This window comes from Delphinus delphis, chromosome 6 (genome assembly GCF_949987515.2).
Source record: "Delphinus delphis chromosome 6, mDelDel1.2, whole genome shotgun sequence".
Classification (NCBI taxonomy): Eukaryota; Metazoa; Chordata; class Mammalia; order Artiodactyla; family Delphinidae; genus Delphinus; species Delphinus delphis.
The window spans coordinates 20635200-20696366 of record NC_082688.1 but is presented as its reverse complement, the minus strand read 5'-3'; the positions used below and the strand labels follow the sequence as shown (position 1 = coordinate 20696366).

The following is a 61167-nucleotide window of genomic DNA, read 5'->3' as shown; positions in this document are numbered from 1 at the left end:
AGAGGCAGTCCAGTTTCTCCAGACTTTGCTTTAACAATATCAGTGTTTCCTCACCAATCCAAACAAGTTCCAACCTATCTATAAACAAAATGCTGTCTCTATTGTAACAGCTCTCCAAGCCCTTGATTCTAGTAATTAACTAATCATCCTCACATGGCTCTTAGGGGGCGGTATTCAGAGACAGAAGTGCGTGGAAAAGCATAGGAAAGGCAGGGTATGGATATTCCCTGCACTGAAGAGGAGGAAGGGAAGCAAGGAAGAGGGGAGAGAAATGAAGAAGATGAACGAGGTTGGTGAAAATAGGTCATGGAATGGTGACGAGGAACTTTCAATCTACCAGAGGAGTTCCATCATTTCTTGGCATGGCAGAGTCCGTCAGTTTCCAGGCTCAGGATAAATAGTGAAAGAGTGAATCTTCTTTTTCTTTTCCTTTTGGCCACACTGCGGTGCATGCTAGATCTTAGTTTCCTGACCAGGGATGGAAGCTGCGTCTCCTGCAGTGGAAGCGTGGAGTCTTAACCACTGGACCGTCACAGAAGTCCCCAAAGAGTGAATCTAACACTTGAATCAATTTTGTCAAGACAGTAAGGATCAGTGTGTGGGTTGTACACTTACATGTGAGTTTTGTGTATGTGCTGACATTTTCAACTGTCAGCAAAACAATTGTCATATCAAAGAAAGCCCAGGAAATTGTCTCTGCTTTCCATGATCTCTACTACCTCTTCTGGTCTCATGAGATTCTACCATCTGCACAATTTTAGGTACCTGACTTAGAAACTCTGTTCCCTCCATTAGCCTGTAGTCTGGCTCTTGACTATAAAGACTTTCTTACAATAGTCTCTAGGAAATGTCCTACCAACGGACCTTGTGTGAGACTTGTCCAGAAAAGTTAAGAGAACTGTGTGATCCCACCTATCAATGTTTTCTCATGCATGCATTCAATAATTCATTTTCCACCTGTAGATATCTATTGAACATCTATAATGTGCCAGGTACTAGGCCAGGTATTGTGGATACAATAATGGGAAAAATCTTGAAACATGGGTCCCATTCAGAGAGCTTAGGATGCAGGGGAGGAGACGAGTATTATTCAAATGAGCACACACAAAATTAGGACTATGATAAGTGCTTCAAAAAAGATACATGGTGCCATGAGAGTATGGATTATAGGCTTAGATTTATGTAAATTACCAGGAAGAAAGGACATTTCAGCTGACATTTGAAGGATGAACAAGAATTAACTATGACAGCATTACAGATTGAATAATTGCATGTGCAAAGCCTAGTGCCACCTCCCAACTCTAATCTTCACAAAGAAGAATCTGCAAACTCCTTATCTCCCCTAGAGCCCTCCTGGGTCTCAAGAACCTCCTTTGCTCCATCCATTATTGGGTCCTCATTCTTCTCCTTTCTCTTTAAGGGACAGGTTCCCTTGGAGAAAAAGCCTATTTTCCATGTAAAGGACGTTGACTCTCATGGTTCGCGTTGCCAGGGCTCTTGCCTGGCAGCCCATCCCACGTCATCCATGTATATCGTTCTATATTATTCAGAGACTGCAGAAGGGCCATGCCGTGCAAGTGCACAACTTTATCGATAGGCACTATACGTCAAATCAGTGAGACACAAAGCTCCAGATAATGTCTAAGGAATTGCTTTTCAGAAAGACATGAGTTCACATTTTTAGGTTGGTTGGTATAAAGATTGCACATGATGGAAATATTCTGTGTCTTGTGGGTGAAGTGGTGGTAACATGGGTTCAAATACATTTGTGAACATTTGCTTGATGTATGCACTTACATGCTGTGGAATCACGTTTAAAGTGAATACAGTGGAGAAAGGAAACAGGAAAATGAAGGGGAAAGGAAGGATTCAGGACACTACCAGAACACTTGTAAGCACATTCACAAAGTCACACTGACAAAGGACTGTCAGAGTAAAAAATTTATTGCAGTACATGGAAAACACAACGGTCCATAGTAAGTAAAAATGTAATTTTACTTTCAACACCAAAAATCTACAAAGTCCCTCCTAGAACCCAGATTGCTCATCTGATATAAAGGTTTGTTCAAGGTAGGTTTCTAAGCGTAACCTCGAAGAAACCCAATCTTTGGTAAAACGCAAAGACAGACAATTGTTCTTTGCAGTGGAACCTACCCCGGAATCGATCTATCTCTACCTCTATCATCTAATCTATCTTATCTATCTATCTATCTCTCTGTCTGTCTCGTCCTCCTTCTCCTTCTCCTCATCCTCCTTTCCCCTTCTCTCTCTCTCCTTTCATTTTCCACATGAAACAGGAAAATATGGAGGGATGAAAAGGCACAAATCACATCACTAAGGTTCGCAGTCTGAACCGCAGAAGAACAGAAGTGTTTTCCTCTGAACGCACATCCTGGCAGCCTGTCTTCTGGACACGGGGACACATCTCCCTGAGCTGGGATGCGGCAGGAGCTGATGTCTGGTGCGTGCTGCACACCGTTCCCGGGACAAGTGGATTTCTGTCCGCTGTGGGGGAAGCTCGTCGCCTCCGGTTACACGATGCTGCCGCGGAGCCTTGCACGGCGAGGTGGCGGCGCGGAGTCCGGCTGGCTCTTGGGCGGAAGGGACCGGCCCTAGGAGGGGCGGGGAGCAGCTGGGTGCGCCCCTAAGGCGATGGCGCCCAGGGCGGGGAGGCCTGCGGGCCGGCGGGCCCGGAGCGCGCGGCGAGCAGGGAGTCGAGCGCCGCCAGCGCCCAGTGCAGGGCCGCGCCCGCGTGCGCCAGCTGCCAGGCGAGCCAGGCGCGCTGCGCGGCCGTGGGCTCCGTGCGGCCGGTGGACAGCGGCAGGAAGGCGCCCCCTGGGGCCCGCAGCTCGCCCAGGACCACCTCCAGGGCGCCCATTTGGTTGTAGAGATTGGACGTGAGCGCCGCCAGGGGCGCGCGGGCTTCGGGCCCCAGGGTTCCGCGACGGCGTTTGCGGGAGGGGGGCCCGGCCTCCGCCGGGCTGTGCTGGCAGCGTCCCCAGCTCCAGACCCACGCTGGCGATCGGGACCGGGTCCTCCTAACGTGGAGGCGCCAGGGAGTGTGGGCGGAACCTGCGCGGGAGACAGAACGGGAGGGATTCAGGTGATGCGCGCCGCCCCGTGGGTCAAGGTCACCATTGCCCCTCCCCTGTCTCCACTCCCCCACCCTACGCCCCACACCCCACCACGCCTGACTCTGGTGGCCTCTTCCAGGATCTGCTGGCAACCGGGACCAGGTCCTGGATGCCTTGCTCTCAGCCCTTCTGCCTTCAGGGGCATCTCACCGGGGTCAGGGTCTTTCTCGGCACCCTGGGGGCTTGGCTTGCCCCTCAGGTCCTTCCCTCACATCCCCACCTCTGCCGAGGCCCAGCGCAGACACCTACCTCCTCTGCGGTGAAGTCCTGCTCTGGAGGAGTCGGGCTGCTCCTTAGCTCTCCGGGGGGCTGGGGGTGGTCGTCCCCTCACCTTCTCTTCTCCAGGTCTGTTTCCTTGGTGGCGACTGTCAGGGGAGCCATCGGGGCTTCTCCCCCGCTTGTGCCTGGTGACCGCTGTGGGTGGAGAGGAGGAGAGGAGTGAGTGTTCCCTGACCTACCTCTGGAACGTGGGGGGAGTGGATTAGAGGAGATTCCAAGTCCCACGGCTCCGCCCACCTCCATTCCACCCCATCCCCCAAGCTCTGGTTTCCTCCTGCTCCCCACAGCCTCCATGGGCAGCTCCCTAGGGCCGGGCCTTTCCTGTCGCTGTGGCAGCTCCTGAGCTGCCTGGCAGGCATGCCCCTCCCTCAAGTGCAGCCCCCGAGGATGGCACAGCTGGTAGAGAGCCCCGGGTCACAGGGAATCGGGCCTTCACCTTGGGTTTCTCTCACCGCTTGCAGTGGTGTGAATGTCACGTCTGGCACCTGTTCCTTTGCTCCTTAGCCCAATATCTTGTGTCTCCCAAAGCCTCTCAAGCATCACTCAAAACAAATGTCTGCAAAAAAGGACCTAGACTTTTACCTCCTTTGCTCTGACAGCCCTCTCGGGTCTCAATGCTTCCTATTGCTCTCCGTCTTTCTGAGGGATGTGCATCTCCTCCCTTCTGTTTTAGAGACAGGTTCTCCTTGGAGCAAAGCCTTCCATTTTCCCTGTGGGAAAGACCTTTTCTCTGCTGGCCAGGCCGCCTGCCACTTGCTGCCCCTGCCATTTCATCCAAGCCTCCCGGCTGAGCCACAGGTCTGGAGGCCTGGGGAATGGGAATGACTAGGCCAGCAGAGGCCCTGACCTTTTATGGCTTCCCGGCAGCCCACTGCCGGGTCTCAGATTGGTGCGCCGGAGACCACACCCCCCAAAGAGAATTGCAATGATGAGGTTAAGGGCTGTTTGGGCTATCCCACTGCCTTCCTTGGTCCTCAGGACGTTGTAGCTGTACATTTCGGAGCATTTCGGCTCTCTGCTGTATGTTAACTTCACAAAAGGGCACTTGTTTTCTGGTTCGTTTCACGGTGCTTTTTATCTGTTTGTTTCACCAGTTCTGTGTGTGTCTGCATGTGTTAGCATGGGTCACTCTTATGCCAGGGGTCAACAAGGTGCTGGTATAAAGGACGAGAAAACCTTTCGGTCCGTTTTACTTGCATTCCCTTTGGCCCCTACTCAGGTCTGCCATCCTGACAGGAATGCCACCATAGACACTACAGGATGAAAGACTGTGGTTAGGCCCCAAAATAATGTTTTTACCAAACTTGGGGAAATATCAGCCATTATATCTTCAAATATTTTGTATGTCCCATTTTCTCCTCACTCTCCTTTGGAACTTCATCTACATATATGTAAGACATTTTTTTTTTGTCCCACAGGTCACAGGTTAATGTCTTTTCATCATTTTTCTCTCACTTGTTTGATCATATCTACTGATCTATTTCAAGTCAATGACTCTTTCCCCTCTAATTTAAGGTTGTCAAATTTATCCTGTGAATTTCACATTTCAGACATTGTATTTTTCAGTTCGAGAGTTTTCTTTTGGTTTTTCAGTGACAAGGATGATTGAGCATTCTTCAGTTCCGTCCCTCGTGTTTAATTTTTGAATTTACACCTTAGGGAAGATAAGCTTAGGATACAACTTGTACCAACAATAAAATTGGCTTTTATTTCCCTAAAACCTATATTGGCATAAACACACAAAAATTACTGTATGTTGCCCTTATAAGAAAAAAAGAGTAAAATGACCCGATCCAGACAGCTCCCTTAGGATCCTGATCACTGGCTGTAAGTGAATGTCGTTCCTCCCCCATCTCTATCTGAATATCCTCCTTCAGTGCTTCTCAAACTGGAACCTGCATCAGAATCTCTCGGAGGGTCTTGGAACACAGATCACATGGCCTCGCCCCCAGTGCTCTGACCCTCTAGGTCTGGATCGAAGCCTGATATTTACATCTGTAACAAGTTCCCAAGTGATGGTGATACTGCTGGTCCTGGGATCACACTTTGTGAACCACTCACCTACTTGATAGAATTTAAAAGACAAAGGCACATTCTCCTTGAGGTTACTCATCTCACATGGTCCTGTGAGATATGGACTGAAGTGAGCCTTCCAGAACGGGGATGGGGGGCAAGGCGAGTCCTTTCCTCTCTTCACATTAGCATAGATTAGATGGTCATTTTTCTACTTAGAAATGCCGTGAGTAGAGACTATTAAAACCAACTAACCAACCAGCCAATGCCAGATGCTCCGATATAACTGCCTTAGGGAAAGTGATCAAAAAACATTTTTTTTTTTTTTCCTGGAAGGGCTTCTGTGCTCATGGCATGTGGCTGAGGGAAAGCAACAGATCTCCCTTAGTAACGGCGATGTGGCCCAATGTTGTGGACACGAAGTAAATCAGACCTCTGAAGACAGAAGAGTCCAGAGTGAATGATGGGAAAACAATCCAATTTATACTTGCTATGGGAAGTATAAATATGTGGTAAATGAAGAGAAGTCAGCCTCACACGAGCTATGCCTGCTACTGTTTTGGTTTCCCTGAAGCCTACAGGACCTCCCCGGCTTGGCTGCTCTGAACCCAGAGGGGTCCTACAAATGCAGGGGCCCGCAGGCGCAGCTGGCGGTAACAGTAGCCTGGTAAGGGTGGGAAGATTCTAGTACAAGTTCCAATGTGTCTGTGCGTTTTCCCTACACCGCCAGGGAATTTCTGAGACCAGTCTGGTGTCTTACAATCCTGACACTATCTACTCAGGGACAGCTTCCGATTCCACACGTTCAGGGCTCAGTCTTACAAGACAGCCCCTGCCCCACTTCAGGTGCAATCGCAAGTCCAGGTTGTCAGCTGTGCTTCTGGGGGGTCCACTATAGCTCAGAGGTTCCAACAACCACTCTTGGGTTCAATTAATTTGCTTACAGAACTCAGAGAAACATTTTACTTATTAGAGTATCAGTGTATTATAAAAGGCTGTCACTCAGGAACAGCCAGAGGGAAGACATGCATAGAGCAAGGCATGGGGAAGGGGCATGCCTTTCCAAAAGGTATCTCCCCAGATCATGTGTTCACCAACCTGGAAGCTGTCTGAACCCCAGCCTTTTTGTTTTTTTCAAGGAGGCTTCGTTACAGGGACGTGATTAACTCATTACACATTGGTGATGAGTTCAACCTCCAGATTGTCTCCCCTTCCGGGAACCTGGGGGTTCCGATACAAAGCGCGAATCCCCTAATCACCACGTGGGGTCTTCTGGAAAGCAGCCCCCACCCTTTGGTGACCTGGGTGCTTTCTAAAGGTCGCCTCATTAACGTAACAAAACCCATTTATCACTCTCATCACTTAGGAAATTCCAGTGGGTTTAGGGGCTGAGCCAGAAACCCTGGCAAACACCAAATATATATTTCTTATTATGAATCACAACATCCAGGCCAGGAGGACAGCACCTTCCCTGAGTGCACGTGTAGCCCTTAATCATCCACTTTATACTGGTTTTATCTGTGATCTCTTCGGATCTAAATTCTGTGCCCATTTAAGGCAAACCTCTGGGATATATGAAATTTGGATATTTTGAGCAAAATTATAAAGAATACTGACTCCCCCATGGGAACCTGCTCGGGGAGCCACATTGGATTTGAACACTTCAAGAAGCCTACATTCACGTGGCCAGTCGCCATGATTACAGCTGAAGGATTTCCAGACATGACATACAAACCATCCCAATGGTGACCCCGGAATGAGGGGAGAGCAGGGACTTCCAGACACATGAGCACTTGGAATTAATTGCCACTCTCGTAACTCATACACTTTCTAGCAAGATGTGACACCCTATAGCAATACGTGGTCCAAGATAACTGGTGAAAAAATACTATGATACGTCTCCGAATCCAAGTAACAGTTCATGAAGCCTCAGAACAGGTAAGGACTCCATAAGCCCCAGCAACCACAGGACACTCCTTTTTTCTTTTTTTTTTTTTTAACTTTTTATTTTCTATTAGAGTATAGTTAAAAATGTTGTTAGTTTCAGGTGTACCGCAGAGTGAACCTTCTCATTAATGGGACTGAGCTCCTTACTCTGAGGTCTGGGTACCTTGAATCTAACAAGAATAGATTCTGTTTGGCTTTTGCTGGTTTTATCAGCCATAGGCAGCAAAAACCTGACCTACAGGCCCCACTGATGTGGTGGAGGCTGTTTTTATAGAAGAGTAGCTGTGCAAAAGACAAATCGGTCTCCATACCCTCCCTCCTGCTCACTCACAGAAATTATTCCATCTACAACTACACTGTTTGCCATTAGAGCCAGCAAATATATCTATCAGGTGCTTCAAAGAAATCATGGACCATTGCTTTCACTGGCTGAGTCCTAGGTTATTTTTGACACTCCCCTAATATGTCTTTTTGTACCCTTTGGACCAAGTTGAAAAAAAAAAGTCTATATCCAGTACAAAAGAAGAAAGAGGAGTGAAAAAATAATTAAATTCAGGGTTTCCCTGGTGGTGCAGTGGTTGAGAGTCCGCCTGCCGACGCAGGGGACACAGATTCGTGCCCCGGTCCAGGAGGATCCCACATGCTGCGCAGCGGCTGGGCCCGTGAGCCATGGCCGCTGAGCCTGCGCGTCCAGAGCCTGTGCTCCACAATGAGAGAGGCCACAACAGTGAGAGGCCCGCATACCGCAAAAAAAAAAAATAAATAAAAAATAAATTCAAAATTTGATATGTTGTGGAGGGCAGAGGTCCTAAGGCTGGGTGTATGCAGCTGCCTATTTTGTGAAAAACATTATTTTGGGGCCTAACCACAGTCTTTCATCCTGTAGTGTCTATGGTGGCATTCCTGTCAGGATGGCAGACCTGAGTAGGGGCCAAAGGGAATGCAAGTAAAACGGACCAAAAGGTTTTCTCGTCCTTTATACCAGCACCTTGTTGTTGACCCCTGGCATAAGAGTGACCCATGCTAACACATGCACACACACACACAACTGGTGAAACAAACAGATAAAAAGCACCGTGAAACGAACCAGAAAACAAGTGCCCTTTTGAGAAGTTAACATACAGCAGAGAGCCGAAATCCTCCGAAATGTAAAGCTACAACGTCCTGAGGACCAAGGAAGGCAGTGGGATAGCCCAGACAGCCCTTAACCTCATCATTGCAATTCTCTTTGGTGGGTGTGGTCTCCGGCGCACCAATCTGAGACCCGGCAGTGGGCTGCTGGGAAGCCATAAAAGGCCAGGGCCTCTGCTGGCCTAGTCATTCCCACTCCCCAGGCCTCCAGACCTGTGGCTCAGCTGGGAGGCTTGGATGAAATGGCAGGGGCAGCAAGTGGCAGGCGGCCTGGCCAGCAGAGAAAAGGTCTTTCCCACAGGGAAAATGGAAGGCTTTGCTCCAAGGAGAACCTGTCTCTAAAACAGAAGGGAGGAGATGCACATCCCTCAGAAAGACGGAGAGCAATAGGAAGCATTGAGACCCGAGAGGGCTGTCAGAGCAAAGGAGGTAAAATTCTAGGTTCTTTTTTGCAGACATTTGTTTTGAGTGACGCTTGAGAGGCTTTGGGAGACACAAGATATTGGGCTAAGGAGCAAAGGAACAGGTGCCAGACGTGACATTCACACCACTGCAAGCGGTGAGAGAAACCCAAGGTGAAGGCCCGATTCCCTGTGACCCGGGGCTCTCTACCAGCTGTGCCATCCTCGGGGGCTGCACTTGAGGGAGGGTTTCCAGGAGCATGCCTGCCAGGCAGCTCAGGAGCTGCCACAGCGACAGGAAAGGCCCGGCCCTAGGGAGCTGCCCATGGAGGCTGTGGGGAGCAGGAGGAAACCAGAGCTTGGGGGATGGGGTGGAATGGAGGTGGGCGGAGCCGTGGGACTTGGAATCTCCTCTAATCCACTCCCCCCACGTTCCAGAGGTAGGTCAGGGAACACTCACTCCTCTCCTCCTCTCCACCCACAGCGGTCACCAGGCACAAGCGGGGGAGAAGCCCCGATGGCTCCCCTGACAGTCGTCACCAAGGAAACAGACCTGGAGAAAAGAAGGTGAGGGGACGACAACCCCCAGCCCCCCGGAGAGCTAAGGAGCAGCCCGACTCCTCCAGAGCGGGACTTCACCGCAGAGGAGGTAGGTGTCTGCGCTGGGCCTCGGCAGAGGTGGGGATGTGAGGGAAGGACCTGAGGGGCAAGCCAAGCCCCCAGGGTGCCGAGAAAGACCCTGACCCCGGTGAGATGCCCCTGAAGGCAGAAGGGCTGAGAGCAAGGCATCCAGGACCTGGTCCCGGTTGCCAGCAGATCCTGGAAGAGGCCCCCAGAGTCAGGCGTGGTGGGGTGTGGGGCGTAGGGTTGGGGAGTGGAGACAGGGGAGGGGCGATGGTGACCCTGACCCACGGGGCGGCGCGCATCACCTGAATCCCTCCCGTTCTGTCTCCCGCGCAGGTTCCGCCCACACTCCCTGGCGCCTCCACGGCAGGAGGACCCGGTCCCGATCGCCAGCGTGGGTCTGGAGCTGGGGACGCTGCCAGCACAGCCCGGCGGAGGCCGGGCCCCCCTCCCGCAAACGCCGTCGCGGAACCCTGGGGCCCGAAGCCCGCGCGCCCCTGGCGGCGCTCACGTCCAATCTCTACAACCAGATGGGCGCCCTGGAGGTGGTCCTGGGCGAGCTGCGGGCCCCGGGGGGCGCCTTCCTGCCGCTGTCCACCGGCCGCACGGAGCCCACGGCCGCGCAGCGCGCCTGGCTCGCCTGGCAGCTGGCGCACGCGGGCGCGGCCCTGCACTGGGCGCTGGCGGCGCTCGACTCCCTGCTCGCCGCGCGCTCCGGGCCCGCCGGCCCGCAGCCCTCCCCGCCCTGGGCGCCATCGCCTTAGGGGCGCACCCAGCTGCTCCCCGCCCCTCCTAGGGCCGGTCCCTTCCGCCCAAGAGCCAGCCGGACTCCGCGCCGCCACCTCGCCGTGCAAGGCTCCGCGGCAGCATCGTGTAACCAACCGGAGGCGACGAGCTTCCCCCACAGCGGACAGAAATCCACTTGTCCCGGGAACGGTGTGCAGCACGCACCAGACATCAGCTCCTGCCGCATCCCAGCTCAGGGAGATGTGTCCCCGTGTCCAGAAGACAGGCTGCCAGGATGTGCGTTCAGAGGAAAACACTTCTGTTCTTCTGCGGTTCAGACTGCGAACCTTAGTGATGTGATTTGTGCCTTTTCATCCCTCCATATTTTCCTGTTTCATGTGGAAAATGAAAGGAGAGAGAGAGAAGGGGAAAGGAGGATGAGGAGAAGGAGGAGGAGGACGAGACAGACGGATAGATAGATAGGTCGATAGATCTTTAGATTAGATGATAGAGGTAGAGATAGATCGATTCCGGGGTAGGTTCCACTGCAAAGAACAATTAGACGTCTGTCTTTGCGTTTTACCAAAGATTGGGTTTCTTCGAGGTTACGCTTAGAAACCTGCCTTGAACAAACCTTTATATCAGATGAGCAATCTGGGTTCTAGGAGGGACTTTGTAGATTTTTGGTGTTGAAAGTAAAATTACATTTTTACTTACTATGGACCGTTGTGTTTTCCATGTACTGCAATAAATTTTTTACTCTGACAGTCCTTTGTCAGTGTGACTTTGTGAATGTGCTTACAAGTGTTCTGGTAGTGTCCTGAATCCTTCCTTTCCCCTTCATTTTCCTGTTTCCTTTCTCCACTGTATGCACTTTAAACGTGATTCCACAGCATGTAAGTGCATACATCAAGCAAATGTTCACAAATGTATTCGAACCCATGTTACCACCACTTCACCCACAAGACACAGAATATTTCCATCATGTGCAATCTTTATAGCAACCAACCTAAAAATCTGAACTCATGTCTTTCTGAAAAACAATTCCTTGGACATTATATGGAGCTTTGTGTCTCACTGATTTGACGTATTGTGCCTTGACGTATAGTGCCTATCGATAAAGTTGTGCACTTGCACGGCATGGCCCTTCTGCAGTCTCTGAATAATATAGAACGATATACATGGATGACGCGGGATGGGCTGCAAGGCTGGAGCCCTGGCAATGTCCTGTGATCAATGTCAGTGGTTGGGAGAGAGTTAGTAGAATTTGTCTACATGTAGTAAACGTTGCTTCTAGGGATCCATGCCTGGATGGATGGGAGGGAGGGTGATATCTGATTGATGATTGAAAGTCTCCCAAACTCGTGAGGCAAAGTTGGGGTGGCCAGGGACCTGGTGGCTGAGGTCCATTGCTCACAGAGGCAGCTCTGATTTCTCGGCGTCTGGGCTCTGCACACAGCCTGACATGTCTTGGTTTGGACCATGGCTCTTTTCGATTTTCCCTCTTTTCAGTAAATGAAGACCCTGAAAAAAACACCTCATTTCTTTTTAATTTTACCCTTGGACAGAACCTGTGGTTCTCCCCAGGAGTCTCTGCTTATTCTGGGTCTGGTCCCATAGCCTCTTCTCTCAGAGACAGGAGACCTCTGGGGAGCAGGACGTGGTTCCCTCAGACACAGGTGCTGATCCTGAAGCCTCACAGTTCCTGGCATCATGACTCTGACTTTGACCTTCCTGTTGCTTGTTAAGAGCATTGTGACCTCAAGACCGCTCCAGTCTGCAGATGTGGATTTGATGTCCTTCCCTGTATAGGGAAAGAGGGAGCCTTGTAATCTTAAGGGCTTTGCTTATCTGGTCCCCTCCTGGGCTGTGAGTACATCTTTGGGAGGACTTTTCTCATTGCATTAGCTCCACAAGCTACCCCTGCTTTGTAATTTAGGAACTGGTCCATGACTGACTTGTTCTTCAGAGTTTTAACATCCACCTTGTCCTGGAAACACCTCTGGTTTCTGGTGGGCCTGGGCTCTCTCTGCACAGAGCCGAACACCCTTGCCTCTGTGACATGAATCTTCTGGGCCCTCCCCTGCTTTCCAGTGGTGAAGCCCCTGAACAAATGCCTCATTGTATTTGGAAAGTGCCCTTCAGGGGAGCAGGTGACAGGCATGGGGATGCCTGGGGTGTATTTTGATATTTTGATTATTTACTATTATCTTGTGTATTTTTGTGACATTTAGGAGGTTTTGACATATAGCAATGATAATCCATCTTACCCTTCCCCTACATTCTGTTTTTTAAAAAATAAATGTATTTATTTATCTATCTATTTATTTATTTATCTATTTATCTATTTTTGGCTGCGTTGGGTTTTCATTGCTGGGCAGGCTTTCTCTAGTTGCGGTGAGCGGAGGCTACTGTTTGTTGTGGTGGTGGGCTTGTCATTGCGGTGGCTTCTCTTTGTTGCAGAGCCCAGGCTCTAGGTGCGTGGGATTCAGTAGTTGTGGCATGCAGGCCCTAGAGCGCAGGCTCAGTACTTCTGGCGCTTGGGCTTAGTTGCTCCGTGGCATGTGGGACCTTCCCGGACCAGGGCTCAAACTGGTGTTCCCTGTGCTGGTGGGCGGATTCTTAACCACTGCATCGCCAGAGAAGTCCCACCCTTCCCCTACAATCTTAAAGAGTCTTTTTAATATTTGCTTTTTTGGGCTTTAAAATGATATCTCATTTTGATTTGCATTTATTTAGATTCCAAATATACTAAAACGTTTATGTATCTGCTATTGTGTGTTATATTATTTCTTCATATATTTCCACATCTATTCACATTACATTTATCCTACATCACAGTAGATATGCCTTATTGAGCTGGAAAACTATAGGTTACACACTGAGCCTTATGACCCATGCACTATTATTATCCATATATCAGCAACATGAGGTATAGAGAGATTAAATAACTTGTAGTTTTTCCCTGCTACCTGACGCTGAAGACGAATTTCTTTGTAACAGAGATAAGAGAAGTCCTGACTAGAAAGAGTTCTTTTCAGCTTTGCTAGGAAAGCCGGAGGAGCTCTACTTAGGTCACACATGTGCTTGTCTGCCTTCTGCCCACAGCGATGGATGGTCTTTGTCTCTGGTGGCCAGTAGAGGGCGTGAATTCCCTCCTGTGATTTCCACCTCCCTACAAAGTCACTAGCGCCTGGATTTTGTTTCTTAGTAGATGCTGCCTTACTTTGGGCAGCCCTGGACTGCCCTCATGTCCAAGTTGGCTTTTCTTTTTCTTTTTTAAAATTTTCTTAGCTATAATTGACATAATATACGCTGGGCATATTTAAACAATACAATGTGATAAGCATTGACAAGTGTATACACCCATGAAACCATCACAACAATCAAGGTAATGAAGATATCTATCATCTCATCTCCAAAAGTTTTCCTGTTATAGTCCCTTCCTTCTGCTACCTGCCTGTCCCTTACTCTCTCCCCACCAGACAACTACTGAACTACTTTTTATCCCTATAGATTAGTTTACATTTCCTAGAATTTTATGTAAATGGAATCATGCAGTATAAATGATTTTGGGGGGGTCTGGCTTTTTTCATTCAGCTTCATTATTTGAGATGCACCCCTGTTCGGTTCCTTTTCGTGGGTGAATAGTACTCCACTGCGTGGATGTGCACATTACTTGTTCACCTAATGATAGGCATTTGGGTTGTTTCCAGTTTCTGGCAATACAAATAAAGCTGCTACGGGTTTTCCTGTATAAGTCCTGTGAGGACATATACTCTCATTTCTCTAAGCAAATATCTAAGAGTGGAATAGATGACTCATACTGAAGAGATAAATTTCACTTTTTTTATTTTTGCGGTGCACGGGTCTCTCACTGTTGTGACCTCTCCCATTGTGGAGCACAGGCTCCGGACGCGCAGGCTCAGCGGCCATGGCTCATGGGCCCAGCTGCTCCGCAGCATGTGGGATCTTCCCGGACCGTGGCACAAACCCGTGTCCCCTGCATCGGCAGGCGGACTCTCAACCACTGCGCCACCAGGGAAGCCCGATAAATTTCACTTTTTAAGAAACTACCAAAGTGTTTTCCAAAGTGGCCATGCCCCCACTGTACATTCCCACCAGCAGTGAAGGAGAGTTCCATTCACTCCACAACCTCTAACACTTACTAGAGTCAGATTTTAAAATTGTATCCATTTCATAGTTATGTAGTAGTATTCAATTGTGGGGCTCTTTTTTTTTTTTTTTTTTTTGCGGTACGCGGACCTCGCTGTTGTGGTCTCTCCCGTTGCGGAGCACAGGCTCCGGACGCGCAGGCTCAGCGGCCATGGCTCACGGGCCCAGCCGCTCCGCGGCATGTGGGATCTTCCCGGACCGGGGCACGAACCTGTGTCCCCTGCATCGGCAGGCGGACTCTCAACCACTGCGCCACCAGGGAAGCCCTCAACTGTGGTTTTAATCTGTACTTCCCTAATGACTAAGCATCTTTTCATGTTTTTATCTGCCATCCACACATCTTTTTTGGTGAAGTGTCTCCAAACAAATCAAATCTGTCAAAAATATTTAAAGGAAAAAGTTTTTCAATTGAAGGAACATCCATTTTCCAGCCCCATCTTTTTTATGGGTTGTGATCTGGCTCAGGCCATTATCTGGGCAAAGGGGACATCTTCATGTTCCTCCACCAAAAAGTGAGTGTTTTATGTCTGCCAATCCGGGAGGACAGACCTGACTTCAGGCTCCCCAAGATGCAGGGACCAGCTCTGGGAGCCAGCTCCAGGGAGCCCTCACCATGGCTGCCTTCCCTGAGATGTCTCCGTGGAGTCAGTCAGTCCTCAAAACATGTGTGGATGAGGAATAAAGGTGTACTGGGGAAGAGGCTGGGATTGGGTCTCACTCATCCTCAACTGTGTTTCATGTTCAAGGACATTAAAGAGTGGGCCCCACCCTGGTGCACCACAAACTGCATAATAAGGGCTTCTAGAAACTGTCAAGGACCTGAATAAAGAAAGAATAACTCCTGAGATGTTCACTTAACTGATCACATGTGAACTGAAGGACAGTAAAATGAAAGCAAATGAAAGCACATGAAAGAGTGAGTCCCATTGCCAACCTCTCTGTATGCTGAGTGAAAGACCACATACATCATCCTGGACATGGGAGTATCTGTCATAGTCACTGACTGATGGCCCCAGTGTCAATCTCTAAGTATTACTAAGTATATTAACTACCTTCTTTCTTATTTTGAGAAAACAATAGTCTAGGCTCTTTTTCAACTTTAATCTATGCTCTTGAAACAGTGTGAATCTCCCTTTTTAAAAATAGCCAATGATTCTGTGAACCTTATGATTGACATCCCTGAGTGTATTTCCTGGGTTTAATATATGGAATTAGATTATGAGTCACAGTTTTATTGGGTAAATTGTGTTCAAGCAAGAAAAGTGGATGTTAATTCTAAAAACCGAATTAGTGTTTATAATGTAAAAATCAACAGTGCACTTATTCACCAATCTCGTCTCTCAGTTACAGAGTCCAGGCTCACACTGCTTGCCCCATGCCTGGCCAATAAATCAAGAGACAAGTTGCTGGGGCAAGGAATAGCAAATTTATTCAGAAAGCCGGCAGACCAAGAAGATGGTGGACTCGTGTCCCAAAGAACCATCTTGCCTGAGTTAGAATTCAGGCTTCCTTTATACTAAAAGTGGAGGGAGTAAAATCAAACATTTCCTGGTTCTGGTCAGCCTCCAGAGGGGATGTGTTAATTTCTTCCTTCCTACAGTCATTCACAGGTGGACGTGGTCAGGATGTCTCTGGTGAGCTAAACTAAGGTGTTTTGGCTTAATGCTCATTACCCGGGAGGCAGAGTTCCCAAAGATGGGCCATAATGTAAAATTTAAGTTTACAGGCAACACCCCTTTAGTAATTAACTTGTAATAAAATACAAAGGTTCTTCCCTATTACATCCCCTTCTCCTCAGTCACAAAATTAAGACTGTCTCACAGCCTCTTTATTGTGAGGTGCGGCCATGAGACTGAGTCCTGGCCAAGTTTATGTGGCTAGAAGTGATATTTGGCCCACACAGGCCTGGCCTATGAAAACACTCCCCCAAGAGAGGTAACACGCTCTTTCACCCTCTACAATGAGTGGGGTAGACCCAAGCACTGGAGCCAGATTTGAAGCCACATGTTGACAATGGCAAATTCATAAAAAAGATGGTCCTGGGGTCCTGGATCATTGTTGGGAGAAAAGCCATAAGCAAAGTCCCTTGATTTGAAAGCCTATATTTAGGTGTTATATGAAGCAAAGATAAGCTTGTATGGTGTTCAAACAACATTCACGTGTTTTTCTGTTGCAGAAGCTAACTTCACCTTAACTGACAGAAGTCTGTACACCAAAGAAAGTTTTCCATAAATATATATATATATATATATATTTCAAATTGGGGAAATATCAAAGACTCCCTGAAAATTTGCAAAACTAAATGATAAATGTAAATCATAAAGGTAATTATTTAAGGAATATAGATCATGTTCTTCTCTCTACACTTTTTTTTTTGTGGAAATTGAAGATGTACAAGCATGATTTTGGTTTCTGGTATTTTAATCTGATACAGAAATACAAGGGTAGATTGCCTTCTTGTACTTAGCAAACAATAATAAAATTAAGAGTGTTCCAATTTCACTTTTTTCTTTATTTTCTGATTTTTCGTAGGGATTTGTTAAATGGGGGGAAAATCTCACTTCAGTCTCCCCTCTAATAAGCTCCAAGGCACACTGGCTGAATGACCCCTGCTTCAGAGAGCTACTGAGTTCTTGGAAGTTCCTCTGAACAATTCCAAAACAGGTACAAGTCTGAAGAGATTCTACCTTTATCTTCTGCTCCAGTTGTTCCTGATTGTGATCAAAGTTAGAGAGAGATTTATCAAGGGGGCTCTTATCTCAGGCTTCACTGTAGTCCTCTGTCAAGCAGGTTGAAAAGCGGCGGATGGTCAAAACAGGTGCTTCAGTGCCTTTGGGGTTTTGATATCCCCTGTTCTTCTCCTGAAACTTGAAGTCGGTCCTGACATCATGGCATGACTTAGAAGAGATCCTTTCCAGATATCTTAAAGCCATGAATATTTCCTTGCTCTCCAAGCTATGGCACGAAGGCTTGTCCCAGGAAAGAGAACAGGTATGGCTAGAGCAGAGCATCTCCAGGGCCATTAACGAAAAGCAGGGCCTCGAAACTTTCCGTGATTCTCCGAGATGGCCGCGAGGAGACGCTTGGCTTTGTTCGCCACTCATCAACGGCCTGCAGAGGGCGTCCGACTCGCCCCGGGACCGATAGGCTCCTTAGTGGGTGCGGGATCCACGTCCTGGGTCCGGGATCCACGTCCTGAGTCCGAGAGATGTGGCGCCTTTTCTCGGACGAGAAACCCACTTACATTTATCACAGGTCCGCCTGCGTGACCCCTGGGGGCTGCGGAAATACTGAATAAAAAGTTGCTTTTCCCAGGCCCTGACTGCCAGGAGGAGCTTGGCCACGGAGATCTCTCGAGACTATTTTCTGAAAAAATGAGCACAGACCCTCCCGTTTTCCGCGCTCTCCCCATCTCTTTACTCTCAACTTTCTCGTATAACATTTTAGCGAGACTTATTTTACAAAAGTATCCATTTATTGAGGCATTTGGAGTATCCATTTGTTGAGGCATTTAGAGGCTGGAAATCATCACGTGCTGTACTAATTTTTCCATATTCAGGGTTGTTTCTTAGGAGAGATCCCGACACAAATCCAGAGAAAGGGAAAACATATCCATGATAGGGGCAAAATATACAAATACTGGGGCTTCCAGTTGAAAAAGCTGGGGCCAGTGCCCGCAGAGTCACGTGACATAATCACTTTTTTGGTGGAAATAATGGATTTTAGAACCTTGTGTGTACCTGTCACCACTGTTCCTTATATAGCTGACCACTAGCATTATGTCAATATCATCTTTTTCCGTAGTATCAATCATTTCCTAAGCTAAATAATATCTAAATTTCTCTTTCATTTCAATAAAGTTAATAAATCTTTCTTCTGTTGTTATGACGGTATTCTTAATGTGAACATGCCTTATAATCTGACATTTCTGCAGCAAGGAGTGCATTTGTCATACAATTAAAAAGTTAAGTATAATATTTTGCGTCTTACTTTCTCCATGGTATTTCAGATCAAACGTGATTTCTTAGCATTATAAATTCGTTTGGAATTTTATTATACAAATAAGGTGGGGGAAAGAAAGCAATACTAATGGAGAAACACATGTAATGGTCATAGCCTCCCGAAACAGGCTCATTCTAAGACTGAGATTTAATCAAAGGATTATAGAATGCTCCCCCTCCCCCACAGTTTACCACCATACTAAAAGGAATTCAGTATAACAAGAGTGGATAACAGCTGAAAGAGCTACAAGACACAAACTCTCTCTGAGGAGGAGAATTTATGGAAGCCCAGAGTCCCAAGGGAATGAAAACAAGGACACTAGAGGTGTTTGAAGGCTCTAGAACCTAGAGTTACAGTAAACATTAAGAACAGCTCAACTCCTAGCCCAGTTAACATATATCTTCACACAAAAGGCCTATTTACCTCAGTTCATATGATTCAATACAACATGTCTGGCTTTCAACAAAAAAAATTACAAGGCATGCCAAAGGGATATATTTTTTTTAAAAAAAGTCAGTATCAGTAAGAACAGTGAGCTTTGTGGCATTTTAAATTGCCCTCTTCCATCCTTCTCTTCCCAGTTCCATGGTAGCTTGAAAATCAGCAGGTTCACAATCAAGGTAGCTGTAAAAAGCAGCAGCCTACCAGCCACAGGAAGGGACAACTGGTTCAGGAGCTCCCCAGAGCCCCATCTCCAGAGAACTGTCACTATCTGAACTATTTTTCAGCTCCCCGAAAGGGCCTCATTCACAGGCTTGTCTTTATTTGATCCAACTTGGAACTCACTCCATGGGAGAAGCCCCTGTCCCCAGAGAGAGGATCTAAAACAGTCAGTGGCAGTTAACACCACAGCTGCCTGAAGCACTGATACTGCTTGGGGCAAACAGAGGCCAGCCAAAAACATAAGGAAAACCTAAGGAATGAGATGCCCATAGGAGGGTTGAAAGGCTCTCACATATTCTTGGGGATCTAAAAGGTTACGTGTGCGTGCAGGACTGTGCACACACCCAGGGAAGACCTAGGAAGGCCTAATCACTCACCTCTGGCTAACCTTAAGACTGTGCACAAAGAGCAAAGGCTAAGAGAGAATTATAAATTGCTGGAGTATTGAAGACACGCCCAGAAACACACAACAGACCCTCAGCAAAGACTATGAGACTTATTGGTTCAGTTAATTTAAGGAAATCTCTATCTAATCATTGGCAGACTACTAGGCTAACTGAGTACACACTTCAATAGCCAACATGATATAAAATACGAATGTTCAGCAGTAGTCCCAGAAAGTCACAAATCTAACAACAACAGCATCAATAACAAACCCTAAGGAGATCAAGTTCTGATTTCGAGACTTGTCACATTTTATTGTTTAAAATGCTCAGTTTTCAACAGAATAGCAAAAGACATGCAAAAAACCAGGAAAGTATGACCCATACAGAAGAAAAAAGCAGTCAAGGGACTTCCCTGGTGGTCCAGTGGTTAAGAATCCACCTTCCAATGCAGGGGACACATGTTCGATCCCTTGTCGGGGAACTAAGATCCCACATGCTGCGGGGCAACTAAGCCCGCATGCCACAACTACTGAGCATGCGAGCCACAACTAGAGAGCCCACATGCTGCCACACACTCTGGAGCCCGCACGCCACAGCTACTGAGCCCACACGCTCTGGAGCCTGTGCACCAGAACTAGAGAGAAGCCCACGCCCCACAATGAAAGATCCCACATGCCGCAACGAAGATCCCTCATGCCGCAACTAAGACCCAGCACAGCCAAAAATAAATAAATAAATACTAAAAAAAAGAAAAGAAAAAAAAAGCAGTCGAAGAACTAGCCCTAAGGAAGCCCACACATTGGACTTATTAGACAAAGACTTTAAATCAGCTATTTTATATGATTAAGAACTCAGGAAAACCGTGAATAACTAACTAAAGGAAAGTATGAGAATATTATCTCATAAAATAGAAAATATCAATAAAGAGATAGAAATTACTTTTTTTTTTTTTTTCCGCGGTAAGCAGGCCTCTCACTGCTGTGGTCTCTCCCGTTGCGGAGCACAGGCTCCGGACGCGCAGGCTCAGTGGCCATGGCTCATGGGCCCAGCCTCTCCGCAGCATGTGGGATCTTCCCAGACTGGGGCACGAACCCATGTCCCCTGCATCAGCGGTGGACTCTCAACCACTGTGCCACCAGGGAAGCCCAGAAATTACATTTTTAAAAAAGATCCAAATAGAAATTCTAGATCAGCCACACTGGTGATCATTCATGTTTACATGACTGATTTCCAATAAAAACCTTTGACACCAAGGTTTAGGTGAGCTTTCCTAGTTGGAAATATTCCATGCATATTGCCAGACCCTATTGCTGGGAGAAGTAAGCACAATCCACACAATCCCACTGGGAATGGACAACTGGAAGCTCATACCTGGAACTCTCCTGGACCATTCCCCATGCTTCTCTTCCTTCTTATCCTTTCACTGTAATAAACCATAACTGTGAGTATAACAACTTTTCATCAGGGTTCTCAGTAATTGCTCTTAATTCTTTTTAAAAATTAACAATATATTTTTCCTAATTTAAACATAATGCTTGTTATACTAGATGTTCATTGTAGTGTTATTTAAGGTCTTGACAAACTGGAACCAACCTAACTATCCAACAACACAGAAATGGTGTCTCTCATAGATACAGAAAAAACATGGGTAGTTGCCAGAGGAAAGGGGGTGGGAGGAGCTGAAATAGGTGAAGGGCATTGAGAGGTACAAACCTCCAGTTAAAAAATAAATTAGCCATGGGGATGTAATCTACAGCATAAGGACTATGGTCAATAATATTGTAGTAACTTTGTATGGGGACAGACAGTTACTAGACTTTTTTTTTCTCCAGTTTTAAAGATCTTTCTCTATCTCTCTTTTCAAGAATAGAATAACGGTATAACATATTCAAGAACGGAAGAATAATATAGCAAATATCCATGCTGCTTCCATTGAGAATTGTCACCTCTTCCCTTCCGTGGGAGTAGGGAGATCAACCATCATTAATTATCCATGTCAGGTTCTCTGTTAAACAGTTTACATCAGTTACTCATTGAAGAGTATATGTATATGAGATGCAAGAGGGAGGAGATACAGGGATATATGTTTATGTATAGCTGATTCACTTTGTTATACAGCAGAAACTAACACACCATGGTAAAGCAATTATATTCCAATAAAGATGTTAAAAAAATAAATAAAGTAAAACTACAGATTAAAAAAAAAAGAGTATATGTAGTGGATAGTATTATCCCCATTTTCAAGATGATGTGAAAGACACAGACCCAAAGAAACTTCCAGGATCATAGAGATAGTAAGTGGCAGAACCAAGACTGGAATGCAGCTCTCTCTGACCCTGCCACTGCACCATGCTGTCTCCTAGATCTGTGTCCAATTTACAATCCTATCATCAGTGATTTCCCTCATTGATGATAAGATTATAAATCCTACTGTTGACAGTGAGATTTTTTTTTTTAACTCCTGATGTAAGAAGCAGAACATAAAGCCTTTTGTTTTGAATGACATATCTTTAAGTTACCCGGAATGATTTTATCCGTGTGTGTTAACTAGTTTTTAGTGTGTTTTTTCCTTTGTAAATTATATAGCCCATTTATTTTAAATCTTAGTGTTTATTTTCATCAACTATATGAAGCCTTGCCTTTCGATGTCTTATAAAAATTTTTAAAAATACAACAGTTGGGCTTCCCTGGTGGCACAGTGGTTAAGAATCCGCCTGCCAATGCAGGGGACACGGGTTAGAGCCCTGGTCCAGGAAGATTCCACGTGCCGTGGAGCAACTAAGCCCGTGAGCCACAACTACTGAGCCTGCGCTCTAGAGCTTGCGAGCCACAACTACTAAGCCTGCACACCTAGAGCCCGTGCTCCGCAACAAGAGAAGCCACTGCAACGAGAAGCCGGTGCACTGCACCAAAGAGTAGCCCTTGCTCGCCACAACTAGAGAAAGCCCGCGTGCAACAACGAAGACCCAACACAGCCAAAAATAAATAAATTTATATATATATAAAAAAATAAAAGTTATGTGTGCCTTTTGGATAAAAGTTGTAATTACTCAAAAGTGTTTAACTGGAAGTCCAATACCCTCAGGCACTCTCAGGGTTTCAACTGTTTCTTCCATCCCTCCCTGTCCCCAGTGCTTGACTCTCAGAAATGCCAAGTCCAAGTAGCAGGAAGATCTCTGGGTCTGATAGTAAGTAAATACTCACCAAAGTGAAGGGCCTTCTAGCCTTAGGAGTGATCGCTAATGACAGGGAGTCTCTTTCCACTAGGAATGGTGGAGGGTCGTCCAAAGACTACAGAGTCTGAGCAGGGCCCTTAGCTTGCCTTCATGTGGCTTAGAAATAGATGCTTCCCTGGGGAAGACCCAGATTTTGGGGGGTGGCACATCTGAACACAACCTTACATTGAGCCGAGAATCTGGTGATAAATGAGATCAATTCCTCAGTCAACCAAGAGAGCTTGTTCTCCTTAGACTGGAGTGATGCTTGACAGGTCTTGGAGAGCAGTGTCCAACCCCAAAGACTGATCAGACCCTTTCCAAAGTTTGAACTTCTTGCCTTATAAAGATGCTCAGGGACAAATTCTGCTGTTTATTTCTTTCCTCCTTAAGGATTTTCTTCTCCAATCTTGAAAACATTGAAAATTCAATAACCTGAATCTGTTAACACTGTCTAGTAACTTTCACTTTTTCTTTTTCATTTGTTGTTCTAACAGCAGTGTGACCAACTTGGAAAATAATGAGTCAGTAATCTTTGTTTTCCACATTTGCCAAAATCATCACTTTGGTTTCATTCTTTAAGACTATAGAAAAGAGTTCAGAATCAGGAATTAGAGAACTCTCTTCTTGCTGATCCGCCTATAATGGATTTGATCATGGGAGAATGTCCCCATAACTGATTCATGTAGCTCCTCTGAATCTATTTATTCAACGACATTTATTAAGTGTCTACTGTGTGTCAGGCAGCACCATGTTATTAACTGGCGATATTCGACCTGGCCTTAAGGAAGTCTACAGTATAGCAGGGGAAGATGTAGAGACAAGTGCAACAAAGTATTATAGAGGCTGTGAAGTGTTTACAAGGTATGGTGTCAGGGGGTGGGGGGCAGAGGAGGGAGTGGTCAATTCCATTGGGAACAGAGTTTCTGGAAGTTCTTCATGGAAGATGTGATGCTTAAGCTTTGCTTGGAGGGGGCATCTGGTAAAGAGCAGACTTTGAAGCCAGTATCCTCAGTCCAACTGTGAAGCCTGAGATTTTCTAGCTGTGTAACACTGAGCAAGGGAAACTCTGAGTCTGCTTTCAGTCTCTGTAACATTAGGATCATAGTAGCAATCTCATAGTGCAGTGGTGAAGGTTACCTTAAACATATATTTTGAACACTGTTGGTGGAGGAGGATCAGCAGGGAAAGGGTATTCAGATCCAAACTACCAGGGCTGGAAGGAACTCCTCTGGGTCAATCTAGTGCCTGAAAACTGTCTGCCCTGGGAGCTGTCTCTGGTGCTGATTTCCCGGGGCTTCACACTCATTATCTTGGGAAGACCTGCTCAGCACTCTGCCTGTGTCATTCTTCAGGGGTCTGAACTGCTGTCTCCATCTCAGTAGAAGCCTGGGCTCCAACAAGTGTGCAGACCCCACCTCCTCCCTGCCCATTCCCAGCCTGCCAGTTCAGCCCTTCTGTGAGCCTTGTGGAAGAAGGGCTGACTCAGAACTATATGATGGGATAGGGGTTCTCAGTATCCATACTCCTGGCTCTGTAGAGGTAGAATGGGGCAACTATATGGGTTTGTCCACATCCTCCACCTGTCTGAGAAGAGTGCCAGGCTCCAACTCTAAACTTCTGCAGAGGAAACTCACCACTCCCCCGCAAAGCCTAGGAAGTGTTTACCTCTTGCTAGAGCAACTGGGGAAAATTTTGTCCCCCGGGGGACACTTGGCAATGTCTAGAGATATTTTCAGATGTCACTACTCAGGGGTGGGGGCATTCATTACTGGCTTCTAGAGGATAGAAGCCAGGGATGCTGCTAAACATTCTACAATGCACAGGACAGTCCCCTACAACCAAGAATTATCTGGCCAATTAGGCCCAAAAACTAGTGCTGAGGTTGAGAAACCCTGCTCTAGGGTTTGAGGCAATTTGGTGTGGTGTCTAGAACCTTACCGGACATCAAGGTCTAGCTCAGTATTCTTTATTTACCAGCTATGACCTTAGATAAATCATTGAACTGCTCTGAGCCTCACCTTCTACATACGTATGTTTAGGTTCCTGGACTAGAAAGCCTCAAAGCCCATTCAAGTTCAAACTCAACATGTCTGCATAAATATTTGCTGAGTACACCGCTAGGAACCAACATTCTATGGTACTATGTACATAAAATATCAGGAAATGCATAAAATATCAAAAGGAAAGGAACATAATGGGGGGAAGGTGAGAGCTGATAACAGGTTACTACCCAAATATACACAGAATTTATGCAAATATAAGTGTTCAGATAAAATACAGGCTCTTAAACTTCAGGTGGTGACAAAAAATGACATCTTCACTAGCAATTAAAGAGATACAAAATAAAATAACTATGCCATGTTTGCTAATCTTTATAAAGAAACAACTCAAAATGCTTAGGAATGCAAGGTAGTATATGTACTTAGATATTCCTCTGTTTCCCTCTGAACAAACCCTCAGCCTGGGACTATGAAATAGCAGCTACAGAACTGGTTATGCCGCACAATCAAATCATTCCATCATAAAGAGGATATTTAAAGTTTCTTTCTATATCTATAAAAATTTGTGCCAGCCTTTGGACAATAACTGAAACATCAGTTCTCCTGGATTTCAGACCTTGAGGCTCAGACTGGAACTACACCATCAGCCCTCCTGGGTCTCCAGCTTGCGGACTCACCTGCAGATCCTGGGACCTGTCAGTCTCCAAAATCGCGCGAGCCAGTTCCGTATACTAAATATCTTTCTGTATATATAAAAAATTAATGAGGGACTTCCCTGGTGGCGCAGTGATTGAGAGTCCGCCTGCCGATGCAGGGGACATGGGTTCGTGCCCCGGTCTGGGAGGATCCCACGTGCCGCGGAGGGGCTGGGCCCGTGAGCCATGGCCGCTGAGCCTGCGCGTCCGGAGCCTGTGCTCCGCAATGGGAGAGGCCGCAGCAGTTAGAGGCCCGCGTACCGCAAAAAAAAAAAAAAAAAAAAAAAATTAATGAGGGACTTCCCTGGCAGTCCAGTGGTTAAGACTCTGCGCTTCCACTGCAGGGGACATGGGTTCCATCCCTAGTCGGGGGAACTAAGATCCTGCACATCACACGGCGTGGCTAAAAAAAATAAACATTAATTAATAGGAACTTAGCATTCTAAAGTAAAGAACAAGGTACTAGATTACCCTCCCCCCTCCTTATTCACCAAACAATAAGGCACTAGATTTAAAGAATTAATTTTCAGAATTAGGAATAAACCACCTTATCACACCTTCCTTTCACCTCTTAATTATCTTGAATACCACCTGCAGGGTTAATGGGAGCCGCAAAGGGTGCAGAGATCCCAGAAGGAAAGGACTGTGAGTGTACTCCTTAGGAGAGGAAGATGTAAAGCTGCTGGTGTATCTCTTTCCATGTGGAAGTCCCTGTCTGAGGCAGTCAATGTGGATCTTCCTCATTTGTTCCCATACAAGAGGCTCTTTTATAAGAAAGACCAGAAGGAGGTCGCTTTTAGAAATGACACTTTCAAGCTGGTGTAATTTGGAGATGGAGACCACCATCACACTGGTTTCAGTCATTTGACAAGGATGGGCCACCCTAGCTGTGCCAAGAGAGAGAGGGCACACAGCACAGGAAACAACTTTAATTACCCTTCTTAAAACCATCTTTTCATGATCCTCCATTGCATCACTCTGAGTGTGAGGAAACAGACCTCTTCACTCTGCCTGTAGGTCAAGGAGAGAGAAGTAGCCGACACCTCCCAGGAAAAGGTACTACCAGAGGAATGAGCCTAGGAAGTACTCCTCTGCTGGATACAGAGTGAAGGTGCAAAAGGTACACATATTTGGGCCTCAGAGAGAGAATACAGGCACTGTTGCTCACTGAGCAGTCCTTTATGTGGTACCGAGGACACCGCGTGACTTGGGAAGTGTCAGCTGGGAAGAGGCAGAAAAGCCTTACCAGCCAGCAAGGTGATGTGGCTTCCCAGTAAACTGTCAAACCTGCCAGGGCTTAGGGCTTCACACTCTGCCAGGCTGTGAATTCATGTAGACAGGGAGCCATGAATGACTTGTTCACCACTGCCTCCTAAGCACAGCTCTGTGCTTGGCACATAGGTACACTCCACAGGTGCTTTAAAAAAAAAAAAGGTTAAATATTTAATGGAATCTTTTAGGTGAACATTCACATGACACTGGAAAGCATGAATAGGAAGAGGAAATTCTGTTTCTGGAATAGCTATGGTATAATAATGGAATTTGGCCCTTTTAAAATCAACAAATGTGTCTTAAAATTGGGTGAAACTCTCTTATTAGGAAATTCAACCACTTTCTGCAGGAGCACAATTGTTGCACTTCTCATCAAAGTGCTTTCTTTGGTCCCTTAGTTCAGTTATTTGATTTTTTTTTTAATGATGTAATAGTTTGAAGGTTGACCAAAAAAAAAAAAGGCTGAGTAAAACCTGGGACCTGGATACAATGTCATAATTAAACTGAGAAGTAAAAGGTAGTAAAGGAATATGCTTTTATCACTTCGCCTAATAGTCCAAAGAATAACTCTTAAGAATAAGGGAACTCTACTTAAACCACACATAGTCTAGCTCAATTTACCAACCACCACCAAGCAACATAGGTAAGCACTATAAAGGACTCACCCAACTCAACAAATCCACCTGCCAGTTTCTACTACATAATTCACTTAGGCTTTATACCCCTTAAATGCAAATGTTTCAGCAAGATGAAATACTAAAAACGCAATAATTAAAATCAAGCCCCATGGACTTCCCTGGTGGTGCAGTGGTTAAGAATCTGCCTGCCAATGCAGGGGACACAGGTTCGAGCCCTGGTCCAGGAAGATCCCACATGCCGCGGAGCAACTAAGCCCGTGCCTCACAACTACTGAGCCTGCGCTCTAGAGCCCGTGAGCCACAACTACTGAGCCCGTGAGCCACAACTACTGAGCCCGCGTGCTACAACTACTGAACTCGCAAGCCTAGAGCCCCTGCTCCTCAACAGGAGAAGCCACCGCAGTGAGAAGCCCGCACACCACAACGAAGAGTAACCCCCGCTCGCTGCAAGTAGAGAAAGCCCGCGCGCAGCAACAAAGACCCAACACAGCCAAAAATAAATAAATAAAATTACTAAAAAAAAAAAAAAAAATCAAGCCCCATGATGTTCCCTCGCCTTTTTTTAGCTCCTTGATATTGTCCCCACCAGGAGCCTGTGATTTACTGGTAACTCCAACATTCTGGAAAACTATTAGATAATAAACACTGTGCAAGTCAATACTTAAAGGATGTCAAATTCATAAATCATCATGTGGCAGTCTCAGAATGAAGTTCACAAAGAGAAATTCCTAAAATGCAACAGAGTCTACAGGACAGGAGTAAAACAGACGATGCACCAATACCCCAGCTGACTTCGGGCACTGACCTTCACCCTGTGATTCCAAGATCAGTACAGAATCTTAATGCACACTGCAGACAGAAAAACACAGTCATGGCTTTACCTACCCCTCCCCTGAGAATCTGGAGAAATGTTTCTCTTCAGAAAAACAAAAACCAACCAAACAAACAAACCACCCCCCTACATTTCCAAATTCAATCAACCGGATAACCTGGCAGCAACCCCAGGCTAATCGCAGAGCTCCAAAACAACCCTCTCTCTGACGCCTGTCAACTTCACTGGGCAAAGGGAATCGGCAAACCCTGACTCTCCGGCTAGGTCGGGCCCCATCCAGGGAGGCTAAGCGCAGGGGGAGCTTCATACCAACCCATCGGTGATAGTAGACTGTGTGCCATTCATCGGGGCCTTTGGCGAGAGGTCCTCCTTTTATCCAATTTGCATCTTACAGCTGACGCCACCCCACTCCCAGCGCTCCAGGACCAGGCTCAACTCTGTAAGGCACACAAGAGTCCAACTCAAAACTCCATTCAGTCACCTAGAACGTCCGACTGGAAGTGGTCAAGGAAAGGAGATGTGGGTGGGAGCGAAGCAAGTTACCTCCCAAAGCAAACCAAGCAAGTCCGCCAGAAGGCGAGTCCTAGAGCTAGAGAGCGATCCTCCTCGGGAAGGCACAGGAGAAAACTTCGTCACGGAGGGAAGTCGGCGAGCCGCGGGGAAGGGCGCCCGGCAGTCCCTCCGGGGCCGGGGCAGGATTGGCTCAAGGCTGGGTGTCGGCTCCTGCGCCGGGTCTCGGGGGCCTGCAGGTCCCCGCCGCCGGGCCGGGCCAGCTAGGCTCCGCTCTCCATCTGGGGCTACCGGCCGGTCGTGGCCGCAGCCTCGGCCGCGTCTCGGGCCGGACTCCTCGCCGTCCCCGCCAGGTTCCGAGCGCCGGAACTAGAGCGGATGTGGGGGACGGGGTTCCGACAGGCGGAAGTGACCGGAACCTGTTCTCGCAGCGCGGCGGTATGTTTCCTATGTCTCGGGGCCCCGGACTTTTCCGCGGTCTGCACCAGCGGCGGCGGCGGCGGCGGCTCCTCCCACACACGCGGGTAGGCGGCGGTTGCCTCGAGGGGCGGGAGGTGCCCGTCTATCCCGGCCTGGAAGCGCCGGCCCCGGAGACCGGCAGCGACGGCGGCGACTCGGAACGCACGGCCAGCTCGCCGGGTTCCCGGGCCCTCGCGGGAGCGCGCTCGGCGGGCGGAGGAGGCCGCCGGCGATGGGGGCCGCGCGACAATCCCATAGATGCTTTTCAAATATATGAACCTATCATGTGAACTCTAAAGTAGTGTTGTAGAAATGAAAGACATTTTTACGCATAAAACTGAAAGTAGGTTCCGCTTAAACTATGATCTTACTTTGTCTTTTTATTTTCATAGGTGATATTCGTGAACCTCAGAGGTTCCTCAATAATAAATCCACCCAAGGTAGCGCGGTTGGACAGAAGATGAGCACTGTGGTTATCCTTCCAATCACTGGGCTAGCTCAACTGGTTGGGGGTAGATGCACCAGAGGGGTGGTTTAGTGGGAGGGAAAATTAGGTGGCCTGGGAGTTAGGAAACCTGTTTTCCAGGTGGCACCAGGAGCTGTGTGCGCTGCAGCAGGCCCAGCCCCAGGACACAGGATCCCTTTCCACCTTTCCCTCCCCACAGTGCCCATCCCCCTCCAGGAGCTCACAAGCAATGACATCCCTGTACCAGGGCCACTTGCAACCCCTCTCCATGTACATGGGAGAGAATTGATCAAAAAGAAAGCTGCCATGCTGGGCACGTTCAGGATCTGGCCCAGTGTGTTTCTGAACTCAAGGGTTCCAGATTTGTCAGCAGCAAGACTGGCCCAGGCAAGTCACTTCTTGGTATCTCTCCGTGGAAAGAAGAGCTGATTCAGCTCCAGAGTCTGGACAGAGAGGGCCAGCCACAGCACCAGGTAGGTCGGGGAGCCTGGGTCTCGGAGTTGGAGTTGAAAGAGCACTGAGCAGGCGTCGGGAGACCCGGAGACTGGTCGGTAAAAGCTGTGAGACCCGGACAAGCTGTTTAGTATCTCTGGACTGTCAGCTTTGGGAAAGTCGGTGAGATGATGTATATAAAAAGCACGTTTCTGCACGACAAGGAAACAATCACCAAAATGAAAAGGCAGCCTATGGAATAGGAGAAAATATCTGCAAACCCTATATCTTATAAAGGATTAATACCCAAAATATATAAGGAACTCCTACAACTCAATAGCAAAAATCCAAATAACCTGATTTTTTAAATGGGCAAAGGATCTGAGGAGACATTTCTACAAAGAAGTCATACAAATGGCCAACAGGTATATGAAAAGGTGCTCAACATCACTAATCATCAGGGAAATGCAAATCAAAACCACACTGAGCTATCATCTCACACCTGTTAGGATGGTTATTGTTTAAAAAAAGGGGGGGGTGTTGGTGAAGGTCTGGAGAAAAGGGAACCATTGTACACTGTTGATGAGAATGTAAATTGGTGCAGCCATTATGGAAAGGAGTATGGAAGTTCCTCAAAAAATTAAAGTTAGAACTACCATATGATCCATCAATCCTACTCCTGGGTATATATCCAAAGGAACTGAAATCATGATCTTGAAGAGATATCTGCATTCACATGTTCATTGCAGCATTATTCACAATTATTATAGCCAAGACATAAAAAGAACTTAAGTGTCCATTAGTGGGTGAATCAATAAAGAAAATGTGGTATCTACATACAACGGAATATTATTCAGCCTTAAAAGAGAAGGAAATCCTGCCGTTTGCAACATCATGGATGAACCTGGAGGACATTATGTTAAGTAATATAAATCAGGCACAGAAGGACAAATACTACATGATATGAGGAATCTAAAATAATCAAATATACAGAAATGGAGTAGAATGGCGGTTGCCAGGGGCTATGGGGAGAGGGAAACAGGAAGGTGTTGGTTAGAGGATACAAATTTTCAGTTATACACCATGAATATGTCCTAGAGATCTGCTGTACATCTTAGTGTCCATAGTTAACAATACTGTATTGTACACTTAATATTTTGCTAAGAGGGTAGATCTTAAGTTATATTCATATCACAAAAAGTAATAACAAAGAGGACAGGAGGAAACTTTTGGAGGTGATGGATGTGTTTACGGCATAGATTGTGGTGTTGGTTTAATGGCTGTATACTTATCCCCAAACTCACCAAGTTGTATACATTAAATATGGTCAGCATTTTGTATATCAATCATACCTGAATATGGTATTGGTTGTTTTTTTAAAAGCATGTTCCTTTACTAAACAGTTGTCAGATCTTAAATATGCGTTGTCTTGCCATGAAGCCTATTCTTCCAGTAAGTTCTAACAAGAACTTTATTCTTCCAAAGTTATTCTTTTCACAACCCCCTGAGTTCATTTATCCCTTTTGCACAGAGAACTTTAGTACAGGAACTGTTACCATTTTCTTTTTTGTGAGTCTGATGGACTATGGCTTGTCTCTCCATAGAAATGCCCTGTGTGCTTGCATGCACACACACACACACACACACACACACTATTTTGCATATAATTCCTGTGGCTTTTTGACACCCAGAAGTCCATGGATCTGGGTTTTAAAAATCCAGAAAAGGAATGTTTGAGTCCTAAAGTATCTCAGAATCCAGGATTATGATTCTTTTTTCATACTGGCCAAGCCAGTCTAGATAGTGTCAATATCCTGCTCTGCTTCTCAATCCTGCTCCATCTCCAGGGAATGTTCACTTCAGACCTACTGAAGTTGACTGTCCTGCCAGAGGTCATACCTTCAAATATCTCTTCCCTCACCCTCCTTGTTCCTCAAACGTCCTCAGCTGGCCTTGGCTCATTGCACTGGTGTGCAATGGAGAAGCACCTGGGGGCAGGTGGAAGCCTTCTCATGGTAAATCAGGGCTGGGCTACAGCTCATTTCTGCCTCCAGTGCTCCTGGGTCGTTGACAAGCCTGCTTCCTAGATCCCTGGCCAGCACTTCTCCCTTCCTCTGCTCCACTCCTGCCCTGGGTCCACCTGCAGGGCCACACCTAGAGAGTCACGCCTTGAGGAAATAGACTGCCTCCTAACAGTGAACTCAACTTGATCAGGGGCTCCCAGCAAACACAAGAAGCTCAGAGAAGGGTCACAGTGCAAATGGTAGGAACTCACACTGAGCTTTCTTTCACAGATGGTGGCAGGTGTTCTAAATGACCCGTAAGTGGGAGAGGAATGGAAGTGATTCCCCCCTCAGCCTTCCAAAAATTGGGATCCAGAGTATTGCCCCTAAGGTGGTGTCTTTTTGGTGTTTCAGATCTCATGCTAGATCAGTGAAAGGTAAGAAACTTAGAAGGACAGTGTTCCCAATAGATCAGAATGCAGACACAGTACCGAGGCTGTGTGTGTTTCAGCCCTTCAATTCACACTTTTCATGCTGCCTCTAAAATGGGTAGGGATACCCAGATTCATGACCCATTCATTGGACTATCTCAGCCTGAGAATAATGTAATTCCCATGGACTACTCTGTCTTAGGGTGAAACTAGGCAAACTCTATTTGCAGGCTTAGTCTTCTTAGATGCAAAGTACATTTGTAATGAGTTTCTGTACTCCTCACCAGAGAGCAAAGAAAATATTAAAGCTTGTTTGCAAAGTTGGCACAAGAAAGAGCCTAGAGGCTAAAATTCCAAAGACCTCGTGGTTAGCTAGAATTTCCTATCAGATTATTTAGCTTCTTTCCAGATGATTTTTCTTAAGAAATGGGTCACAGGTGTATATTCTGCCTTTTCCTAATAAAGCTTTGATAACATCGACTTGGATATCCAAACTCCTTTGTAAAATTCTGCACAAGTTTCCTGTAAGACAGCACCTCTCCTTGTGTAACCTGGAAGCCTGACAGGACTCGAGGGCATTTGGCTCCAACTGGCATCCCTACCCATCACCTGGCTCTGCTGAACTGCCCCGATGCCCCAGCCGCGTGTGAGAACTCACCTACTGCTCTCTGGGAAGTCTGTGCCTAGGCTAGGCAGCAGTTCTTTGTAAGTGGGCCTTCTGAAGGAGGGGGAGGGGCAGGGGAAGGCAAGGACAGGGTAATAAATACCTTGCTTTGGCCTTACTCCTGTGTCTGAGTCTTTTCTCAAGTGCGGATCAAAATGGATAACAGCGCCACCCAGTGGCCAATCCCCAGTAAAACAGCATCACGTCTCTCTCAAGCTGCAGTTATCTATCTAGTACGACAGCCACTAGCCACACGTGACTATTAATTACTTGAAATGTGGCTAGACAGGAAGCAAACCCAGGCAGAGAGTGGGGCCCAGGGAGTGATGCAGCATTCTCTTCTTCAGGTGAGCATCTTGATGCTCCAGGAAGAACTGACCCAGCATCAGCCAGCCAGGACTGCAAATTCCAGCTCTTCCTTTGCTCTCTAAGTGTCCTTGGAGAAAGCACTACCCTTGCTGGCATCAGTTTTCTCTTCTATCAAATGGAAAGTATTTAACAAGCTGATCTCAAAATCCTGTCAGGGCAAAATGTCCCATAATCTCTGTTGTTTCTTCTATCCACTCCTGACCAAGTGAACGGGGAACCTGTAAGGAAGTGCCTGGTTTCCGGCTCATCACGGGTTCCCACCATTTCCTAGGGGCTCAGGGGCCCTGAGGAGACACACATGCAGTATCTCAGCACAGTTCCCTCTTCACAGGACGCTGTCACAGCAGCACCTAGCCAGGTGATGATGGTTCTGCCCATTCTACAGATGAGAAAACAGTTTCAGAGGGGCTATTTGACTCATTCAAAGTCAGACACGGACTCACAGGATGTTGATGCTGGAAAAGATGTCTAAAATTAAAGGGAGGTAGTCCTCACTGTCATCTTACTGGTAGGGAGACTGAGGCTCAAGATCATGTGACCTGGCAGCAGCCTTGGTAGTGACAACAATGGAATCCTCAGTTTCTAAGACTCCTAGTCCTACCTCATGCTCCTTATCTGTAAACTAAGGGTAATAATAGTGCCCAACTCATAAAATGTTATGAGCACTTAGCACTCAGAGGTAAGTTCTCAATAAATACAGCTGGTATGTGACGTTGCCTGCGTTCACCTTTTTATCTCCAGTTAAGATCCCTTCCTGAGGTCTTTGGCTAGAACTACCCCAGACAGACTTTCCATAAAATAGTCACCTTAGGTCATCTGCAGTGGTGGACCGAGAATAAGTTGGGTGATAAAGATCAGCGAGGGACAAAATTGTTGAAGACATACTGTGTGGAGGGTGGGGAGGTGGCTGCGATTTGGGGAACGATTTTCCTGCAGGTGTAAAGGAATAAAGAGCCTGACAGTCCCCCATTGCAGAGATGAACAAAATGGAGAGAGGTACCCGGGTCCAGCTGGCAACTCACAAAGAGTTACTGTCACCGTGTGTCTGACCTTGCCCGCAGTCTCCTGAAAGAAGGGCAGCTGAGTCCTCCTGGCAATAAGTGCCAGTCATCGGAGCACAAAGCAAGCTCTGTGTGTGTTCCTGCTTCTCCCCACATGGTGCCATCTCACGTTGCACAGCACTTTACAGTTTATCAAGGTGAGACAGGTAGATTTTATCTTAGCTCATCCTTACAGCATTCCTGTGCAGGGGGCAGAGAATGTCTGTCTTTGTTTCACAAGGTTTCCTCTCATTTTACAAGCTAGAAACTGAGATGCAGAGGTAGTTGTGCAACTTTGTATAAGGTCACACAGGTAGGACATGGCTTAGCCAATACCCAACATGTGGTCTGAGTCCCTCTTAATCCTGTCGAAGTCTTTACTCCAAAGGTCTGCAACGGCCAAGTGATTTTAGCATCTTCCATTGCTCTGCTCAAACCATAAGTGCTCTGAGAAACTTCATACAGTTCCGTGAACAGGTCATACTCTTTCTCTGTTCTCTTTTTTCTGTGCCTACTCAGAGCCCTGAATATACTGCCTCGTGTGCCAATTAAAGGAACACGAAGCATTCGTGCTCCAGGAAATCTCCAGCCCTTATGATGATGATATGCCATGTTAAGTGGTCACATTTCTGAAAAATAATTTGTTTCTAACAATTACAAAGGACTCTGGGTACCTAAGAAAATAGCCTGACACAGCAATTCCACTTCTGGGTATTTACCCAAGAAAAATGAAATCATAAGCCTACAAAATCACTTGTACATGATAGTTCATGTACAACCCAAATTTATATTGACAGGAAATAATATATCCACACAGTGAATACTATTCAGCAATGTAAAAAATGAACTACAGACAACATCATGGATGAACTCAGAGACATTAGGTTTACGAAAAGAGCCACATACAGAAGAGTATACACTGTATGATTCATTTAGATGATGTTCTAGGACAGACAAACTAAACTATAGTGATAAAAATCAGAACAATTTTTGTAGAGGGCAAGGGGTGGGAAGCATTATCTAGAAAGGGACACAAAGTAACTTTTTAGGATGTTGGAAAAGTTTATATCTTCTTTGGGGTGATAGTTTTACAGGTGTATATATTTGTCAAAACTCATCAAAGTGTACATTATACCTCACTGAGTAAATTAATAATACCTTATTAAATTATGCATTATTTCTGAAAGTCAAAATTGAGGAAAGACTGAGAGTTGCTTTAGGAAAAATGTGTTTTCCCCATAACTCTACTTACACATTTTGTTCTGCATGTATGATTCCATAGGTCAATGGTTTTATATATGTTAATTATGTGGTCACTTTGGGGAAATTTTCAGAAATCACCCTTGGCTTTTTGCTAGTCAGTCAACCCAGTATCAACTGAGCACCTACCATATGCCTAGAAACATCTAGGTAGTGGATTGGGAATAGAGAAGTAGGTAAGACACAGGTCCATCCTGGAGGAGCCCACAAAGGCATATAGGAACTAAGTCAGAGATCACTAAGGTAAGAATAAGGAAAAAGCACCAAAAATTGTTTAAAAAAAGGTATCCACAAGACAGTACTGTGTCCTTATTATGAGTCAGGGAAACTGAGCCCTGAAAAGGGATTTGGCAGACTGGGAAGGGGAGGGCATTCAACTGCAAGGAACAGCTTCTTTCACTCAAACAATATTTTTTTTTTCTTTTGCGGTACACAGGCCTCTCCCTGTTGTGGCCTCTCCCATTGTGGAGCACAGGCTCTGGACGTACAGGCTCAGCGGCCATGGCTCATGGGCCCAGTCGCTCCGCGGCATGTGGGATCTTCCCGGACCTGGGCACGAACCCGCGTCCCCTGCATCGGCTGGCGTACTCTCAACCACTGCGCCACCAGGGAAGCCCAACTCAAACAATATTTAATCCTCATTTATTGAGCACTGTGATATGCCTCCTAAGGAAGGTGATTTTGTTTATGCCTAAGAAGGGGGCCTCTGGAATCAGACTGCTTGGGGTCTTCCCTTTACCAGCTGGGTGTCCTGAGCAAGCTATTTGGCCTCTCTGAAAAGATGGGGATCATCATGGCATCCACATCATCAGTTATTATGCTGATTAGAAAAGATAATCTGTGTGAAGTGGTCAGCATAGAACCAGGTACAGGAAATGTACAATAACTCTAGATTCCATTATTGCTATTGCCATCCTTAAATATATGCCAGAAACTCAGGCAAGCCCTGGAAATACTGAAGAAAACTCCACATTTGCATTAGTCAGCTTGGGCTGCTATAACAGAATACCATAGACTGGGTAACTTAACAACAGACTTTTATTTCTCGCAGTTCTGGAGACTGGGAAGTCCAAGATCAAGCCAGCAGATTTGGTTCTTGGTGAGAATCCTCTTCCTGGTTTGCAGACACCTGCCTTCTAGCTGTGTCCTCACATGGCGGAGAGAGAGAGACAGACAGAGAGAGAGAGTCAGAGAGAGCGCATGCAAGAGAGCTCCGGTCTCTCTTTCTCTTCTTATAATTACACTAATCCCATCATAGGGGCCTTACCCCATGACTTCATCTAAACGTAATTACCTCCTAAGAGCCCCATCTCCAAATACCATCACGTTGGGGGCTAAGGCTTCAACGTATGAATGGGGGTCAGGGGGACAGGAACAGTCTGTTAGGTTCTAGTGGGGGAGACAGATCAGTTTACAGATCATTAAAATACCATGTGCTAACCACTTGGAAAAGAAGAAAATTTAGAGATTCTGTGTTGTAGATTATCTTTATTCCTACAGACACCCAGAGGAGGGAAATGACTTTCCTGAGTTACTAGGGCAATAGCACAGTCTGGAGTCAGGCCTCCTGAGTCTCAGTTCAGGGGGGACATCCCTTACTGTTTACCCCTCTGAAAGAAAAAGACGTATCCTTGCTCCTTCAAATTCCCTGGAGCTCTGATTATAGTTTTCTAGAACCAGGTATCTCTCTGTGACTGGAGAGACAGGCCAGGTGACCTCTTTGCCTGGTTCTTGTGCTCAACCCACTTATACAGAAGCAACTCTAGGCTGCTTTCTGGAAGGTGACAACCCCATCTCCCCCTCTGCAAACGAGGCAGGGGCCTGCAGATGGAGACAGTCTCAGGGCACAAAAAAATAAGAGGAGGCTTTCAAATGCGGGTCTGAGAGTAGGAACCTGGACAGACTGGCCTTGGATCTCGAGAGGTACATTGTAATCAACCCCTGGCTCCAACTGGAAGCAGTGCCAGCCCTGGGGCTTTCCAAGTCAGGGACCAGAGAGGTGGTTTCCCGTCAACCCTGCAGCATTCGTGTCCCAGGTTTACTTCCTGCGGGCTTTCTCATGGCCAACAGTGAGCACCCAGCCCTTCCTCCTTTCCCCCATCATTTGAAGTGCCTACATGTTCACACACACACACACACACACACACACACACACACACATCAGTCCAACATTTCCCCACATTCTCAACTCACACATTAGCTCACACAGAGACTTGCCACTCACACTCACAAGTACAGAATCATAAATCTACCCAATGCACTTGCACAGTTACACACATGCTCAATCATGCGTACTCTGACATATACACACACTCACCATACGCACATCCACGTCCTGATCCACGTACAGGTGGCCCCTCATCCACAATGCTCTGCTGCCCTCTCCCTGCCAGTCACTTGTGAGTTCTCAGAAGGGGACATTCAGGCATGTTTGGGAAAGCTGCCTGGATGTCTGTGTACTCACAGCAAAAAATCTCCCTGAACTGTCAACTTCCATGTGGTTCTTTGTTTTGCAATACCAAACCAAACAGTACAAGATGTCTGAGCAAACAAATAAAGTACCAACTGCTTATTATCTCATTTTTAGATTTGCCTCTGAGTCACTGTTGGGACATGACATCATGGGCTAACTTCAACTTGATGGAAAGTCTTCGGGGCCCCTCAGTCTTCCTGCAGGAGGCAGGTGTGCAGGGCCTGGGAGCCCTTGGCAGTTGGAGTGGACAACCTCATAGAGGTGTCAAAGGAGCCCATCAAGACAAGTCCAGGGTCCCTGTGAAGTTGGGCAGAGAGCCTGTGCCTAAGAATTCTTAGAGGTGTTACCTCCTCAACCGCGGCTTCAAGAATGAACACATTGGGACTTCCCTGCTGGCGCAGTGGTTAAGAATCCGCCTGCCAATGCAGGGGACACGGGTTCGAGCCCTGGTCCGGGAGGATCCCACATGCCGCGGAGCAACTAAGCCTGTGCGCTACAACTACTGAGCCTGCACTCTAGAGCCTGTGAGCCACAACTACTGAGCCCGTGTGCCACAACTACTGAAGCCCGTGCACCTAGACCCCATGCTCTGCAACAAGAGAAGCCACCACAATGAGAAGCCTGTGCACCACAACGAAGAGTAGCCCCCGCTCGTTGCAACTAGAGAAAACCTGCACACAGCAACGAAGACCCAATGCAGCCAAAAAAAAAAAAAAAGAAATACCACACAGTGAATGGTCACAACTGTGGAGAAAGGAAAGCCCTATCTAAGCAAGAGATGGCTAGTGCTTCATCCAGCCAAAGAGGTTGAAGTGGTTCTGGAAACTTTGGTGGTGGTCACGGAAGTGGGTTCATAGGTCGGGGTGGCTTTGGTGGCAGCCGCCGTGGTGGTGGCTATGGTGGCAGTGGGGACGGTTATAACGGATTCGGTAATGATGGAAGCAATTTTGGAGGTGGTGGAAGCTACAATCATTTTGGCAATTACAGCAATCAATCTTCAAATTTTGGACCCATGAAAGGAGGAAACTTTGGAGGCCGAAGCTCTGGCCCCTATGGTGGTGGAGGCCAATACTTTGTCAAACCACGAAACCAAGGTGGCTATGGTGGTTCCAGCAGCAGCAATAGCTATGGCGATGGCAGAAGGTTTTAACTGCAAAGCTTAGCAGGAGAGGAGAGCCAGACAAGTGACAGGGAAGCTACAGGTTTGTGAACAGATTTGTGAACTCAGCCAAGCACAGTGGTGGCAGGGCCTGGCTGCTACAAAGCAGACATGTTTGAGACCATACTCATGTGTACGGACAAAAAAAACCCTCAAAGACTGTATTTGTGACTAACTGTATAACAGGTTATTTTAGTTTATGTTCTGTGGAAAGAGCCAAGCATTCCAACGAAGGGTTTTAATGTAGATTTTTTTTTTTTTTTGCACCCATGCTGTTGATTGCTCAGTGTAATAGTCTGATCATGACACTGAATAAATGTGTCTTTTTTTTTTTAATGCGCTGCGTAAAGTTAGTCTACTCTGAGGCCATTTTGGTAAACTACCCCAACAGTGTGAACTAAGAATTCCTTCAGGGTGATGCCAGGTTCTATTACAACCTGCTTGGATGGAGAAGCCATTGTCTTCAGAAACCTTGGTGTAGTGTAACCCGGAGTTCACCATTAAAAGGGTCACCCAAGCAAAGTCATGGAATTTTTTTGTTATTCATATGATTGTTGGCACATCCCATGCAAACTATCTAAATTGAATTATGGTACCAGATAAAGTTACAGATGGGAATGAAGCTTGTGTATCATCCATTATCATGTGTAATCAATAAACGATTTAGTACCCTCAAAAAACAAAACAAACAAAAAGACACCATGCAAGTAAAGCATGGGATCTCAAGGCCCTGTTTGGGGTTGTCTCGGGAAGCATCTCAGGTACATTTGGGTAAAATGTGTGCACCTCCCCGGGGCCCCTTTTCCCACTGTAGTTGCGGGGAGGTCTCATCCCGCATCCTGCACATGCTAGTCTGAGGTTGTAACAGCTGCTCACAGCCTTCCACAGTGGGACACAGTGCTGGGCCAGGTGCAAGTTGGGGGGGCTTTTGTCTGCCACGGACTCACTGTAGACCCTGGGAAGTCCTATCCCCTCTCTGGGTGGCCACGTCTGGCCTTTTGGCCCCTGGATTGCTGCAAGAATCCAGGTTAACAGCGAGAGGCTTTGCAAACAGAGAGAAAGTGATTGCAGGGGGACTTGCTCCATGTTTACCCAGGAGGAATCAGGCTGATCTAAACGCCTGAGGTGATCGGTGAAAGGGAGTCACAGCCCAGACATGAGCAAAGGAGAGGGCTGAAAGGTAGGGTGCCCTCCAGGGATCTGTCTCCCACCTGCCTGTCCTCTGTTTAAGTTTTTCTAAGACTTCACAACTCAAGACCAGGGCTTCCTAAAGAAGCGCTCATCTTTTTTTAACCCCCTCTAAACAGGTTGTATGTTTATTTGTATGATCGGTGGTCTCTCTACCCCGGTCCATGATTTTAGGAGGCAGGGCCACACTTGGGTTTGCTATCATTGTTCCGACTGCAAGGTCTCTTGACCTCTCAGTTGCTCCTTCCCCAAGCTGGGGCATGGCCCTCTGTCCTGTCTGTCGCCATTCCCTCCAGGGCCTTCCCCTGGTGATCCAGAGGCCCCTCGCTTCAGGCTCCCTCTTCTAGGCTGAGGTATTCTGTGGGTTGGGGAAGGGAACCCCGCTTTACCTCATGCTGCTCCACAAATTACTTTCTAACTTCTCCCACAAACCGCCCCAAACCTGCCACACTCTCATGGAGGCTGCCTCTGTTTCTGCCACTTCCTTCCTCTGAAGCAATGAAGCACAGAACGTGTGCCTGCTGGGGTTCATTCACTCATTCAATGATTGTTAATGGACAGTCTGTGTTGTGACATGAACTATTTACGGGACTGGGAGTGCCTTCTTGAATAAAAACACAGAAATCTCTGTTTTCCTTGAACTTGCATATGAGTGCAGAGAAAGGAAGAATAAATAACAAAATTAAACAGGATGCTACACGGTGATGCATACCATGGGAAAAAAACAAAGGAGAGTAAGCAGGGTGAAGGATACAAGAAGGATTGTAGTTTTAAATCAGGTGGTCAGGGTAGACTTCACTAAGAGTGACATTTAGGAAAGAAAAGGGAAACTGCAGGGAGAAAAACATACATTAAAAACACTTTGGTGGGCTTCCCTGGTGGCGCAGTGGTTGAGAGTCTGCCTGCTAATGCAGGGGACACGGATTCAAGCCCTGGTCTGGGAGGATCTCACATGCCGAAGAACAACTAGGCCCGTGAGCCACAACTACTGAGCCTGCGCGCCAGGAGCCTGTGCTCCGCAACAAGAGAGGCCGTGACAGTGAGAGACCCACACACCACAATGAAGAGTGGCCCCCACTTGCCGCAACTAGAGAAAGCCCTCGCACAGAAACGAAGACCCAACACAGCCAAAAATTAATTAATTAATTAATAAACTCCTACCCCCAACATCTTCTAAAAAAACAAACATTTTGGTGATTCTCTGTCCCAGAATAAGTTCCTCACTTTACACACAGCCTTCAGGTTGTCAGTGGCCTGGCTCCTGCTTTTCCCAACCTCACAAAGTCCATGCCACACACACACACACACACACACACACACACACACACACACACACACAGACTCTGTCTCTACACTCTGATCAACCTCTGATGTGCATACTCTCCCTGTGCCGCACAACCAGATGCATAATGCTGTGTTATGTATTATGTATGTATTATACATTATGCTACTCAGAGCATAAATATAAAATAGTAGGTTTGGAACTTCCCTGGTGGTCCAGTGGTTAGGGCTCCGTGCTTCCAATGTAGGGGGTGCGGGTTCGATCCCTGGTCGGGGAGCTAGGGATGCCACACGGCACAGCCGCCATGCAAAAAAAATAAATAAAATAAAATAAAACAAAGTAAAATAAAATACTAGAGGTTTGTGGAAGAACAGGGGAGGTTAGCTGGATGGAGCTACATGGAAAACATGCTAAAATCCTAGCCATAGAGTGTTCAACCCCAAACTCAAGCTCACTTATAACTGCAGATCATCAGCATGTGAAGGGGCAGTTAGAGGTCATCCATTCCAGAGAGGAAGAGCGGTGCCCATGGGGTCACACAGCCTTATCTGTGCATCAAGGTCAGATATTCTGCAGAAGTAATATTTTGTGCATGTAGGCTTTTCATGAGAACTCAAGTTCCTCTACTGAGTCTCAAAAGGAGAAAAGACTAGTTGGATTTCCCCTCCACCAACTGACACGCATGAGCTGAGCACCCAATTTAAAGGGCCCCTGGCTGATCTCTGTGGCACCCGAGGCAGCACCATCTTTTCTGGCTGAGGATTCTGTTCTGTCCCAGGGCTCTGGGTGTGCACTGGAAAGACAAGGGCAGACTCTGTTGCTCCTCGGGAGGAGGGGAGTCTACAGGTTGTCAAGTACGGAATATGGAAAGAATCTCTTGCCATGGACCAAGGCTTGGCCATCTGTGGTATTATCTTATGAGCTGGGATTCTGTTCCCTGCCTGGGAGGCAGAGGAGGGGAGTCTCTGGTGGCTCAGAAAGAAAAGGGGCACTTCAGAACTTCAGGACTGTTAGAATCGTAACACACCCGAGGAAGTGAGAACAAAGTGTGAAGGTCATCAGATTGTAACAAAGCTAACAAAAATAGTAAATGAATAAAGCTGTGTTGAAAATCCTTTGATGGGGTTTGGGGGAGTGGGGGAGTGCATGGGTGCCTGCCAGTGTGAAGGTCAAGTCTTCTTATTTCTGTTGCCCAGGTAAGACCCAGAGAGGTGAGAAATTACACCCAAATCACCAAGCCCTTCAAGTCCAGATGCTTCAAGAATACCTCTTCTCCCCACTGCTTTCTCCATGGCACCTAGCACATCCCTGACAGCAGCGGCCCTCCCTCCCAGACCTCCTCACAGTGCTGGCCCTGTACTCTTTCCCCGAGGCTGCCCCAATCCCTGATTTCCCTCAACCCTCACTGTCTTTCAGATTGAGGCCCTTAGAAGCTGTGTGACCTTGAGCAAGTGGCTTGACCTTTGAAGTGGCTTCCTCTCTTAGTGTTGTTGAACCCAAGTTCGTGTGCCTGACGCACACTGAGGCCAAAGAAACCAAAACGTCGGCGTTTGGAGCAGACATAAGTTTATTGCAGGGCCGAGCAAGAAGAACAGGGCAACTCACGCTCAAAAGACCCAAAATCCCCGATGGGCTTCAGGGAAGCATTTTTAAAGGCAAGGTGAGGGAGGGGCATCGCAGGGTGTGTGATCAGCTGGTGCACAATTCTCTGATTGGTTGATGGTGAGGTAACAGGTTGGTGTCACAGGGGTCAACATTATTAATCCTCAGGCTCCAGTGGGTCTGGGGGTTCCATGCTCACGATCATCTAGTAGTCAACTTCTGTTAGTTGGGGTAAAACAACTCAAGAAATTTGCATCAGATACTGTTATCTAGGTACTTCAGGGAGGAATTAAAAAGATTCTATGACTGCCACATGGCTGATTTACTGTTTAAATTCTTACCTGTTTCTCCTGGCCCAACTGCTATTTTTGTCACTACATGTTCACCCTTTCAATCACTAATTCTTGAGTCAGGGGAGGCTTAGGAGACTAAAGCTTTTCTACAAAGAAGAGGCAGACAGAGGACATGCTGGGAGGGGTCTGTCCCTGGAAGGCCCCATAGGGTCCCACTCAGTTACAACAGAACAGAAATATTTGCTGCTAACGATGACAATGGCTATCATTTTCTGAGCAAGCTCCCACTGCCAGGTTCTATGCTGATAATTTAACACACAAGACTTCATTTAAGCCTTACAGTACCTCTATGACATAGATTCTACTATTCTTTCCATTTTACTGACTGACCAGGAAACCAAGGCTCAAAATATAAAGCCATTTGCTGGAGGTCCCATAGCCAGTTCTTGCTGGCTCAGGATTTGAACTGAGGTCACACTCCAGGTTCAAGGTTTGCTAGTAAGGTTCAAGGTCTCTGGAAAGGTTTCTCTAAGAAGCCACTTTCCTCATAGAAGGACTGGCAAAGAGTTCTTCTAAATATATTTAGGATACTAAATGTATTTTAAATTAAATACTGTTAAAAGTCTCTCATCCCCTATAAAACTTCCGCAAAAAACTGAATGGGTGGAATGGACAAACAATACAGAAAAGTAGAAATACCAATAAGAAAAAAGTTTCCCATCCTAGTAATCAAAGCAATACAAATTAAATTTACAACTGTGTATTGCTTTTCACTTATCAGATTGGAAAAGAAAAAAAAAGAAGAATGGCTACATTAAAAGCCTAGGGCATAATTTCTTTAATTTACTTCTAATTTGTTTCTATTAAGTCCATAGGATGGACTCTTCAATATATAACTCAACATGTGTTAAGCTTCGTACGGTTTATTATAACAAGCAATAAATCTTTTTATGATAATTGCGAAGTCAAGTGCAAAACAGAATGGGGCCAAACGGAAGGCAGGAGGGAGTCCGCTGTGCTGGCGCCTCTGGCCCAGCGACCCGCTTGGCTTGGGACCTGGGGCTCGGCAGGGGGTCCGGCACGTGGGTGCGCCCGAGGACGCGCTGAGTGCGGCGCGCCGTGGGGACCACAACTCCCAGGCGCCCGCGCGCGCCTCGCCCCGGCCACGTGACTGCGCGGCCTTTGCTGCGATCCCGGCGGCTGCAGGCGGGACTTGGAGCCCGGAGACCCGAGCGAGCAGAGGCGGCTCCGGGGCCTGGCCGCCCAGCCTGCTCACCATGGCGGTGAGTCCGGGCGCCGCCGAGAGGAGCGGACGCGGGGTGGGCGCTGGGGCGGGGTCCCAGGAGCAGCCGACCTCTGGCATCCCGAGGTGCCCGCCGCCCCTGGCCGAGGGCTGGTGAGGGGGTGTGTTGGCAACCTTGTCAACCGCGGGAACAGGGCTGGGGGCACGCGAGAGGCAGCGCCGGCCGCATCTTTGGGGTTTCCTTTTTATTTGTCCCTCCTGCTGGGAGTCAGTCCGGCTCGACGAGCAGTCATTACGCGCAGCTGTGGGGCAGCTGAGGGTCGGGGCGCGGTGGGTGAAGACGGAGTTGAGGGTCCCCAGCTCTGGGCGCAGTGACTTGGGAGAGATTCTGGGAAGGCTCCCACGAAGAGGGAATGCCCGGAGCATTTCAGCCTGAGGCCGGGTGCGCACACACCCCCGGGCCGGTTCCCTGTCTTGGCAAGTTCGTGGTCTGATTCTTTTGGGGAAAAAAAAACCCAGAGCCAGCTACTTTCCATCTTCCCTACACTTGGGTTAGAAATAGCGTTTCAGATAAACTAGTTTTCTTGGTAGAGTTCACCTGGGCTGGAGAGAATGACAGCTTGCAAACCTCTTTGGTCTTTGAATAAATCATATACGCAATTTTCTTCATCCCATGAAGAATGTCGAAGAATTGAAGATTCAGGAAGCCAATGCACGTCATTTAGTCAAACGCACACACCCACCTCCTGCCGGTCCTCTAAAAGGGGAAACGGATGGGAAGAGCTTATGTGAAAAGTTACCCAGGGACTTCCCTGGTGGTCCAGTGGTTGAGACTCTGCGCTTCCAATGCGGAGGACGTGGGTTCCGTCCCTGGCCGAGGAACTTAGATCCCACATGCCACTCTGCGCGGCCAAATAATTAAAAAAAAAAAAAAATCCCCAGTCAGCGGCAGGACAGCGACCTTAATCTTCCTCTAAACTCTTCGGGTTATAACTGAGGGCAAAAGTGTAAGTAACCCCAAATGAGAAAATAAAGAAGAAAGCAAGTCCCATGATTGCTCTCTTCTTCACCACAGCCCCTCCCTAGCAGGGTGGGGCCCTGAACAAGGAGCAGATAACTCAGCTACTGGAGGCCCGGATTTATCCTAAGCAGTGAAACAGGATGAGAGGCCCGCCCCTTGCATATCTGACCATGGGACTATTTAACTGAAAACTGCAGCTCCAAGTCAGGGTGTGCTGATTTGAATCTTTGTCTGCTGTGAAAAGGCAAGAGAGGTGAGTCTTTGTCCCTCCCTGGCTCCTTACTCCCCAGTGGGGTGGACACTCTGTATGGACACTTTCAGCTTGGAAATACTGGACTGTCCATCTTCCCCTAGCTGCCTCCTGCTTCAGAAGATGTCCTAGCCACCTGCCTCACTGGATGGGTTAGGTGTCCCCCAGGGGTCTTCATCCCCAGTACCCCAGCTGGCTCCCCTGTGCCTCTCCCCCTTGCTGAATACATACACCCCGTTGTAATATCTGTTCACTCCCTCTCCCGTAACAGATGCTAGCTCCTTGGGGGCCAAGGACTTGCCTCATTTATCTCTCTATCTCCAGCACCTGCATCCCCAGCACAGCAATGCTTATTGATTGAATTAATTGTACTGTTTGGTGGGTGTTCAGGTCTATTGCAAAAACTGTTTGGGGCCCCAGAGATAGCTGGCTCAGGCCCAAGGATGACAGAAGGAACCCAGTTATGGAACCTCTCTGATTAATTAGCCACAGGGGACATTCCAGTCATGCCAACTGCTTTATCACATGAACTCAGAGAAGGGGTAGAAGCACCTCCCTCCACCCCACCTGCAGAGATGGTGCCAGAGGCTTCTGAAATTGCATGAGCGCACCTCCAGTATAAATGGAATTTCACAGGATTATTCGTACCCGTTTGTTTCTGCGTATTAATCTTCTGTGAACATTTTGCCACCTCAACTGATATTCTCTTTGAAATCTTAACACGGCATGTCCCTGGGTAGTGGGACTCAAAATGAGTTTTACTTTCTTTTTGGTATTGTTTCAGCTTTCTACATTGAGCCAGTATCACTTTCATACTAGGGAGATAAAAAGCTACTTTTATTTTAAAATTATTCAACAGGATTTTTAAAAGACTGCCTAGGTTTCCATTTTCGTCTTATGAGGTCTCGGACAAATCCATTCCCCTATTGGGACTCCTTTTCCCCATCTGCAAAGGAGAAGGGGTTAGAAAGGGACTAGAATTGGACTAGATCAATGTTTTCCACACTGAATTTCAGCAGAGCTCCCATGTCTCTCCCCTCTTCACCCAGAGCCCTGCGTTTTATATACTGGAGTTACAAGGAAGATTTTATTTGCTGGTGTCCCGTGGAAAAAAAGTGAAAACCAGGGGACTAAAAATTCTCTGAGAAAATAATTAAGTCCTGGAGATGTAATGTAACACCATGGTGACTAGTTAATAATACTGTGTATTTGAAAGTTGCTGAGAGTAGATCTTCAAAGTTTTCATCACAAGAAAGAAAAATTGTAACTGTCTTGATGGATGTTAACTAGACTTCTTGTGGTGATCATTTTGCAATATATACATATATCGAATCATGTTGTACACCTGAAACTAATGTTATTTGTCAATTATATCTCAATTAAAAAAAAACAACTTTCTGAGGACACTTCTAGCTCTGGCGTTTGAGGATTCTAATATTTGGCCATTGTCTTTGAAGGCAAAGGCTTCCACCAGCTGACCCCAGCTCAGCCAGGATCTCCTCAGCTGGGTGACCACTGACAGTGTTTCTAGAGCTGCTTCTGCTGGCTGAGGTCTTACGTTGTGACAAGAGGGAAACTTCTGTTCCTTGAGAGGGTGAACTGATTGATCTCTCTGGCTTTAACCTTGCCAAACATAGTCATTAAGCCTGGTACGGGCATTTAGAATCACCATTCAGTTCCCATCTTGTTCTCCTTTCTTGGTCATTGAGAGGCAGCATAGATGGATAGGGCTTTGCATCTAACTAGGCTCGAGTTTGAATCCCAGTTCTGCCAACTTGTTCGCTTTGTGACCTTCAGCAAATTACTTAACTTTTCAGAGCCTGGTTCCCCGTTTTCCTTCCTGTAAGCTGGATCTAATTGGCCCTGTCACACAGAAGACTGGTGAAATGAGATAATATATGAAAAGCCCTTGATGCCACCCTGAACACAGGGTGGACCAGCTGCTTTTCAAGAAGAGCCTTCAGACAGATGCTGTGCACGCATTGCTTCTACCTTCATTCTTTCTATAAGACTGTGCGTTCATCAAGGGCAGAGACATTAACCTTTGTCCATAATGTTGGGCACACAATTAGGCTCAGCAAATGTTTAGTGAATTTCAAGCCAACAGGTGGGCGGTACAGACTGAAGACAGCTGTCCCTGGGCCCTTTCATGATAAACATTGCTGGAGCAGAACAGCTGGGGCCCAGGGGGTAAGAAGAGGTAGTCATTCCTCAGTCTAGTGCTTCTCCCATTGGCTTTGGAGGGCACAGGGGAGTCATCTCAGCATGACCTGAGAGCACTGTGACCCAATTGGCCCAGTGAGGATGGGCAACTCCCCACCAACACCTTACTTCTACCTGGAACAGGGCCAGCTCAACTATAGCTGTATTGCTGACCCACTGTGGGACCCTAGGCAAGTCCCTGCCTTATCTGGCCTCATTTGGCCCTGATGACCCCTAATGGCCCTTCCAGCACTTAAGTCCAGTGACCTCATTTTCCTGGGCCTTTACAAGAGGTTGCTGGAGAGCATTAGGGAACACAGTTTCCACTGCCCTAAGCCCCCTGTGATGCAGTCCCTTCTCTTTCAGATGCATTTCATCTTCTCAGATGAGGTAGTGCTTCTCTTTGATTTCTGGAGTGTCCACAGTCCTGCAGGTAAGAATTGGGAAGCCTTGTACCTCCAGGCAGTGGGAACCTGGGTTCTCGTTATTGTTATTCTCGGTGGACAGTTTAGCGATCCTGACTCCTCTTGCATAAACATTGAGTGGGAACTTTGCATTTATAATTCCATTTGGAACCACTGCCCTTCAGATTGCAAAGGGCTCTGTTATCTCACTGATGCTCACAAAGGCCCAGAGAGAGGCTAGGAGGTGCAGCTTTCCCCTCTATTACAGGGGAGGGGACTGAAGCCCAGAGAGGGGAAAAGACTCGTCCAGGGTCACACAGAGTAAGTAAGCATCAGAGCCAGAACTAGATCAAAGCCTCTTGTTACCTCTTAGCACCTCCCTTATACAGGGTTCACTGTCCAGCATCAGATCAGAAGCCCAGAGTAGCTGCTGCAGCCGTTGACCTCAGATGAGAAGAGTATTCCTTTAACTTGCAAAGGCAGAGTCGGGCACTAATTCATGATGGAGTTTTATTTCCACTTAAGTACTTGCATTTAAAAAATAGGCTGGTGAGATGAGAGCTTTCACTCCCATGATCCAGTTATCTCTGTTAGGAGCCCACATCTCCCATTTGCCCATTCTCTCCAATCCTTCTAGCTCTTTCTAGCTCTTTCTACTTTCTCCTCCTATATACCTTTAGACCTGATTCATATTTGTGTTCTTCCACGTGTCGCCATTTTTACTTTCTGGTTTTATAATCTCTGCTGGCAACCTATGGATGGAAATTGCATTGATCACAATATTCAATACACATCAGCCACCTACCAGGATCTCTAAAACCTGGGAATGGACTATGAAAGGCATTGTAACATTAGTAGAAGGAACACAGGCATTACAAACAGAGTAGCATATGTTATTTCCTAGCTGAGTAGCTTTATTCAGTTACTTAGTGCATTGAAGTCTGTTATTACATCTGTTAATAGAAATAATACATGTTTCTCAAGTTATTTTGAAATAGTACATGTGATTTTGTTAACTATAGCTTGCTAGGCAGATTGTAAAATACAAGTGACTACAAGAGGACTGTTCTTACATCAGTGATGATAGTGGCAAAGGCAAAGATTATGAATAATCCAGTTCTACACAGCTGAGGTCCATTTAAAACAATTTTAAAGACTGCAGTGTTTTGGAAGTGTCAATTCTTAGTTCTTAATTTATTCATTCAATAAATTTTGTTGAGTACCTTCAAAAAAATAAAATAAAAATAGACTGGAAGCAGCCCAAATGTCCATCATTGCAGGTACTGATCAAATAAACTATGGCCCTCCCTACAATTTGTTACCACTCCAGTAATCTACTGTGGGGTAGACCTAGTGGCTTAAAAACAACAGCAGTCATTTTATTCTTTCTCAAGGTTATGAGTTGACTGGGCTCAGCTAAGCAGGCCTCACTCAAAGTCTCTCATGCAGGTATAATCAGACAGTGGCTGGAACTGGAGTCATCTTGAAGACTTACTCTCATGTCTACTGATTGGTGCTGGTTGTAAGCTGGGACTCTCAGCAGGTGTTGTTAGCTGAGGTCCTTGTGGCAGGGCGGCTAGGTTCCAAGAGTGAATGAGTGTCCCAAGAGAAAAAGGTGGGGTGGGGGGAAGAAAAGAAAGAGAACAAGGTAAAAAAAACAAAAAAACCCCACAAAAACTCATGCCTAGTTTTTAAGACCTAGCCTTGGAAATCAGAGAACATCACTTCCACCTTTACTGCTTGAGGCAGTCACAGAGGTCTTCTCAGGCTAAAGGGGAGGGAACGTGGACCACAGCACTTGATGGCGGGAGTGTTGACATTGTAAGATGAACATGTGGGGTGAGATACAGTGAGGTAGCCATCTTTGGAGAATCTAATCTATCACAGATGTTACGAAGCCAGAGAATAAGGTAGATCTGTGTGAACTAAGGGGAACTCATGCACGATGTACAGTTGGATGACAATGTCAGATGCTGCAGAGTATGCACAGATAGGGTGCTGTCATTTAGACAGAGGTTTATATATACATTGAGTATCCCTGGAAAGCTATATACACAGAGGCTGCTTTAGACAGGGGCATTGGAGTTTTGGGAGACTAGGCTGGGAAGAATACTTACTTTTCACTGTATACCCTTTTGTACTGTTTGAATTTGTACCATGTGCATGCAATTACCTGTAATTTTATATTTCAAAAACCTGCATCTTTTGCAGATGATTTCCTCCTGGAGGCCCCCCAGAATACTATAGCTGGACCACTTAGTATCCCTCCACTTGTAAAAGAGAAGTAGCAATTAGCAGTTAATTTTGCACAGCAGTTCTAGTAAGCACTTAATGTTTTCTGTAAAATAGCTGGTTTCTTCCCACTATTACAAAAGTAGTACACAGTAGAAACTTAGGGAAATTCGGTGAACAGAAAATAAAAAACTGTATCCTAATTTGCTGAGATAATTATGACTCCTTCATCGTATCTCCTTCCTTCCAGACTTTTCTGTATATGCACACGTAAACAGGAACTTGCTATACATGCTTCTTCCTTAACGAGAAGTCAGCACAGAGACTTGGGCTGCCTGCTGGGGCGCAGCTGGAGCAGTGGGGCACAGATGGCTTCTCCCTCCACCAAGCCCCTCACCATGCTCCCGCCGATCCCCCCCACCCCCGGCACCGGCCCCCAGCTTTGCCGGGCAGCTTCTCTTCGTGATCTCAAAGCCACACTCCAGTAGGCCACCCCCATCAAGAAAGGGCTGGAGGGGGAAAGCAACAGGAAGTTCTGAGCCCAGCGAGGGTGGGGAAGAAGATGAGAGAGGGAGGGAGAAGGAATGGATTCACAGTGGCTGGGGGAGGTACCCTTTTGCCTCCTGTGCCAGTTCCCCGGGGAAGCTGCCAGAAGAGGAGCAGTGCTTGCCTGGCTGGGCCTCTGTAACCCAGCCTCCTTTGACAGGCGTGGCCCTTTCGGTGTTGGTCATCTTGCTCCTGGCTGTGTTGTATGAAGGCATCAAGGTTGGCAAAGCCAGGCTGCTCCACCAGGCCCTGACAAGCCTGTCCATCTCCACCAGCCAGCAGCTCATTGAAGAGACAGACCAGCATTCTACAAGCTCAGACTCCCCCCACGTCAGCAGAACCCGCCTCAGGTAACAGGCTCGGGACGGCGGGGGTTGGGAGGGGGGAAGGCAGAGTCCTCACATTCACCCTGAGAGCTAGCCTGGGCCCACAGGGCACTTAACCCCACTTCCCAGAAAGGAAATTGACGCCCAGGGAAGGACCAGGACTTGCTGAAGTGCTTACGGTTAGTAAGTAGTGACGTGAGCTAGAGCCCAGGTCTCCTAATGCCCAGGCTGGAGCTCTCTGAACAGCCACGTGGGAGGCTCCAATCTTCAGGACTCTGGTGCAGGCCTCAGTCTAGCAACAGGGGTGTCCACCCAGCCCTCCCCCAAATCTCAGCAGGCTTCCTTAGGTCACTAAGGCTTCCAAACCCAAGATGGGACCTGTGGCTGTCCCCCCACAAATAAGAATTGCTGTCAGCAACATATCCAGCTTGGTGGTGGAGGCGGGGGTGGCCTCTCTCTCCTTTCTTCCCTTCCTGTTCTGATAGGACAGCCACTTAGGATCCCCCTTCTGCCCTCTCTGCAGCTCCAGCTGTGCTTAACGGGCCTGCCTGTTTCTTACATGAGTGCCTCAAATAGTCACAACCCCGCTGCAAGGGACGTATTTTCTTACCTGTTTTACTGATGAGGAAATTTAAGTTCAAATAGGTTAAGACATTTGTGCTAAGCCACAGTTAGTAAGTGGCAGAGCTAGGAATTAATCTGTCAACAAAGTCCATGCTCTTTCCATTGTAATACTGCCTCTCACAGTAGATTCAGGGAAAAAAAATCTGCCTTACTGATGATTTTGTATTATCCCTTGTCAGATGTGACAGATTACATATCTCATTTTTCCTTTTTGCCCTGGATACCAGGAAGCTCAGAGCTAAATGTGGTGGAGAAGTGATTATCCTAAACTCCTTGCACAGATCCCTCTTCCCCTCTCAATCACTGTTTTCTGATATGTCTCTTTAAAAAGAAATCTCTCCTGGGTTGAGCATACAAATTATAAATAAGCTAGTCCTGTAACTCAGTTGCTCTTTCTACTCCCTGACACCAACTCCTAGCTTCCAGCTCATTACCAACATTAACTTGGCTCTCCTTTTTATCCAGGTGGTTCTTGTGTCACTTCGGCCAGTCGCTACTTCATGTCGCTCAGGTGGTCATCGGCTACTTCATGATGCTGGCTGTTATGTCCTACAACACCTGGATTTTCTTCGGCGTGGTCCTGGGCTCAGGTGTGGGCTACTACCTAGCCTATCCACTTCTCAGCATGACTTAGCTGGTGACAGCTGTGCAGGCTCTGGGGGCTGGAGAGAGCTGGGGCCCCTCCTTCCAGACATTGAACTTCCAGCCCCACATCTCCTTTTTCTTCTGTTGGCTGTTCTCACGGCATCCCCAGCTCCTGGAAACTTTCAGCTGAAGCCAGCACTTGCTCCCTGGAGTTGAGGCCACTGTAGCTCCTCAGCCAGGCTGCAGAGGGCCCAAGCATAGTGTCTCTGTGCCTTAAGAAGGGTGCTGTGACCAGAGGGTGGACGGAGAGACCAGAACCCGGGGGGCAGGTTTCATGATGATGGCAGCATCTGCAGGACCTGTTTCCCTTTCTTGGGGGGAGAGTGACAGCAGACTAAAGGCAGAAAAGCAGGACTGTCAGCAAGGCTTTGACCTATCCTCCAAATAGAGTGAGCTCCTCCCATCAGACAGCACTGCCTGCAGGAAGATGATACTTTAATGGCTTTAGGTGTCAGGGGGCTCTTCATGGCCTTAATTCCCCCCTCTTATCCTGATCCTCCTTCTATGCAAAACCAAGAACTGCACTGAATAATATTCAATACAAATGTTCTTTATTTATTACTTACTGCTCACCCATAATGATCTGGTAGGGAAACATGATTCATCCATTTAAAATACTGAGTAAGCCACAGGGGGTACTGACTGAAGATGCAATAAAGCAGTCAAACCAAAGCATTGCACTAGTAGAGTTAGGTGGGGCTCTTCAGATATGTGAACCTTTTCACTTTCAAGAAAAGGAAAGAAAAGACCCAGGGAGAGAAAATCACTGCTGTATACTGTAATGTCTACATTCAAGTACCTCGTGGGCTAGAAGAAAGATCGTCTGAAGCTTTGAGAATTTAAAAAGAAATATATTTTAATAAATATATATTTTTAAATAGTCTGTGACTGTTTTTCTGTTTCCCCTCATTCACACAGCAAGCTCATGTAACCCTGATAACAACTGCAGGGGCTGAGTGGGGCCAGTTGCCTGGTAGTGCTGGCAGTAGGGCTGTCCAAAGACTGAGTCTCTGTCTGCTAAGAGGACAACTCTGTGCTCAGCGAAACCCAGCCCTGAAACACCATTCCCTCGGGCAGACACCCCCAATGCCAGCCTAGTCAACAAACCATTCTTTTGTGCATGTAACAGACACTGATGGTGAACCTGCTATGAGAAAAATGTCACATGGACTATAAACGCCCGTGTCAGCACAATTATTAGCACCTTCTCTCCCTGAGGGCAGAAGCAAAAATATATCAAAACCACTTAAAAATTTACAGTAAGAAATAGCTGTAACAAAGTATAGCACGTGACGCCTTCAGTATTGATCAGTCAGTGCATTCTCCCCACATAAGCAGAGTTAGAAAGCTGCTCAGCGTCACAACAAGTATAAGATTTCTTGTCTTGCTGATGGAGGCTCTGGCATCCACATATGTGTCCTGACCAGCTAAGGCTCCACCCCTGCCCTTGGGCACTGCTGAGATAAGACTCTCCATAGGTGGGTGACCAGCAACCTCTTCAGTTTGAGTTTTTTTTTTTAAATAAATTTATTTATTTATTTTTGGCTGCGTTGGGTCTTTGTTGCTGTGTGCTGGCTTTCTCTAGTTGCGGCGGCTTCTCTTGTTGCAGAGCACAGGCTCTAGGCATGCGGGCTTCAGTAGTTGCACACGTACTTAGTTGCTCCGCGGCATGTGGGATCTTCCTGGACCAGGGCTCAAACCCACGTTCCCTGCGTTGGCAGGCGGAGTCTTAACAACTGCGCCACCAGGGAAGCCCCTGATAGTCTCTTTAAATGTGGTAATACATCTGAGGCTTTCACAGCATGAAGGGCTTTTTAAAAAAATCTATGCTCTAGAGAAATGGACTATATGGCCAAGTTAAGTAGGCACAGTCAACGTTCTTCAGAGCCAAATCACAAAAGGTGGTATTTTCTCTACTTGGTTTTTTTTTTAATTTAACAAACACCTATATAGTGCGTATTATGTGCCAGGCAGTGTTCTAAGCACTTTACAATATTAACTCATTTAATCCCCACAATAAGGTAGAAACTATTTCTGTCCTTGTCTTACAGATGAGGAAGCTTAGGCACACAGAAGTTAAATAAAGTCACCCAGCTAATAAGTGGCAGAGCTAGGATGCAGAGCCAGGCAGCCTGGGCTGGAGTCTGTTCATCAACTCAGATGAGGGTTGAGGCTGAGCGTGTATTTCTGACAAACATCACTGCCCTCCTCCCTCAACCCAAGATGAATGCTGCTGGGGTGGCCAAGAGCCCTGGCTCCGGAATCCAATGATCAGGATTTGAATTCTTGTCCTGCTGCTTACTAGCTATGTAACTTTGGACAGGTTACTTTACCTCTCTAAGCCTCAGTCTCTCTATAAAACAAGGACAACAGTGTCTCCTGCAAGGGTTGCTGGGGGTGAGACAGTCTGGGTAAAGTACTCCACAACAGTGCCTATTTGTTGAACAACAAAGTTTAGTAAATGGTAGGTTTTACTGCCTCCCAGGCCCACAAATGGGAGACACACTCAAAGCTGTCATCAAAAAGGACGATGTCAGGTCAGATGGAGTGGAATTCAGGTTCCTATCTTATAAACATTTTAAATCAGGGAACATTTTTATTAAAATTATTCTACTTTTTGGGCTTCCCTGTGGTGCAGTGGTTGAGAGTCTGCCTGCCGATGCAGGGGACACGGGTTCGTGCCCCGGTCCGGGAAGATCCCACATGCCGCAGAGCGGCTGGGCCCGTAAGCCATGGCCGCTGAGCCTGTGCATCCAGAGCCTGTGCTCCGCAATGGGAGAGGCCACAGCGGTGAGAGGCCCGCGTACTGCAAAAAAAACAAAAACAAACAAAAATTATTCTACTTTTTGAAGACCTGCTGCATGGTCTTTAGAAAATCCTGGAATAAGTAAAATGACCACAGATATTTTCTCAGTATTCCCTACATTAGTCCTGGGCCTAAACTCAGAGGGAATGGAAGGTGCTCTCAAAGTGAAGACTCAATCTTTCAGGTGCCATCATGGATGACAAGAGAACACAGGGACCCTCCCACCTTCTCTGCATGGCTTCCTAGGGTGTAGGACTACACCTGCAGGAGCCAGTGGATGACAGGACTGGTCCTCAGACAACCCTGCTGCCCTGAGCCTTAAAGTAGCTGGGATGAGCTGGGATAGCAGAGTGGTGACCTTCTTTGAAAGCCTAAAAGTTCCAGGGTTAAGTACCAAAGGGAACATGTCACAATGCTTTCATGCATGTTAACCAACCCAGATCTGTTACAGCTCCTACCCTTAGATTCCCAGAGAGCACAGACTGCCCTCAGAACCAAATTCGATTTCACCCTGAGTCAAGTTTCATTGCAAACATTTATTTTAGTTTTGTTAATTTCAAATATTCATTGACCCTCTTATATCAGCTTTAAGGCAGAGAAAAGATATATGTCCCAGGACTGCAGGCAAGGCTGTTAACTGAACCGGGTTTAGATGGTATACTCCACCCTCGCTTCTACCAGGGAGACCTAACCCCAGGTGACGGTCTTGTTGCTGGGACACAGTTGAGTACTGAGAGGCAGATCAGTCTGAGAGTTCAGAGAATAAAAAGCTTGGGAGTGGGCAGGACTCTTGTAGGGACTGGCTGAAGGGGAGCCCCCCAGCCCTTCTTCCATGGGGGACTCTGAGGCAGGACCATGGCGGGCTGCTGACAACCCCAGCGTTCTGAAGACAGGTTCACACTCTGCTTCACCTGGCCAGGCGGGAGCTCAGAAATCGGCTAACTCAGATATCTGAACTACTGTCCTCAGGATGCTCACCTTCACCTCACCCTGTGGCTCGTCTAGACCCAGGGCTGGATGTGCAAAATCATGCTTAGGGAAAGGTTGGTAGAGAAACCTTTGCACCAGTTTCCTGGGTCTTCATCCCAGCCAGTCAATGTCCTCGTCATCATCATCATCTCCAAAAAGGGGTGTTGGGGGCGGGCGTCCCTTCATGCTCTGACAAAACAGGAAAGAGCAGTCAGTCCTCACTTGTCCCTGCACCACCAGATGGACTTCCCGCCTGGGCAAGGTAAAGTGACCAGCATCTGTTCCCGGCTCCAGGTTGGAAGGGAGGTTGCTGGTTAGGGTTTTACTGAAAGGACCAACCCTGAGGCCAGCAAACCCTAGGCTTCCAGAAAAGCTGAGACAAGCAGTCAGAGAAGGGAGGCAATCTTTCAACACAGAAACAAGAAGACCAACTTTGTTTGGCTAATTTTGTCATTTATTTAAGAAACGTGTACTGATTGGACAGGTTTCCTCTCATGTGGTAACTTACACATTTCGTGTCAGAAAGGAAGGGTCAAAGGGCAAAGTGGGAGTAGGATGAAGGAACAGAGAAGCAGACAGCCCTCAGGGAAGAGGATGCAGGAGGATGAAGGGAAGCAGGGAAGAATACAATCACATTTGAAAAAATGACGCTGTGGCCTGAGGCGGTCTGTCTGGCTCTGGACGCGGCCCCACCATCTGAGAGAGAGTCGAGTTCAGAGGCTTGGCCACATGACCAAGTGGAGAATCCCAAGATGAAGAAACCCCAGGAACCCAGGGCCACAGCCTCCTAGCCCTAGTCTCCCTCCCTCCCTCACACCCTCCAATCAGGTAGGAGGATAAGGGGGATTAAGGGGCCTCCGAGGAAACTCTCCTCTCTTCTCATGACTTGAGCCCCTGGCCTTCTTCTTCCGGATTGGCAGGGAACAGGTCCCATGGGGGCAGCGGGGATTGATGCTGGAGAAGGCACACTGAGTGTCCTCTACTAAGGTACCTTCTGCTCTGGTGGCCTTCCCTTTGGATGGTCCCGTGAAGACTGATCATGGGCCAGAGTAGTTCCCGAGAAGTGAGGCTACGCTATCAGGGCTTAACCCATTTTCTGCCCAGGGATGTTGTGACAAAACAAGGCAGCTGATTGGAAAGCAGGCTGATGAAGCAGAAAATGCTTAGAAACAGGTGGTCTTACTAGGAGCCTGGGGTTGTAGTCCTGGCTCTGCATTAACTCACTCTTGGCTTTAGGTAAATCATCCTTCTGAGCCTCAGTCTGTTTGTGAATGAGGATGCCAGACAAGAAGATCATCAAAGTCCTTTCCAATTCTAAAATATAATCCCTTAGCAGAGCTGAGGAAGCCTGAGGCTTCAGCACTCTAGTACAGGACGAAGCAGCCCGACTTTCTTTACTTAAAGTAGAAACCACTGCTGCATGAATGGAGACTGTGGTCCTTTGTCAAGAATAAAGTGGTATCTGACCACCCCCACCATGCTTACAGAGCTGCCCCCTCCCAACCCCAAGCCTGCTCCCACAGGGCCCTGAGCACAGAGCCCAGGGAGAGGGCCACCAACAGACTCCACTCCTCTTCTCACAGCCAGCAGGGAAGGGCCCCCAGGGAGCAGTGTGAGGACTTGGCAGCGCCTGGGACTTCCTTACCACCTCGTCTTCATCCTCCTCCTCAGCCTGTGCTTTGGGCCTGGGAACTTTCAGAGTTGTCCCTTTAAACAGTTCATCCTCTTCATCCTCAGAGAGACTGAAAGAAAAATCAGGAAAACCAAGTCATAGGAAAATGTTGTTTCTGCTCCAGGCCACAATGCCCACAGGCTCTGGGTTAAGAATCCAACAGAATCCTGGGGTAATCACCCAGGAATTCCTCCCTCTCCACACTGGCCTCCCAGCACTCTTGACTCCCTCCATAACCTACAGAGCGATTTTTTTTTTATAATTTTTAAAATAGATTTATTTATTTATATTTATTATTTATTTTTGGCTGCAGTGGGTTTTCGCTGCTGCACGCAGGCTTCTCATTGGGGTGGCTTCTCTTGCTGCAGAGCACAGGCTTTAGGCGTGTGGGCTTCAGTAGTTGTGGCATGCGGGCTCAGTGGTTGTGGCTCTCGGGCTTAGTTGCTCCGTGGCATGTGGGATCTTCCTGGACCAGGGCTCGAAACTGTCCCCTGCACTGGCAGGTGGATTCTTAACCACTGCACCACCAAGGAAGTCTCCAGAGCGATCTTTTAAAGCCGGTAAATCGGACCATGGCACCCTTCTGCTTAAACCCCTTTAATAGCTTTTCACTGCACTTGAAGTCCAAACTTCCAACAGTGACAACAAAATCTCACATGACTTGGCTCCTATTGAGTTTTCCAACCTCAGCATAACACCACTCTCCTCCCACTCACTGTGCCTTCTTCCTTGATTGTGTCATGTCCCTCCTACCGCAGGGCCTTGCACGTGCTGTTCTTGCTTTCTGCAAATGCTTCTTCCCACTCTTGGCAGGGAAGGCTTCTATCCATCCTTCAGGTCTCAGCTTAAATGTTACCTTCTCAGAATCCTTCCCTAATCACTCTACCTAAAGTAGAATAATTCCTTCTAATCACTCTATCTAAAGTAGAATAAGCCCCTCTTACCACTCTGTCTAATGCAGAATAACTCTCCCTTTATTCTCTATTAGACACCCTGTTTGTTTCTTTTTATGAAGCATTTGTCATGCATTTATAACATACAGTTGACCCTTGAAGAATACAGGTTTGAACTGCACAGGCCCACTTATATGTAGACTTTTTTCAATGAATATGTACTAAAGTACTACTCGACCCACAGCTGGCTGAATCTGGGGATGAGCCAACTGTAAAGTTACACACAGAGGGTCAGCACCCTTAACCCCTGCGCTGTTCGAGCTCAACTGTGTAAGAGTCTGTCTGTCTTTCCACCAGACTGTAAGCTCCTCAGCTCAGGAACTCTGCCTTGCCACCCACACTACCACAGTGCCTGCCACAGAGCCTATTACGAATACATGCACGCATGCATGCATGCATGAATGAATGAATGAATGAGTAAGCAAATCGGCCAGCCAGGCTCTGAGGATGAGTCACCAGCCCTGGAAAAACCAGAGACAACCTCCATACGCAGCCGCCTTGTTCCTGAAACTCTGCCCAGGGGACACACCTGGGATGCTGAGAACGGTGTTCGGATCCAGGCACTGCTCCTACGGCCGCAGACGCTGCCTCTGTGCCGTGCGGCTCCTGGGAGGGAGCAGCGGAGCTAGTGCCATCCTCGTCTTTCTGGAGCTCTGGAGCCTGAGGCTCTCCTCCTGGACTTTCAGGCCCCACAGCCAGCGGGTCCACCTTCTCGGGGTCTGAAGTCAGGGGCAGTCTCGTGGAGCTTTCTTGCTCCCCGACACAGGCATCTCCCAATGGGCTGGCTGCCAGCGCCTCCTCACCCGCAGAGTCCACAGTCACAGGGCCTGGAGGTGCAGGGGGAATTGAAGTTGGGGGCCCCAGAGCTCTTCGGGAGGGGAGGCAAGCCGGTTCTTTTATCTCTGAGTGCGCCTCTGCTTCCGAGGGCTCCCCTTCCCTTCTCTGTGCATCAGCCTGGGGAGTGGGGAGGGCCTGAGGAGGCAGCGGGGCAGCTTCCTGGACCACCTGCTCTGACGGCACCATGGGGGGCTCCCGCCTCTCCCTGTTCAAGGGTGCCTGAGACTGTCCGGAAGCACTCTGAGGTCGCTCCTCTTCTTCTTCCTCTTCCTCTTCTTCATTGCTGCTCTCTCCCTTCTCTCGCTCATGTTGGTTTAACAGCCGAAGAGTCACCATCTGTTCAAAAGCCAAGAAAGAGGAGAGGATCACTGACTGGAAACAGAGGCACTCCTAGGCACTCCTAGCTCTCCTATTAACACAACTGGTCATGTAGTTCAAGTGACTTTGTTTTTCAGTTAGTTTTTTTCAGTTCAAATGACTTTGTTTCCTCCTCTCAAAGGAGGCTGTCCATATCTGTGCAGGTAAGTCATTCCAGGCATCCTAGTTACTGATGAACAGCCTTGAATCATTTTTTTATGCAGGATCCCTTAGACGGTACTTGAGCAACAAGACACCCATCTCGATGAAACAATCGAGAGCCAGCTGTACCTTGATAGTGTTCATGATGGT

The 61167-nt window shown here is 47.3% G+C and overlaps 2 protein-coding genes and 1 long non-coding RNA gene across 8 annotated transcripts in view; 1 reads left to right on the top strand and 2 right to left on the bottom strand.

The window, feature by feature from the left end:
* Nucleotides 1-11924: 11924 nt before the first annotated feature.
* On the bottom strand, nt 11925-28989 carry LOC138414106 (uncharacterized). The gene is made up of 3 exons (XR_011246507.1): nt 28681-28989; nt 28447-28574; nt 11925-12059 (listed from the first exon to the last, which is right to left on the bottom strand). It is a non-coding gene; the product is annotated as an uncharacterized lncRNA (long non-coding RNA).
* A 15964-nt stretch (nt 28990-44953) lies between these two features.
* Nucleotides 44954-54902, top strand: SLC31A2 (solute carrier family 31 member 2). Of its 3 annotated transcripts, XM_060014303.1 has the most exons (5): nt 44954-45051; nt 46087-46285; nt 48851-48917; nt 51827-52016; nt 53082-54901. In XM_060014303.1, exons 3-5 carry the CDS (start codon nt 48851-48853, stop codon nt 53248-53250), a joined length of 426 nt encoding a protein of 141 aa, XP_059870286.1. In that variant the 5' UTR covers nt 44954-45051; nt 46087-46285; the 3' UTR covers nt 53251-54901. The 3 variants fall into 3 exon arrangements, with proteins under 3 accessions (XP_059870286.1, XP_059870285.1, XP_059870287.1); XM_060014302.1 differs by lacking the exon at nt 46087-46285 and having other exon boundaries at nt 44970-45051; XM_060014304.1 differs by lacking the exon at nt 44954-45051 and having other exon boundaries at nt 46273-46285; nt 48836-48917; nt 53082-54902.
* Nucleotides 54903-56541: 1639 nt separating this feature from the next.
* Nucleotides 56542-61167, bottom strand: part of FKBP15 (FKBP prolyl isomerase family member 15) — a 54338-nt gene continuing 49712 nt past the window's right edge. For 2 of the 4 annotated variants that reach the window (XM_060014297.1, XM_060014299.1), the window contains 4 exons: nt 61147-61167; nt 60191-60834; nt 58682-58778; nt 56542-57225 (listed from right to left, as the gene is read on the bottom strand). The exon at nt 61147-61167 is cut by the window's right edge and continues 87 nt beyond it. In XM_060014297.1, coding sequence (XP_059870280.1) covers nt 57148-57225; nt 58682-58778; nt 60191-60834; nt 61147-61167 — 840 coding nt within the window. In that variant the 3' untranslated portion in view covers nt 56542-57147. Of the gene's footprint in view, nt 57226-57456; nt 57733-58681; nt 58779-60190; nt 60835-61146 lie in introns of those variants that run through there. The other 2 variants (XM_060014298.1, XM_060014300.1) reach the window with 2 other exon arrangements.

Excerpts from the sequence above, each read along its gene's own strand:
- SLC31A2 (XM_060014302.1), top strand. Across the intron at positions 48,918-51,826 it reads GAGTGTCCACAGTCCTGCAG|GCGTGGCCCTTTCGGTGTTG; the intron begins GTAAGAATTGGG and ends CTCCTTTGACAG. Across the intron at positions 52,017-53,081 it reads GTCAGCAGAACCCGCCTCAG|GTGGTTCTTGTGTCACTTCG; the intron begins GTAACAGGCTCG and ends CTTTTTATCCAG.